Here is a 72,089-nt window from a genome sequence, read left to right as displayed (position 1 = left end):
TACATGTATGATTTAAACTGCATTTATTCTTCAACTCACTGGTTCCTTAGGCTTCTTATCTTTCCTTGCACGCTTAGATAATTTTATGTTAAATTGATTTTTAGAAGTTTAGTTGCTGGGCGTAGTGGCTGTCGCCTGTAAACCCAGTACTTTGGGAATTCAAGGCAGGTGGATTGCTTGAGTCTTGGAGTTTGAGGCCTGCCTGGGAAAGATGACAAACCCCATTGGTACAAAAATAAAAATATTAGCTGGATATGGTGGCACATGCCTGTGGTCCCAGCTACTCCAAGGCTGAGGTGGGAGGATGGCTTGAGTCCGAGAGGCAGAGGTGTGAGCCAAGATCATGCCCTGCTCTTCAGCCTGGGCAACCAAGCCAGACCCTGTTTCAAAAAAAAAATCTAGTGAGATTTGATTTCTATTTCTATGTGATTCAAAACTAGGAGAGCTTCAAGGCTAATGACTATTAAAAAATGGTCATTGCTAGTTGCATTTTCTATGAAGCCAGCATACACAGCAACGTACAACCTAAAAACCAAGCTATTTAATAAGTAGCTTAGATTTCAGGTTTGATTGTCTTTGAGGTTTGATTATTGCAGAGATCAATTGCCAGAAAAAATATAGACTAATTCTGTATTTGGTCCTTTTATCATATGAAACATCCCATCGTTGGGTATAAATTAAGAGCAAATACGGATGTTTATACCGATAGCGGTGCAGATATTTCAATGTTTATACAGATAGCGGTATAGATATGTCCATGTTCATACAGATAGTGGTGTAGATATTTCCATGTTCATACAGATAGCGGTGTAGATATTTCCATGTTCATCCAGATGGCTGTGTAGATATATCCATGTTCATACAGATGGCGGTGAAGATATTTCCATGCTCATACAGATAGCGGTGTAGATATTTTCATGTTCATACAGAGAGTGGTGTAGATATTTCCATGTTCATACAGATAGAGGGGCTGATATTTCCATGTTCACACAGATAGCGGTGCTGATATTTCCATGTTTATACAGGTAGCGGTGTAGATATTTCCATGTTTATACAGATAGCGGTGTAGATATTTCCATGTTTATACAGATAGCGGTGTAGATATTTCCATGTTTATACAGATAGCGGTGCAGATTTCTCCATCTTAATACAGATGGCGGTGCAGATATTTATATGTTCATACAGATGGCCCTGCAGATATTTCCATGTTCATACAGATGGCCGTGTAGATATTTCCATGTTCATACAGATAGCGGTGTAGTTATTTCCATGTGTAAAGAGATAGCTGTGTAGATATTTCCATGTATATGCAGATAGCTGTGAAGATATTTCCATTTTCATGCAGATAGCGGTGTAGATATTTCCATGTTTATACAGATAGCGGTGAAGATGTATGCATGTTTACACAGATAGCGGTGTAGATATTTCCATCTTCATACAGATAGCGGTGTAGATTTTTCCATGTTCATCCAGATGGCTGTGTAGATATATCCATGTTCATACTGATGGCGGTGAAGATATTTCCATGTTCATACAGATAGCGGTGTAGATCTTTCCAAGTTCATACAGATAGTGGTGTAGATATTTCCATATTCATACAGATAGAGGTGTAGCTATTTCCATGTTCATACAGATAGCGGTGTAGATATTTCCATGTTCATCCAGATGGCTGTGAAGGTATATCCATGTTCATACAGGTGGCGGTGAAGATATTTCCATGTTCATACAGATAGTGGTGTAGATATTTCCATGTTCATACAGATAGCGGTGTAGATACCTCCATCTTAATACAGATGGTGGTGTAGATATTTGTATGTTAATACAGATGGCGTTGCAGATATTTCCATGTTCATACAGATGGCGGTATAGATATTTCCATGTTTATAGAGATAGCGGTGTAGTTATTTCCATGTGTAAAGAGATAGCTTTGTAGATATTTCCATGTACATGCAGATAGCTGTGTAGATATTTCCATTTTCATGCAGATAGCGGTGTAGATATTTCCATGTTCAAACAGATAGTGGTGTAGATATTTCCATGTTCATACAGATAGCGGTGTAGATATTTCCATGTTTATACAGATAGCGGTGAAGATGTATGCAAGTTTACACAGATAGCGGTGTAGATATTTCCATGTTCATACAGATAGGGGTGTAGATATTTCCATGTTCATCCAGATGGCTGTGTAGATATATCCATGTTCATACAGATGGCGGTGAAGATATTTCCATGTTCATACAGATAGCGGTGTAGATATTTCCATGTTCATACAGATAGCGGTGTAGATATTTCCATGTTCATACAGATAGCGGTGTAGCTATTTCCATGTTCATACATATAGCGGTGTAGATATTTCCATGTTCATCCAAATGGCTGGGTAGTTATATCCATGTTCATACAGATGGTGGTGAAGATATTTCCATGTTCATACAGATAGCGGTGTAGATATTTCCATGTTCATACAGATAGTGGCGTAGATATTTCCATGTTCATACAGATAGCAGTGTAGCTATTTCCATGTTCATACAGATAGCGGTGTAGATATTTCCATGTTCATCCAGATGGCTGTGTAGATATTTCCATGTTCATACAGATAGCGGTGCTGATATTTCCATGTTTATACAGGTAGCAGTGTAGATATTTCCATGTTTATACAGATAGCGCTGTAGATATTTCCATGTTTATACAGATAGCGGTGAAGATGTATGCATGTTTACACAGATAGCGGTGTAGATATTTCCATGTTCATACAGATAGCGGTGTAGATATTTCCATGTTCATCCAGATAGCTGTGTAGATATATCCATCTTCATACAGATGGCGGTGAAGATATTTCCATGTTCAAACAGATAGCGGTGTAGATATTTCCATGTTCATACAGACAGCGGTGTAGATATTTCCATGTTCATACAGACAGCGGTGCTGATATTTCCATGTTCATCCAGATGGCTGTGTAGATATATCCATGTTCATACAGATGGCGGTGAAGATATTTCCATGTTCATACAGATAGCGGTGTAGATATTTCCATGTTCATACAGATAGAGGTGTAGATATTTCCATGTTCATACAGATAGCGGTGCTGATATTTCCATGTTTATACAGGTAGCGGTGTAGATATTTCATTGTTTATACAGATAGCGGTGTAGATATTTCCATGTTTATACAGATAGCGGTGTAGATATTTCCATGTTTATACAGATAGCGGTGTAGATATCTTCATCTTAATACAGATGGCGGTGTAGATATTAATATGTTCATACAGATGGCGGTGCAGATATTTCCATGTTCATACTGATGACGGTGTAAATATTTCCATGTTTATAGAGACAGCGGTGTAGTCATTTCCATGTGTAAAGAAATAGCTTTGTAGATATTTCCATGTATATGCAGATAGCTGTGTAGATATATCCCTTTTCATGCAGATAGCGGTGTAGATATTTCCATGTTCAAACAGATAGCGGTGTAGATATTTCCATGTTCATACAGATAGCGGTGTAGATATTTCCATGTTTATACAGATAGCGGTGAAGATGTATGCATGTTTACACAGATAGCGGTGTAGATATTTCCATGTTCATGCAGATAGCGGTGTAGGTATTTCCATGTTCATCCAGATGGCTGTGTAGATATATCCATGTTCATACAGATAGCGGTGTAGATATTTCCAAGTTCATACAGATAGCGGTGTACCTATTTCCATGTTCATACAGATAGCGGTGTAGATATTTCCATGTTCAACAGATAGCGGTGTAGATATTTCCATGTTCATACAGATAGCGGTGCTGATATTTCCATGTTTATACAGGTAGCGGTGTAGATATTTCCATGTTTATACAGATAGCGGTGTAGATATTTCCATGTTTATACAGATAGCGGTGTAGATATCTCCATCTTAATACAGATGGCAGTGTAGATATTTATATGTTCATACAAATGGCCGTGCAGATATTTCCATGTTCATACAGATGGCGGTGTAGATATTTCCATGTTCATACAGATAGCGGTGTAGTTATTTCCATGTGCAAAGAGATAGCTGTGAAGATATTTCCATGTATATGCAGATAGCAGTGTAGATATTTCCATTTTCATGCAGATCGCGGTTTAGATATTTCCATGTTCAAACAGATAGCGGTGTAGATATTTCCATGTTCATACAGATAGCGGTGTAGATATTTCCATGTTCATACAGATAGGGGGGCTGATACTTCCATGTTCATACAGATAGCGGTGCTGATATTTCCATGTTTATACAGGTAGCGGTGTAGATATTTCCAGATTTATACAGATAGCGGTGTAGACATTTCCATGTTTATACAGATAGCGGTGTAGATATTTCCATGTTTATACAGATAGAGGTGTAGATATCTCCATCTTAATACAGATGGCAGTTTAGATATTTATATGTTCATACAGATGGCCGTGCAGATATTTCCATGTTCATCCAGATGGCTGTGTAGATATATCCATCTTCATACAGATGGCGGTGAAGATATTTCCATGTTCATACAGATAGCGGTGTAGATATTTCCATGTTCATACAGACAGCGGTGTAGATATTTCCATGTTCATAGAGACAGCGGTGCTGATATTTCCATGTTCATCCAGATGGCTGTGTAGATATATCCAAGTTCATACACATGGCGGTGAAGATATTTCCATGTTCATACAGATAGCGGTGTAGATATTTCCATGTTCATACAGATAGCGGTGTAGATATTTCCATGTTCATACAGATAGCGGTGCTGATATTTCCATGTTTATACAGGCAGCGGTGTAGATATTTCCATGTTTATACAGATAGCGGTGTAGATATTTCCATGTTTAGACAGATAGCGGTGTAGATATTTCCATGTTTATACAGATAGCGGTGTAGATATCTTCATCTTAATACAGATGGCGGTGTAGATATTTATATGTTCATACAGAAGGCGGTGCAGATATTTCCATGTTCATACAGATGACGGTGTACATATTTCCATGTTTACAGAGACAGCGGTGTAGTCATTTCCATGTGTAAAGAAATAGCTTTGTAGATATTTCCATGTATATGCAGATAGCTGTGTAGATATATCCATTTTCATGCAGATAGCGGTGTAGATATTTCCATGTTCAAACAGATAGCGGTGTAGATATTTCCATGTTCATACAGATAGCGGTGTAGATATTTCCATGTTTATACAGATAGCGGTGAAGATGTATGCATGTTTACACAGATAGCGGTGAAGATATTTCCATGTTCATGCAGATAGCGGTGTAGGTATTTCCATGTTCTTCCAGATGGCTGTGTAGATATATCCATGTTCATACAGATAGCGGTGTAGATATTTCCATGTTCATAAAGATAGCGGTGTAGATATTTCCATGTTCATACAGATAGTGGTGTAGATATTTCCAAGTTCATACAGATAGCAGTGTACCTATTTCCATGTTCATACAGATAGCGGTGTAGATATTTCCATGTTCAAACAGATAGCGGTGTAGATATTTCCATGTTCATACAGATAGCGGTGCTTATATTTCCATGTTTATACAGGTAGCGGTGTAGATATTTCCATGTTTATACAGATAGCGGTGTAGATATTTCCATGTTTATACAGATAGCGGTGTAGATATTTCCATGTTCATACAGACAGCGGTGTAGATATTTCCATGTTCATACAGACAGCGGTGCTGATATTTCCATGTTCATCCAGATGGCTGTGTAGATATATCCATGTTCATACAGATGGCGGTGAAGATATTTCCATGTTCATACAGATAGCGGTGTAGATATTTCCTTGTTCATACAGATAGAGGTGTAGATATTTCCATGTTCATACAGATAGCGGTGTAGATATTTCCATGTTTATACAGATAGCGGTGTAGATATTTCCATGTTTATACAGATAGCGGTGTAGATATCTTCATCTTAATACAGATGGCGGTGTAGATATTAATATGTTCATACAGATGACGGTGCAGATATTTCCATGTTCATACAGATGACGGTGTAAATATTTCCATGTTTATAGAGACAGCGGTGCAGTCATTTCCATGTGTAAAGAAATAGCTTTGTAGATATTTCCATGTATATGCAGATAGCTGTGTAGATATATCCCTTTTCATGCAGATAGCGGTGTAGATATTTCCATGTTCAAACAGATAGCGGTGTAGATATTCCCATGTTCATACAGATAGCGGTGTAGATATTTCCATGTTTATACAGATAGCGGTGAAGATGTATGCATGTTTACACAGATAGCGGTGTAGATATTTCCATGTTCATGCAGATAGCGGTGTAGGTATTTCCATGTTCATCCAGATGGCTGTGTAGATATATCCATGTTCATACAGATAGCGGTGTAGATATTTCCAAGTTCATACAGATAGCGGTGTACCTATTTCCATGTTCATACAGATAGCGGTGTAGATATTTCCATGTTCAACAGATAGCGGTGTAGATATTTCCATGTTCATACAGATAGCGGTGCTGATATTTCCATGTTTATACAGGTAGCGGTGTAGATATTTCCATGTTTATACAGATAGCGGTGTAGATATTTCCATGTTTATACAGATAGCGGTGTAGATATCTCCATCTTAATACAGATGGCAGTGTAGATATTTATATGTTCATACAAATGGCCGTGCAGATATTTCCATGTTCATACAGATGGCGGTGTAGATATTTCCATGTTCATACAGATAGCGGTGTAGTTATTTCCATGTGCAAAGAGATAGCTGTGTAGATATTTCCATGTATATGCAGATAGCAGTGTAGATATTTCCATTTTCATGCAGATAGCGGTTTAGATATTTCCATGTTCAAACAGATAGCGGTGTAGATATTTCCATGTTCATACAGATAGCGGTGTAGATATTTCCATGTTCATACAGATAGGGGGGCTGATACTTCCATGTTCATACAGATAGCGGTGCTGATATTTCCATGTTTATACAGGTAGCGGTGTAGATATTTCCAGATTTATACAGATAGCGGTGTAGACATTTCCATGTTTATACAGATAGCGGTGTAGATATTTCCATGTTTATACAGATAGAGGTGTAGATATCTCCATCTTAATACAGATGGCAGTTTAGATATTTATATGTTCATACAGATGGCCGTGCAGATATTTCCATGTTCATCCAGATGGCTGTGTAGATATATCCATCTTCATACAGATGGCGGTGAAGATATTTCCATGTTCATACAGATAGCGGTGTAGATATTTCCATGTTCATACAGACAGCGGTGTAGATATTTCCATGTTCATAGAGACAGCGGTGCTGATATTTCCATGTTCATCCAGATGGCTGTGTAGATATATCCAAGTTCATACACATGGCGGTGAAGATATTTCCATGTTCATACAGATAGCGGTGTAGATATTTCCATGTTCATACAGATAGCGGTGTAGATATTTCCATGTTCATACAGATAGCGGTGCTGATATTTCCATGTTTATACAGGCAGCGGTGTAGATATTTCCATGTTTATACAGATAGCGGTGTAGATATTTCCATGTTTAGACAGATAGCGGTGTAGATATTTCCATGTTTACACAGATAGCGGTGTAGATATCTTCATCTTAATACAGATGGCGGTGTAGATATTTATATGTTCATACAGAAGGCGGTGCAGATATTTCCATGTTCATACAGATGACGGTGTACATATTTCCATGTTTACAGAGACAGCGGTGTAGTCATTTCCATGTGTAAAGAAATAGCATTGTAGATATTTCCATGTATATGCAGATAGCTGTGTAGATATATCCATTTTCATGCAGATAGCGGTGTAGATATTTCCATGTTCAAACAGATAGCGGTGTAGATATTTCCATGTTCATACAGATAGCGGTGTAGATATTTCCATGTTTATACAGATAGCGGTGAAGATGTATGCATGTTTACACAGATAGCGGTGAAGATATTTCCATGTTCATGCAGATAGCGGTGTAGGTATTTCCATGTTCATCCAGATGGCTGTGTAGATATATCCATGTTCATACAGATAGCGGTGTAGATATTTCCATGTTCATAAAGATAGCGGTGTAGATATTTCCATGTTCATACAGATAGTGGTGTAGATATTTCCAAGTTCATACAGATAGCAGTGTACCTATTTCCATGTTCATACAGATAGCGGTGTAGATATTTCCATGTTCAAACAGATAGCGGTGTAGATATTTCCATGTTCATACAGATAGCGGTGCTTATATTTCCATGTTTATACAGGTAGCGGTGTAGATATTTCCATGTTTATACAGATAGCGGTGTAGATATTTCCATGTTTATACAGATAGCGGTGTAGATATCTCCATCTTAATACAGATGGCAGTGTAGATATTTATATGTTCATACAAATGGCCGTGCAGATATTTCCATGTTCATACAGATGGCGGTGTAGATATTTCCATGTTCAAACAGATAGCGGTGTAGTTATTTCCATGTGCAAAGAGATAGCTGTGTAGATATTTCCATGTATATGCAGATAGCAGTGTAGATATTTCCATTTTCATTCAGATAGCGGTTTAGATATTTCCATGTTCAAACAGATAGCGGTGTAGATATTTCCATGTTCACACAGATAGCGGTGTAGATATTTCCATGTTTATACAGATAGCGGTGAAGTTGTATGCGTGTTTACACAGATAGCGGTGTGGATATTTCCATGTTCATACAGATAGCGGTGTAGATATTTCCATGTTCATCCAGATGGCTGTGTAGATATATCCATGTTCATAGAGATAGCGGTGTAGATATTTCCATGTTCATACAGATAGTGGTGTAGATATTTCCATGTTCATACAGATAGGGAGGCTGATACTTCCATGTTCATACAGATAGCGGTGCTGATATTTCCATGTTTATACAGGTAGCGGTGTAGATATTTCCAGGTTTATACAGATAGCGGTGTAGACATTTCCATGTTTATACAGATAGCGGTGTAGATATTTCCATGTTTATACAGATAGGGGTGTAGATATCTCCATCTTAATACAGATGGCGGTTTAGATATATATATGTTCATACAGATGGCCGTGCAGATATTTCCATGTTCATACAGATGGCGGTTTAGATATATCCATGTTCATACAGATAGCGGTGTAGTTTTTTCCATGTGTAAAGAGATAGCTGTGTAGATATTTCCATGTATACGCAGATAGCTGTGTAGATATTTCCATTTTCATGCAGATAGCGGTTTAGATATTTCCATGTTCAAACAGATAGCGGTGTAGATATTTCCATGTTCATACAGATAGCTTTGTAGATATATCCATGTTTATACAGATAGCGGCGAAGATGTATGCATGTTTACACAGATAGCTGTGTAGATATTTCCATGTTTATACAGATAGCGGTGTAGATATTTCCGTGTTCATACAGATAGCGCTGTAGATATTTCCATGTTCATACAGATAGCGGTGCAGCTATTTCCATGTTCATACAGATAGCGGTGTAGATATTTCCATGTTCGTACAGATAGCGGTGTAGATATTTCCATGTTCATACAGATAGCGCTGCTTATATTTCCATGTTTATACAGATAGCGGTGTAGATATTTCCATGTTCATACAGATAGCAGTGTAGATATTTGCATGTTTGTACAGATAGCGGTGAAGATGTATGCATGTTTGCACAGATAGCGGTGTAGATATTTCCATGTTCATACAGATAGCGGTGCAGATATTTCCATGTTCATACAGATAGTGGTGTAGATATTTCCATGTTCATACAGATAGCGGTGTAGATATTTCCATGTTCATACAGATAGTGGTGTAGATATTTCCATGTTCATCCAGAAGTCTGTGTAGATATTTCCATGTTCATACAGATAGCGGTGCTGATATTTCAATGTTTATATAGGTAGCAGTGTAGATATTTCCATGTTCATACAGATAGCGGAGTAGATATTTTCATGTTTATACAGATAGCGGTGTAGATATTTCCATGTTTATACAGATACCAGTGTAGATATCTATATCTTAATACAGATGGCGGTGTAGATATTTATATGTTCATACAGATGGCGGTGCAGATATTCCCATGTTAATACAGATGGCGGTGTAGATATTTCCATGCTCATACAGATAGCGGTGTAGTTTTTTCCATGTGTAAAGAGATAGCTGTGTAGATATTTCCATGTATATGCAGGTAGCTGTGTAGATATTTCCATTTTCATGCAGATAGCGGTGTGTATATTTCCATGTTCAAACAGATAGCGGTGTAGATATTTCCATGTTTATACAGATAGCGGTGAAGATGTATGCATGTCTACACAGATAGCAGTGTAGATATTTCCATGTTCATCCAGATGGCTGTGTAGATATATCCATGTTCATACAGATAGCGGTGTAGATATTTCCATGTTCATACAGATAGCGGTGTAGATATTTCCATGTTCATCCTGATGGCTGTATAGATATATCCATGTTCATACAGATAGCGGTGTAGATATTTCCATGTTCATACAGATAGTGGTGTCGATATTTCCATGTTCCTAAAGAGAGCGGTGTAGCTATTTCCATGTTCATACAGATAGCGGTGTAGTTATTTCCACGTTCAAGGAGATAGCGGTGTAGATATTTCCATGTGCATACAGATAGCTGTGCTGATATTTCCATATTTATACAGGTAGCGGTGTAGATATTTCCATGTTTATACAGATAGCGGTGTAGATATCTCCTTCTTAATACAGATGGCGGTGTAGATATTTCCATGTTCATACAGATGGCGGTGTAGATATTTCCATGTTTATAGAGATAGCGGTGTAGTTATTTCCATGTGCAAAGAGATAGCTGTGTAGATATTTCCATTTATATGCATATAGTTGTGTAGATATTTCCATTTTCATGCAGATAGCGGTGTAGATATTTCCATGTTCAAGCAGATAGCGGTGTTGTTATTTCCATGTTCATACAGATAGCGGTGTAGATATTTCCATGTTTATACAGGTAGCGGTGTAGATATTTCCATGTTTATACACATAGCGGTGTAGATATTTCCATGTTTATACAGATAGCGGTGTAGATATCTCCATCTTAATACAGATGGCGGTGTAGATATTTATATGTTCATACAGATGGCGGTGCAGATATTTCCATGTTCATACAGATGGCGGTGAAGATATTTCCATGTTCATACAGATGGCGGAGTAGAAACTTCCATGTTCATACTGATAGCGGTGCTGATATTTCCATGTTTATACAGGTAGCGGTGTAGATACTTCCATGTTTATACAGATAGCGGTGTAGATATTTCCATGTTTATACACATAGCAGTGTAGATATTTCCATGTTTATACAGATAGCGGTGTAGATATTTCCATGTTTATGCAGATAGTGGTGTAGATATCTCCATCTTAATACAAATGGCGGTGTAGATATTTAAATGTTCATACAGATGGCGGTGCAGATATTTCCATGTTCATACAGATGGCGGTGTAGATATTTCCATGTTCATACAGATAGCGGTGTAGTTATTTCCAAGTGTAAAGAGATAGCTGTGTAGGTATTTACATGTATAAGCAGATAGCTCTGTAGATATTTCCGTTTTCATGCAGATAGCGGTGTATATATTTCCCTGTTCAAACAGTTAGCGGTGTAGATGTTTCCATGTTCATAAAGATAGCGGTGTAGATATTTCCATGTTTATACAGATAGCGGTGTAGATATTTCCATGTTTATACAGATAGCCGTGTAGATATTGCCATGTTCATACCGATAGCGGTGCTGATACTTCCATGTTTATGCAGGTAGCGGTGTACATATTTCCGTGTTTATACAGATAGCGGTGTAGATATTTCCATGTTCATACAGATGGCGGTGTAGATATTTCCATGTTTATAGAGATAGCGGTGTAGTTATTTCCATATGCAAAGAGATAGCTGTGTAGATATTTCCATTTATATGCAGATAGTTGTGTAGATATTTCCATTTTCATGCAGATAGCGGTGTAGATATTTCCATGTTCAAACAGATAGCGGTGTAGATATTTCCATGTTCATACAGATAGCGGTGTAGATATTTCCATGTTTATGCAGATAGCGGTGAAGATGTATGCATGTTTACACAGATAGCGGTGTAGATATTTCCATGTTCATCCAGACGGCTGTGTAGACATATCCATGTTCATATAGATGGCGGTGAAGATATTTCCATGTTCATACAGATGGCTGTGTAGATATATCCATGTTCATACAGATGGCGGTGACGATATTTCCATGTTCATACAGACGGCGGTGTAGATATTTCCATGTTCATACAGATAGCGGTGCTGATATTTCCATGTTTATACAGGTAGCGGTGTAGATATTTCCATGTTTATAAAGACAGCGGTGTAGAAATTTCCATGTTTATACAGATAGCGGTGTAGATATTTCCATGTTTATACAGATAGCGGTGTAGATATCTCCATCTTAATACAGATGGCGGTGTAGATATTTACATGCTCATACAGATGGCGGTGCAGATATTTCCATGTTCATCCAGATGGCTGTGTAGATATATCCATGTTCATAAAGATGGCGGTGGAGACATTTCCATGTTCATACAGATAGCGGTGTAGATATTTCCATGTTCATACAGATAACCGTGTAGATATTGCCATGTTCCTACCGATAGCGGTGCTGATACTTCCATGTTTATACAGGTAGCGGTGTAGATATTTCCATGTTTATACACATAGCGGTGTAGATATTTCCATGTTTATACAGATAGCGGTGTAGATATCTCCATCTTAATACAGATGGCGGTGTAGATATTTATATGTTCATACAGATGGCGGTGCAGATATTTCCATGTTCATACGGATGGCGGTGAAGATATTTCCATGTTCATACAGATGGCGGTGTAGAAATTTCCATGTTCATACTGATAGCGGTGCTGATATTTCCATGTTTATACAGGTAGCGGAGTAGATATTTCCATGTTTATACAGATAGCAGTGTAGATATTTCCATGTTGATACACATAGCGGTGTAGATATTTCCATGTTTATACAGATAGCGGTGTAGATATTTCCATGTTTATGCAGATAGTGGTGTAGATAACTCCATCTTAATACAGATGGCGGTGTAGATATTTAAATGTTCATACAGATGGCGGTGCAGATATTTCCATGTTCATACAGATGGCGGTGTAGATATTTCCATGTTCATACAGATAGCGGTGTAGTTATTTCCATGTGTAAAGAGATAGCTGTGTAGGTATTTCCATGTATAAGCAGATAGCTCTGTAGATATTTCCGTTTTCATGCAGATAGCGGTGTATATATTTCCCTGTTCAAACAGTTAGCGGTGTAGATATTTCCATGTTCATAAAGATAGCGGTGTAGATATTTCCATGTTTATACAGATAGCGGTGTAGATATTTCCATGTTCATACAGATAGCCGTGTAGATGTTGCCATGTTCATACCGATAGCGGTGCTGATACTTCCATGTTTATACAGGTAGTGGTGTAGATATCTCCTTAATTCTGATGGCGGTGTAGATATTTCCATGTTCATACAGATGGCGGTGTAGATATTTCCATGTTTATAGAGATAGCGGTGTAGTTATTTCCATGTGCAAAGAGATAGCTGTGTAGATATTTCCATTTATATGCAGATAGTTGTGTAGATATTTCCATTTTCATGCAGATAGCGGTGTAGATATTTCCAAGTTCAAACAGATAGCGGTGTAGATATTTCCATGTTCAAACAGATAGCGGTGTAGATATTTCCATGTTTATGCAGATAGCGGTGAAGATATATGCATGTTTACACAGATAGCGGTGTAGATATTTCCATGTTCATCCAGACGGCTGTGTAGACATATCCATGTTCATACAGATGCCGGTGAAGATATTTCCATGTTCATACAGATGGATGCGTAGATATATCCATGTTCATACAGATGGCGGTGACGATATTTCCATGTTCATACAGACGGCGGTGTAGATATTTCCATGTTCATACAGATAGCGGTGCTGATATTTCCATGTTTATACAGGTAGCGGTGTAGATATTTCAATGTTTATAAAGATAGCGGTGTAGAAATTTCCATGTTTATACAGATAGCGGTGTAGATATCTCCATCTTAATACAGATGGCGGTGTAGATATTTAAATGTTCATTCAGATGGCTGTGTAGGCATATCCATGTTCATACAGATGGCGGTGGAGATATTTCCATGTTCATACAGATACCGGTGTAGATATTTCCATGTTCATACAGATAGCAGTGTAGATATTTCCATGTTCATACAGATGGCTGTGTAGATATATCCATGTTCCTACAGATGGCGGTGAAGATATTTCCATGTTCATACAGATGGCGGTGTAGATATTTCCATGTTCATACAGATAGCGGGGCTGATATTTCCATGTTTGTACATGTAGCGGTGTAGATATTTCCATGTTTATACAGATAGCGGTGTAGATATTTCCATGTTTATACACATAGCGGTGTAGATATTTCCATGTTCATACAGATATCGGTGTATGTATTTCCATGTTCATACAGATAGCGGTGTAGATATTTCCATTTTCATGCAGATAGCGGTGTATATATTTCCCTGTTCAAACAGTTAGCGGTGTAGATATTTCCATGTGCATAAAGATAGCGGTGTAGATATTTCCATGTTTATACAGATTGCGGTGAAGTTGTATGCATGTTTACACAGATAGCGGTGTAGATATTTCCAGGTTCATCCAGATGGCTGTGTAGATATATCCATGTTCATACAGATAGATGTGAAGATATTTCCATGTTCATACAGATAGCGGTGTAGATATATCCATCTTAATACAGATGGCGGTGTAGATATTTATATGTTCATACAGATGGCGGTGCAGATATTTCCATGTTCATACGGATGGCAGTGAAGATATTTCCATGTTCATACAGATGGCGGTGAAGAAACTTCCATGTTCATACTGATAGCGGTGCTGATATTTCCATGTTTATACAGGTAGCGGTGTAGATATTTCCATGTTTATACAGATAGCAGTGTAGATATTTCCATGTTTATACACATAGCGGTGTAGATATTTCCATGTCTATACAGATAGCGGTGTAGATATTTCCATGTTTATGCAGATAGTGGTGTAGATATCTCCATCTTAATACAGATGGCGGTGTAGATATTTAAATGTTCATACAGATGGCGGTGCAGATATTTCCATGTTCATACAGATGGCGGTGTAGATATTTCCATGTTCGTACAGATAGCGGTGTAGTTATTTCCATGTGTAAAGACATAGCTGTGTAGATATTTCCATGTATAAGCAGATAGCTGTGTAGATATTTCCGTTTTCATGCAGATAGCGGTGTATATACTTCCCTGTTCAAACAGTTAGTGGTGTAGATATTTCCATGTTCATAAAGATAGCGGTGTAGATATTTCCATGTTTATACAGATAGCAGTGAAGATGTATGCATATTTACACAGATAGCGGTGTAGATATTTCCATGTTCATCCAGATGGCTGTGTAGATATATCCATGTTCATACAGATAGAGGTGTAGATATTTCCATGTTCACACAGATAGCGGTGCAGATATTTCCATGTTCATCCAGATGGCTGTGTAGATATATCCATGTTCATACTGATGGCGGTGAAGATATTTCCATGTTCATACAGATAGCGGTGTAGATATTTCCATGTTCATACAGATAGCAGTGTAGATATTTCCATGTTCATACAGATAGGGGTGTATGTATTTCCATGTTCATACAGATAGTGGTGTAGATATTTCCATTTTCATGCAGATAGCGGTGTATATATTTCCCTGTTCAAACAGTTAGCGGTGTAGATATTTCCATGTTCATAAAGATAGCGGTGTAGATATTTCCATGTTTATACAGATAGCCGTGAAGATGTATGCATGTTTTCACAGATATCGGTGTAGATATTTCCATGTTCATCCACATGGCTGTGTAGATATATCCATGTTCATACAGATGGCGGTGAATATATTTCCATGTTCATACAGATAGCGGTGTAGATATTTCCATGTTCATACAGATAGCGGTGTATATATTTCCATGTTCATACAGATAGCGGTTTATGTATTTCCATGTTCATACAGATAGCGGTGTAGATATTTCCATGTTCATCCTGATGGCTGTGTAGATATTTCCATGTTCATACAGATAGCGGTGTAAATATTTCCATGTTCATACAGATAGCGGTGTAGATATTTCCATGTTCATCCAGATGGCTGTGTAGATATATCCATGTTCATACAGATGGCGGTGAAGATATTTCCATGTTCATACAGATGGCGTTGTAGATATTTCCATGTTCATACAGATAGCCGTGTAGATATTGCCATGTTCATACCGAAAGCGGTGCTGATACTTCCATGTTTATACAGGTAGCGGTGTACATATTTCCGTGTTTATACAGGTAACGGTGTAGATATTTCCATGTTCATACAGATTGCGGTGTAGATATTTCCATGTTTATACAGATAGCGGTGTAGATATCTCCTTCTTAATACAGATGGCGGTGTAGATATTTATATGTTCATACAGATGGCGGTGCAGATATTTCCATGTTCATACAGATGGTGGTGTAGATATTTCCATGTTTATAGGGATAGCGGTGTAATTATTTCCATGTGCAAAGAGATAGCTGTGTAGATATTTCCATGTATATGCAGATAGCTGTGTAGATATTTCCATTTTCATGCAGATAGCGGTGTAGATATTTCCATGTTCAAACATATAGCGGTGTAGATATTTCCATGTTCATACAGATAGCGGTGTGTATATTTCCATGTTTATACAGATTGCGGTGAAGATGTATGCATGTTTACACAGATAGAGGTGTAGATATTTCCATGTTCATACAGATAGCGGTGTAGATATTTCCATCTTCATCCAGACGGCTGTGTAGACATATCCATGTTCATACAGATGGCGGTGAAGATATTTCCATGTTCATACAGATAGTGCTGTAGATATTTCCATGTTCATACAGGTAGCGGCGTAGCTATTTCCATGTTCATACAGATAGCGGTGTGGATATTTCCATGTTCATAGAGATAGCGGTGTAGATATTTCCATGTTTATACAGGTAGCGGTGTAGATATTTCCATGTTTATACAGATAGCGGTGAAGATGTATGCATGTTTACACAGATAGCGGTGTAGATATTTTCATGTTCATCCAGATGGCTGTGTAGATATTTCCATGTTCATACAGATAGCGGTGTAGATATTTCCATGTTCATCCAGATGGCTGTGTAGATATATCCATGTTCATACAGATGGCGGTGAAGATATTTCCATGTTCATACAGATAGCGGTGTAGATATTTCCATGTTCAAAGAGATAGCGGTGTAGATATTTCCATGTTCATACAGATAGCAGTGTAGATATTTCCATGTTCATACAGATAGCGGTGTAGATATTTCCATGTTCATCCAGATGGCTGTGTAGATTTATCCATGTTCATACAGATGGCAGTGAAGATATTTCTATGTTCATACAGATAGCGGTGTAGATATTTCCATGTTCAAAGAGATAGCGGTGTAGATATTTCCATGTTCATACAGATAGCAGTGTAGCTATTTCCATGTTCCTACAGATAGCGGTGTAGATATTTCCATGTTCATCCAGATGGCTGTGTAGATATATCCATGTTCATACAGATGGCGGTGAAGTTATTTCCATATTCATACAGATAGCACTGCAGATATTTCCATGTTCATACAGATAGCGGTTTAGATATTTCCATGTTCATACAGATAGTGGTGTATGTATTTCCATGTTCATACAGATAGTGGTGTAGATATTTCCATTTTCATGCAGATAGCGGTGTATATATTTCCCTGTTCAAACAGTTAGCGGTGTAGATATTTCCATGTTCATAAAGATAGCGGTGTAGAAATTTCCATGTTTATACAGATAGCGGTGAAGTTGTATGCATGTTTACACAGATAGCGGTGTAGGTATTTCCACGTTCATCCAGATGGCTGTGTAGATATTTCCATGTTCATCCAGATGGCTGTGTAGATATTCCCATGTTCATACAGATAGCGGTGTAGATATTTCCATGTTCATACCGATAGCAGTGAAGATGTATGCATGTTTACACAGATAGCGGTGTAGATATTTCCATGTTCATACAGATAGCGGTGTAGATATTTCCATGTTCATCCAGACGGCTGTGTAGAGATATCCATGTTCATACAGATGGCGGTGAAGATATTTCCATGTTCATACAGATGGCTGTGTAGATATATCCATGTTCATACAGATGGCAGTGACGATACTTCTATCTTCAAACAGATGGCGGTGTAGATATTTCCATGTTCATACAGATAGCGGTGCTGATATTCCCATGTTTATACAGGTATCGGTGTATATATTTCCATGTTTATACAGATAGCGGTGTAGATATTTCCATGTTTATACAGATAGCGGTGTAGATATTTCCATGTTTATACAGATAGCGGTGTAGATATCTCCATCTTAATACAGATGGCGGTGTAGATATTTATATGTTCATACAGATGGCGGTGCAGATATTTCCATGTTCATTCGGATGGCGGTGAAGATATTTCCACGTTCATACAGATGGCGGTGTAGAAACTTCCATGTTCATACTGATAGCGGGGCTATTTCCATGTTTGTACATGTAGCGGTGTAGATATTTCCATGTTTATACAGATAGCGGTGTAGATATTTCCATGTTTATACACATAGCGGTGTAGATATTTCCATGTTCATACAGATAGCGGTGTATGTATTTCCATGTTCATACAGATAGCGGTGTAGATATTTCCATTTTCATGCAGATAGCGGTGTATATATTTCCCTGTTCAAACAGTTAGCGGTGTAGATATTTCCATGTTCATAAAGATAGCGGTGTAGATATTTCCATGTTTATACAGATTGCGGTGAAGTTGTGTGCATGTTTACACAGATAGCGGTGTAGATATTTCCAGGTTCATCCAGATGGCTGTGTAGATATATCCATATTCATACAGATAGATGTGAAGATATTTCCATGTTCATACAGATAGCGGTGTAGATATCTCCATCTTAATACAGATGGCGGTGTAGATATTTATATGTTCATACAGATGGCGGTGCAGATATTTCCATGTTCATACGGATGGCGGTTAAGATATTTCCATGTTCATACAGATGGCGGTGAAGAAACTTCCATGTTCATACTGATAGCGGTGCTGATATTTCCATGTTTATACAGGTAGCGGTGTAGATATTTCCATGTTTATACAGATAGCAGTGTAGATATTTCCATGTTTATACACATAGCGGTGTAGATATTTCCATGTTTATGCAGATAGTGGTGTAGATATCTCCATCTTAATACAGATGGCGGTGTAGATATTTAAATGTTCATACAGATGGCGGTGCAGATATTTCCATGTTCATACAGATGGCGGTGTAGATATTTCCATGTTCGTACAGATAGCGGTGTAGTTATTTCCATGTGTAAAGAGATAGCTGTGTAGATATTTCCATGTATAAGCAGATAGCTGTGTAGATATTTCCGTTTTCATGCAGATAGCGGTGTATATACTTCCCTGTTCAAACAGTTAGTGGTGTACATATTTCCATGTTCATAAAGATAGCGGTGTAGATACTTCCATGTTTATACAGATAGCAGTGAAGATGTATGCATGTTTACACAGATAGCGGTGTAGATATTTCCATGTTCATCCAGATGGCTGTGTAGATATACCCATGTTCATACAGATAGAGGTGTAGATATTTCCATGTTCATACAGATAGCGGTGCAGATATTTCCATGTTCATCCAGATGGCTTTGTAGATATATCCATGTTCATACTGATGGCGGTGAAGATATTTCCATGTTCATACAGATAGCGGTGTAGATATTTCCATGTTCATACAGATAGCAGTGTAGATATTTCCATGTTCATACAGATAGGGGTGTATGTATTTCCATGTTCATACAGATAGTGGTGTAGATATTTCCATTTTCATGCAGATAGCGGTGTATATATTTCCCTGTTCAAACAGTTAGCGGTGTAGATATTTCCATGTTCATAAAGATAGCGGTGTAGATATTTCCATGTTTATACAGATAGCCGTGAAGATGTATGCATGTTTTCACAGATATCGGTGTACATATTTCCATGTTCATCCACATGGCTGTGTAGATATATCCATATTCATACAGATGGCGGTGAAGATATTTCCATGTTCATACAGATGGCGTTGTAGATATTTCCATGTTCATACAGATAGCCGTGTAGATATTGCCATGTTCATACCGATAGCGGTGCTGATACTTCCATGTTTATACAGGTAGCGGTGTACATATTTCCGTGTTTATACAGGTAACGGTGTAGATATTTCCATGTTCATAGAGATTGCGGTGTAGATATTTCCATGTTTATACAGATAGCGGTGTAGATATCTCCTTCTTAATACAGATGGCGGTGTAGATATTTATATGTTCATACAGATGGCGGTGCAGATATTTCCATGTTCATACAGATGGTGGTGTAGATATTTCCATGTTTATAGAGATAGCGGTGTAGTTATTTACATGTGCAAAGAGATAGCTGTGTAGATATTTCCATGTATATGCAGATAGCTGTGTAGATATTTCCATTTTCATGCAGATAGCGGTGTAGATATTTCCATGTTCAAACAGATAGCGGTGTAGATATTTCCATGTTCATACAGATAGCGGTGTGGATATTTCCATGTTTATACAGATTGCGGTGAAGATGTATGCATGTTTACACAGATAGAGGTGTAGATATTTCCATGTTCATACAGATAGCGGTGTAGATATTTCCATGTTCATCCAGACGGCTGTGTAGACATATCCATGTTCATGCAGATGGTGGTGAAGATATTTCCATGTTCATACAGATAGTGCTGTAGATATTTCCATCTTCATACAGATAGCGGTGTAGCTATTTCCATGTTCATACAGATAGCGGTGTGGATATTTCCATGTTCATAGAGATAGAGGTGTAGATATTTCCATGTTTATACAGGTAGCGGTGTAGATATTTCCATGTTTATACAGATAGCGGTGAAGATGTATGCATGTTTACACAGATAGCGGTGTAGATATTTTCATGTTCATCCAGATGGCTGTGTAGATATTTCCATGTTCATACAGATAGCGGTGTAGATATTTCCATGTTCTTCCAGATGGCTGTGTAGATATATCCATGTTCATACAGATGGCGGTGAAGATATTTCCATGTTCAAACAGATAGCGGTGTAGATATTTCCATGTTCAAAGAGATAGCGGTGTAGATATTTCCATGTTCATACAGATAGCAGTGTAGCTATTTCCATGTTCCTACAGATAGCGGTGTAGATATTTCCATGTTCATCCAGATGGCTGTGTAGATATATCCATGTTCATACAGATGGCGGTGAAGATATTTCCATATTCATACCGATAGCGGTGTAGATATATCCATGTTCATACAGATAGTGGTGTAGATATTTCCATGTTCATACAGATAGTGCTGCAGATATTTCCATGTTCATACAGATAGCGGTGTAGATATTTCCATGTTCATACAGATAGTGGTGTATGTATTTCCATGTTCATACAGATAGTGGTGTAGATATTTCCATTTTCATGCAGATAGCGGTGTATATATTTCCCTGTTCAAACTGTTAGTGGTGTAGATATTTCCATTTTCATAAAGATAGCGGTGTAGATATTTCCATGTTTATACAGATAGCGGTGAAGATGTATGCATGTTTACACAGATAGCGGTGTTGATATTTCCATGTTCATCCACATGGCTGTGTAGATATATCCTTGTTCAAACAGATGGCGGTGAAGATATTTCCATGTTCATACAGATAGCGGTGTTGATATTTCCATGTTCATAGAGATAGCGGTGTAGATATTTCCATGTTCATACAGATAGCGGTGTATGTATTTCCAAGTTCATACAGATAGCGGTGTAGATATTTCCATGTTCATCCTGATGGCTGTGTAGATATATCCATGTTCATTCAGATGGCGGTGAAGATATTTCCATGTTCATACAGATGGCGTTGAAGATATTTCCATGTTCATACAGATAGCCGTGTAGATATTGGCATGTTCATACCGATAGCGGTGCTGATACTTCCATGTTTATACAGGTACCGGTGTAGATATTTCCATGTTTATACAGATAGCGGTGTAGATATTTCCATGTTTATACACATAGCGGTGTAGATATTTCCATGTCTATACAGATAGCGGTGTAGATATTTCCATGTTTATGCAGATAGTGGTGTAGATATCTCCATCTTAATACAGATGGCGGTGTAGATATTTAAATGTTCATACAGATGGCGGTGCAGATATTTCCATGTTCATACAGATGGCGGTGTAGATATTTCCATGTTCGTACAGATATCAGTGTAGTTATTTCCATGTGTAAAGAGATAGCTGTGTAGATATTTCCATGTATAAGCAGATAGTTGTGTAGATATTTCCGTTTTCATACAGATAGCGGTGTATATACTTCCCTGTTCAAACAGTTAGTGGTGTAGATATTTCCATGTTCATAAAGATAGCGGTGTAGATATTTCCATGTTTATAGAGATAGCAGTGAAGATGTATGCATGTTTACACAGATAGCGGTGTAGATATTTCCATGTCCATCCAGATGGCTGTGTAGATATATCCATGTTCATTCAGATAGCGGTGTAGATATTTCCATGTTCATCCTGATGGCTGTGTAGATATATCCATGTTCATTCAGATGGCGGTGAATATATTTCCATGTTCATACAGATGGCGTTGTAGATATTTCCATGTTCATACAGATAGCCGTGTAGATATTGGCATGTTCATACCGATAGCGTTGCTGATACTTCCAGGTTTATACAGGTAGCGGTGTAGATATTTCCATGTTTATACAGATAGCGGTGTAGATATTTCCATGTTTATGCAGATAGTGGTGTAGATATCTCCATCTTAATACAGATGGCGGTGTAGATATTTAAATGTTCATACAGATGGCGGTGCAGATATTTCCATGTTCATACAGATGGCGGTGTAGATATTTCCATGTTCGTACAGATAGCGGTGTAGTTATTTCCATGTGTAAAGAGATAGCTGTGTAGATATTTCCATGTATAAGCAGATAGTTGTGTAGATATTTCCGTTTTCATACAGATAGCGGTGTATATACTTCCCTGTTCAAACAGTTAGTGGTGTAGATATTTCCATGTTCATAAAGATAGCGGTGTAGATATTTCCATGTTTATACAGATAGCAGTGAAGATGTATGCATGTTTACACAGATAGCGGTGTAGATATTTCCATGTTCATCCAGATGGCTGTGTATATATATCCATGTTCATTCAGATAGAGGTGTAGATATATCCATGTTCATACAGATGGCGGTGAAGATATTTCCATGTTCATACAGATAGCGGTGTAGATATTTCCATGTTCATACAGATAGCGGTGTAGATATTTCCATGTTCATACAGATAGCGGTGTATATATTTCCATGTTCATACAGATAGCGGTGTATGTATTTCCATGTTCATACAGATAGCGGTGTAGATATTTCCATGTTCATCCTGATGGCTGTGTAGATATTTCCATCTTCATACAGATAGCGGTGTAAATATTTCCATGTTCATACAGATAGCGGTGTAGATATTTCCATGTTCATCCAGATGGCTGTGTAGCTATATCCATGTTCATACAGATGGCGGTGAAGATATTTCCATGTTCATACAGATGGCGTTGTAGATATTTCCATGTTCATACAGATAGCCGTGTAGATATTGCCATGTTCATACCGATAGCGGTGCTGATACTTCCATGTTTATACAGGTAGCGGTGTACATATTTCCGTGTTTATACAGGTAATGGTGTAGATATTTCCATGTTCATACAGATAGCGGTGTAGATATTTCCATGTTTACACAGATAGCGGTGTAGATATCTCCTTCTTAATACAGATGGCGGTGTAGATATTTATATGTTCATACAGATGGCGGTGCAGATATTTCCATGTTCATACAGATGGTGGTGTAGATATTTCCATGTTTATAGAGATAGCGGTGTAGTTATTTCCATGTGCAAAGAGATAGCTGTGTAGATATTTCCATGTATATGCAGATAGCTGTGTAGATATTTCCATTTTCATGCAGATAGCGGTGTAGATATTTCCATGTTCAAACAGATAGCCGTGTAGATATTTCCATGTTCATACAGATAGCGGTGTGGATATTTCCATGTTTATACAGATTGCGGTGAAGATGTATGCATGTTTACACAGATAGAGGTGTAGATATTTCCATGTTCATACAGATAGCGGTGTAGATATTTCCATGTTCATCCAGACGGCTGTGTAGACATATCCATGTTCATACAGATGGCGGTGAAGATATTTCCATGTTCATACAGATAGTGCTGTAGATATTTCCATGTTCATACAGGTAGCGGCGTAGCTATTTCCATGTTCATACAGATAGCGGTGTGGATATTTCCATGTTCATAGAGATAGCGGTGTAGATATTTCCATGTTTATACAGGTAGCGGTGTAGATATTTCCATGTTTATACAGATAGCAGTGAAGATGTATGCATGTTTACACAGATAGCGGTGTAGATATTTTCATGTTCATCCAGATGGCTGTGTAGATATTTCCATGTTCATACAGATAGCGGTGTAGATACTTCCATGTTCATCCAGATGGCTGTGTAGATATATCCATGTTCATACAGATGGCGGTGAAGATATTTCCATGTTCATACAGATAGCGGTGTAGATATTTCCATGTTCAAAGAGATAGCGGTGTAGATATTTCCATGTTCATACAGATAGCAGTGTAGATATTTCCATGTTCATACAGATAGCGGTGTAGATATTTCCATGTTCATCCAGATGGCTGTGTAGATATATCCATGTTCATACAGATGGCAGTGAAGATATTTCCATGTTCATACAGATAGCGGTGTAGATATTTCCATGTTCAAAGAGATAGCGGTGTAGATATTTCCATGTTCATACAGATAGCAGTGTAGCTATTTCCATGTTCCTACAGATAGCGGTGTAGATATTTCCATGTTCATCCAGATGGCTGTGTAGATATATCCATGTTCATACAGATGGCGGTGAAGATATTTCCATATTCATACAGATAGCGCTGCAGATATTTCCATGTTCATACAGATAGCGGTTTAGATATTTCCATGTTCATACAGATAGTGGTGTATGTATTTCCATGTTCATACAGATAGTGGTGTAGATATTTCCATTTTCATGCAGATAGCGGTGTATATATTTCCCTGTTCAAACAGTTAGCGGTGTAGATATTTCCATGTTCATAAAGATAGCGGTGTAGAAATTTCCATGTTTATACAGATAGCGGTGAAGTTGTATGCATGTTTACACAGATAGCGGTGTAGGTATTTCCACGTTCATCCAGATGTCTGTGTAGATATATCCATGTTCAAACAGATGGCGGTGAAGTTATTTCCATGTTCATACAGATAGCGGTGTAGATATTTCCATGTTCATACAGATAGCGGTGTAGATATTTCCATGTTCATACAGATAGCAGTGTATGTATTTCCATGTTCATACAGATAGCGGTGTAGATATTTCCATGTTCATCCAGATGGCTGTGTAGATATTCCCATGTTCATACTGATAGCGGTGTAGATATTTCCATGTTCATACAGATAGCAGTGAAGATGTATGCATGTTTACACAGATAGCGGTGTAGATATTTCCATGTTCATACAGATAGCGGTGTAGATATTTCCATGTTCATCCAGACGGCTGTGTAGAGATATCCATGTTCATACAGATGGCGGTGAAGATATTTCCATGTTCATTCAGATGGCTGTGTAGATATATCCATGTTCATACAGATGGCGGTGACGATACTTCTATCTTCAAACAGATGGCGGTGTAGATATTTCCATGTTCATACAGATAGCGGTGCTGATATTCCCATGTTTATACAGGTATCGGTGTATATATTTCCATGTTTATACAGATAGCGGTGTAGATATTTCCATGTTTATACAGATAGCGGTGTAGATATTTCCATGTTTATACAGATAGCGGTGTAGATATCTCCATCTTAATACAGATGGCGGTGTAGATATTTATATGCTCATACAGATGGCGGTGCAGATATTTCCATGTTCATTCGGATGGCGGTGAAGATATTTCCACGTTCATACAGATGGCGGTGTAGAAACTTCCATGTTCATACTGATAGCGGGGCTGATATTTCCATGTTTGTACATGTAGCGGTGTAGATATTTCCATGTTTATACAGATAGCGGTGTAGATATTTCCATGTTTATACACATAGCGGTGTAGATATTTCCATGTTCATACAGATAGCGGTGTATGTATTTCCATGTTCATACAGATAGCGGTGTAGATATTTCCATTTTCATGCAGATAGCGGTGTATATATTTCCCTGTTCAAACAGTTAGCGGTGTAGATATTTCCATGTTCATAAAGATAGCGGTGTAGATATTTCCATGTTTATACAGATTGCGGTGAAGTTGTGTGCATGTTTACACAGATAGCGGTGTAGATATTTCCAGGTTCATCCAGATGGCTGTGTAGATATATCCATATTCATACAGATAGATGTGAAGATATTTCCATGTTCATACAGATAGCGGTGTAGATATCTCCATCTTAATACAGATGGCGGTGTAGATATTTATATGTTCATACAGATGGCGGTGCAGATATTTCCATGTTCATACGGATGGCGGTTAAGATATTTCCATGTTCATACAGATGGCGGTGAAGAAACTTCCATGTTCATACTGATAGCGGTGCTGATATTTCCATGTTTATACAGGTAGCGGTGTAGATATTTCCATATTTATACAGATAGCAGTGTAGATATTTCCATGTTTATACACATAGCGGTGTAGATATTTCCATGTTTATGCAGATAGTGGTGTAGATATCTCCATCTTAATACAGATGGCGGTGTAGATATTTAAATGTTCATACAGACGGCGGTGCAGATAATTCCATGTTCATACAGATGGCGGTGTAGATATTTCCATGTTCGTACAGATAGTGGTGTAGTTATTTCCATGTGTAAAGAGATAGCTGTGTAGATATTTCCATGTATAAGCAGATAGCTGTGTAGATATTTCCGTTTTCATGCAGATAGCGGTGTATATACTTCCCTGTTCAAACAGTTAGTGGTGTAGATATTTCCATGTTCATAAAGATAGCGGTGTAGATATTTCCATGTTTATACAGATAGCAGTGAATATGTATGCATGTTTACACAGATAGCGGTGTAGATATTTCCATGTTCATCCAGATGGCTGTGTAGATATACCCATGTTCATACAGATAGAGGTGTAGATATTTCCATGTTCATACAGATAGCGGTGCAGATATTTCCATGTTCATCCAGATGGCTTTGTAGATATATCCATGTTCATACTGATGGCGGTGAAGATATTTCCATGTTCATACAGATAGCGGTGTAGATATTTCCATGTTCATACAGATAGCAGTGTAGATATTTCCATGTTCATACAGATAGGGGTGTATGTATTTCCATGTTCATACAGATAGTGGTGTAGATATTTCCATTTTCATGCAGATAGCGGTGTATATATTTCCCTGTTCAAACAGTTAGCGGTGTAGATATTTCCATGTTCATAAAGATAGCGGTGTAGATATTTCCATGTTTATACAGATAGCCGTGAAGATGTATGCATGTTTTCACAGATATTGGTGTACATATTTCCATGTTCATCCACATGGCTGTGTAGATATATCCATGTTCATACAGATGGCGGTGAAGATATTTCCATGTTCATACAGATAGCGGTGTAGATATTTCCATGTTCATACAGATAGCGGTGTATATATTTCCATGTTCATACAGATAGTGGTGTATGTATTTCCATGTTCATACAGATAGCGGTGTAGATATTTCCATGTTCATCCTGATGGCTGTGTAGATATTTCCATCTTCATACAGATAGCGGTGTAAATATTTCCATGTTCATACAGATAGCGGTGTAGATATTTCCATGTTCATCCAGATGGCTGTGTAGATATATCCATGTTCATACAGATGGCGGTGAAGATATTTCCATGTTCATACAGATGGCGTTGTAGATATTTCCATGTTCATACAGATAGCCGTGTAGATATTGCCATGTTCATACCGATAGCGGTGCTGATACTTCCATGTTTATACAGGTAGCGGTGTACATATTTCCGTGTTTATACAGGTAACGGTGTAGATATTTCCATGTTCATAGAGATTGCGGTGTAGATATTTCCATGTTTATACAGATAGCGGTGTAGATATCTCCTTCTTAATACAGATGGCGGTGTAGATATTTATATGTTCATACAGATGGCGGTGCAGATATTTCCATGTTCATACAGATGGTGGTGTAGATATTTCCATGTTTATAGAGATAGCGGTGTAGTTATTTACATGTGCAAAGAGATAGCTGTGTAGATATTTCCGTGTATATGCAGATATCTGTGTAGATATTTCCATTTTCATGCAGATAGCGGTGTAGATATTTCCATGTTCAAACAGATAGCGGTGTAGATATTTCCATGTTCATACAGATAGCGGTGTGGATATTTCCATGTTTATACAGATTGCGGTGAAGATGTATGCATGTTTACACAGATAGAGGTGTAGATATTTCCATGTTCATACAGATAGCGGTGTAGATATTTCCATGTTCATCCAGACGGCTGTGTAGACATATCCATGTTCATGCAGATGGCGGTGAAGATATTTCCATGTTCATACAGATAGTGCTGTAGATATTTCCATGTTCATACAGATAGCGGTGTAGCTATTTCCATGTTCATACAGATAGCGGTGTGGATATTTCCATGTTCATAGAGATAGAGGTGTAGATATTTCCATGTTTATACAGGTAGCGGTGTAGATATTTCCATGTTTATACAGATAGCGGTGAAGATGTATGCATGTTTACACAGATAGCGGTGTAGATATTTTCATGTTCATCCAGATGGCTGTGTAGATATTTCCATGTTCATACAGATAGCGGTGTAGATATTTCCATGTTCTTCCAGATGGCTGTGTAGATATATCCATGTTCATACAGATGGCGGTGAAGATATTTCCATGTTCAAACAGATAGCGGTGTAGATATTTCCATGTTCATCCAGATGGCTGTGTAGATATATCCATGTTCATACAGATGGCGGTGAAGATATTTCCATATTCATACTGATAGCGGTGTAGATATATCCATGTTCATACAGATAGCGGTGTAGATATTTCCATGTTCATACAGATAGTGCTGCAGATATTTCCATGTTCATACAGATAGCGGTGAAGATATTTCCATGTTCATACAGATAGCGGTGTATGTATTTCCATGTTCATACAGATAGTGGTGTAGATATTTCCATTTTCATGCAGATAGCGGTGTATATATTTCCCTGTTCAAACAGTTAGCGGTGTAGATATTTCCATTTTCATAAAGATAGCGGTGTAGATATTTCCATGTTTATACAGATAGCGGTGAAGATGTATGCATGTTTACACAGATAGCGGTGTAGATATTTCCATGTTCATCCACATGGCTGTGTAGATATATCCATGTTCAAACAGATGGCGGTGAAGATATTTCCATGTTCATACAGATAGCGGTGTAGATATTTCCATGTTCATAGAGATAGCGGTGTAGATATTTCCATGTTCATACAGATAGCGGTGTATGTATTTCCAAGTTCATACAGATAGCGGTGTAGATATTTCCATGTTCATCCTGATGGCTGTGTAGATATATCCATGTTCATTCAGATGGCGGTGAAGATATTTCCATGTTCATACAGATGGCGTTGAAGATATTTCCATGTTCATACAGATAGCCGTGTAGATATTGGCATGTTCATACCGATAGCGGTGCTGATACTTCCATGTTTATACAGGTAGCGGTGTAGATATTTCCATGTTTATACAGATAGTGGTGTAGATATTTCCATGTTTATACACATAGCGGTGTAGATATTTCCATGTCTATACAGATAGCGGTGTAGATATTTCCATGTTTATGCAGATAGTGGTGTAGATATCTCCATCTTAATACAGAAGGCGGTGTAGATATTTAAATGTTCATACAGATGGCGGTGCAGATATTTCCATGTTCATACAGATGGCGGTGTAGATATTTCCATGTTCGTACAGATAGCGGTGTAGTTATTTCCATGTGTAAAGAGATAGCTGTGTAGATATTTCCATGTATAAGCAGATAGTTGTGTAGATATTTTCGTTTTCATACAGATAGCGGTGTATATACTTCCCTGTTCAAACAGTTAGTGGTGTAGATATTTCCATGTTCATAAAGATAGCGGTGTAGATATTTCCATGTTTATAGAGATAGCAGTGAAGATGTATGCATGTTTACACAGATAGCGGTGTAGATATTTCCATGTCCATCCAGATGGCTGTGTAGATATATCCATGTTCATTCAGATAGCGGTGTAGATATTTCCATGTTCATCCTGATGGCTGTGTAGATATATCCATGTTCATTCAGATGGCGGTGAATATATTTCCATGTTCATACAGATGGCGTTGTAGATATTTCCATGTTCATACAGATAGCCGTGTAGATATTGGCATGTTCATACCGATAGCGTTGCTGATACTTCCATGTTTATACAGGTAGCGGTGTAGATATTTCCATGTTTATACAGATAGCGGTGTAGATATTTCCATGTTCATACAGATAGCGGTGTGGATATTTCCATGTTTATACAGATTGTGGTGAAGATGTATGCATGTTTACACAGATAGAGGTGTAGATATTTCCATGTTCATACAGATAGCGGTGTAGATATTTCCATGTTCATCCAGACGGCTGTGTAGACATATCCATGTTCATACAGATGGCGGTGAAGATATTTCCATGTTCATACAGATAGTGCTGTAGATATTTCCATGTTCATACAGATAGCGGTGTAGCTATTCCCATGTTCATACAGATAGCGGTGTGGATATTTCCATGTTCATAGAGATAGCGGTGTAGATATTTCCATGTTTATACAGGTAGCGGTGTAGATATTTCCATGTTTATACAGATAGCGGTGAAGATGTATGCATGTTTACACAGATAGCGGTGTAGATATTTTCATGTTCATCCAGATGGCTGTGTAGATATTTCCATGTTCATACAGATAGCGGTGTAGATATTTCCATGTTCATCCAGATGGCTGTGTAGATATATCCATGTTCATACAGATGGCGGTGAAGATATTTCCATGTTCATACAGATAGCGGTGTAGATATTTCCATGTTCAAAGAGATAGCGGTGTAGATATTTCCATGTTCATACAGATAGCAGTGTAGCTATTTCCATGTTCCTACAGATAGCGGTGTAGATATTTCCATGTTCATCCAGATGGCTGTGTAGATATATCCATGTTCATACAGATGGCGGTGAAGATATTTCCATATTCATACAGAAAGCGGTGTAGATATACCCATGTTCATACAGATAGTGGTGTAGATATTTCCATGTTCATACAGATAGCGCTGCAGATATTTCCATGTTCATACAGATAGCGGTGTAGATATTTCCATGTTCATACAGATAGTGGTGTATGTATTTCCATGTTCATACAGATAGTGGTGTAGATATTTCCATTTTCATGCAGATAGCGGTGTATATATTTCCCTGTTCAAACAGTTAGCGGTGTAGATATTTCCATTTTCATAAAGATAGCGGTGTAGATATTTCCATGTTTATACAGATAGCGGTGAAGATGTATGCATGTTTACACAGATAGCGGTGTAGATATTTCCATGTTCATCCACATGGCTGTGTAGATATATCCATGTTCAAACAGATGGCGGTGAAGATATTTCCATGTTCATACAGATAGCGGTGTAGATATTTCCATGTTCATAGAGATAGCGGTGTAGATATTTCCATGTTCATACAGATAGCGGTGTATGTATTTCCATGTTCATACAGATAGCGGTGTAGATCTTTCCATCTTCATCCTGATGTCTGTGTACATATTTCCATGTTCATACAGATAGCGGTGTAGATATTTCCATGTTCATACAAATAGCGGTGTAGATATTTCCATGTTCATCCAGATGGCTGTGTACATATATCCATGTTCATACAGATGGCGGTGAAGATATTTCCATGTTCATACAGATGGCGTTGTAGATATTTCCATGTTCATACAGATAGCCGTGTAGATATTGGCATGTTCATACCGATAGCGGTGCTGATACTTCCATGTTTATACAGGTAGCGGTGGACATTTTTCTGTGTTTATACAGGTAGCGGTGTAGATATTTCCATGTTCATACAGATAGCGGTGTAGATATTTCCATGTTTATACAGATAGCGGCGTAGATATCTGCTTCTTAATACAGACGGCAGTGTAGATATTTATATGTTCATACAGATGGCGGTGCAGATATTTCCATTTTCATACAGATGGTGGTGTAGATATTTCCATGTTCAAACAGATAGCAGTGTAGATATTTCCATGTTCATACAGATAGCGGTGTGGATATTTCCATGTTTATACAGATAGCGGTGAATATGTATGCATGTTTACACAGATAGCGGTGTAGATATTTGCATGTTCATACAGATAGCTGTGTAGATATTTCCATGTTCATCCAGACGGCTGTGTAGACATATCCATGTTCATACAGATGGCGGTGAAGATATTTCCATGTTCATACAGATGGCTGTGTAGATATATCCATGTTCATACAGATGACGGTGAAGATTTTTCCATGTTCATACAGATGGCGGTGTAGATATTTCCATGTTCATACAGATAGCGGTGCTGATATTTCCATATTTATACAGGTAGCAGTGTAGATATTTCCATGTTCATACAGATAGGGGTGTATGTATTTCCATGTTCATACAGATAGTGGTGTAGATATTTCCATTTTCATGCAGATAGCGGTGTATATATTTCCCTGTTCAAACAGTTAGCGGTGTAGATATTTCCATGTTCATAAAGATAGCGGTGTAGATATTTCCATGTTTATACAGATAGCCGTGAAGATGTATGCATGTTTTCACAGATATCGGTGTAGATATTTCCATGTTCATCCACATGGCTGTGTAGATATATCCATGTTCATACAGATGGCGGTGAAGATATTTCCATGTTCATACAGATAGCGGTGTAGATATTTCCATGTTCATACAGATAGCGGTGTATATATTTCCATGTTCATACAGATAGCGGTTTATGTATTTCCATGTTCATACAGATAGCGGTGTAGATATTTCCATGTTCATCCTGATGGCTGTGTAGATATTTCCATGTTCAGACAGATAGCGGTGTAAATATTTCCATGTTCATACAGATAGCGGTGTAGATATTTCCATGTTCATCCAGATGGCTGTGTAGATATATCCATGTTCATACAGATGGCGGTGAAGATATTTCCATGTTCATACAGATGGCGTTGTAGATATTTCCATGTTCATACAGATAGCCGTGTAGATATTGCCATGTTCATACCGATAGCGGTGCTGATACTTCCATGTTTATACAGGTAGCGGTGTACATATTTCCGTGTTTATACAGGTAACGGTGTAGATATTTCCATGTTCATACAGATTGCGGTGTAGATATTTCCATGTTTATACAGATAGCGGTGTAGATATCTCCTTCTTAATACAGATGGCGGTGTAGATATTTATATGTTCATACAGATGGCGGTGCAGATATTTCCATGTTCATACAGATGGTGGTGTAGATATTTCCATGTTTATAGAGATAGCGGTGTAGTTATTTCCATGTGCAAAGAGATAGCTGTGTAGATATTTCCATCTATATGCAGATAGCTGTGTAGATATTTCCATTTTCATGCAGATAGCGGTGTAGATATTTCCATGTTCAAACAGATAGCGGTGTAGATATTTCCATGTTCATACAGATAGCGGTGTGTATATTTCCATGTTTATACAGATTGCGGTGAAGATGTATGCATGTTTACACAGATAGAGGTGTAGATATTTCCATGTTCATACAGATAGCGGTGTAGATATTTCCATCTTCATCCAGACGGCTGTGTAGACATATCTATGTTCATACAGATGGCGGTGAAGATATTTCCATGTTCATACAGATAGTGCTGTAGATATTTCCATGTTCATACAGGTAGCGGCGTAGCTATTTCCATGTTCATACAGATAGCGGTGTGGATATTTCCATGTTCATAGAGATAGCGGTGTAGATATTTCCATGTTTATACAGGTAGCGGTGTAGATATTTCCATGTTTATACAGATAGCGGTGAAGATGTATGCATGTTTACACAGATAGCGGTGTAGATATTTTCATGTTCATCCAGATGGCTGTGTAGATATTTCCATGTTCATATAGATAGCGGTGTAGATATTTCCATGTTCTTCCAGATGGCTGTGTAGATATATCCATGTTCATACAGATGGCGGTGAAGATATTTCCATGTTCAAACAGATAGCGGTGTAGATATTTCCATGTTCAAAGAGATAGCGGTGTAGATATTTCCATGTTCATACAGATAGCAGTGTAGCTATTTCCATGTTCCTACAGATAGCGGTGTAGATATTTCCATGTTCATCCAGATGGCTGTGTAGATATATCCATGTTCATACAGATGGAGGTGAAGATATTTCCATATTCATACTGATAGCGGTGTAGATATATCCATGTTCATACAGATAGCGGTGTAGATATTTCCATGTTCATACAGATAGTGCTGCAGATATTTCCATGTTCATACAGATAGCGGTGAAGATATTTCCATGTTCATACAGATAGCGGTGTATGTATTTCCATGTTCATACAGATAGTGGTGTAGATATTTCCATTTTCATGCAGATAGCGGTGTATATATTTCCCTGTTCAAACAGTTAGCGGTGTAGATATTTCCATTTTCATAAAGATAGCGGTGTAGATATTTCCATGTTTATACAGATAGCGGTGAAGATGTATGCATGTTTACACAGATAGCGGTGTAGATATTTCCATGTTCATCCACATGGCTGTGTAGATATATCCATGTTCAAACAGATGGCGGTGAAGATATTTCCATGTTCATACAGATAGCGGTGTAGATATTTCCATGTTCATAGAGATAGCGGTGTAGATATTTCCATGTTCGTACAGATAGCGGTGTATGTATTTCCAAGTTCATACAGATAGCGGTGTAGATATTTCCATGTTCATCCTGATGGCTGTGTAGATATATCCATGTTCATTCAGATGGCGGTGAAGATATTTCCATGTTCATACAGATGGCGTTGAAGATATTTCCATGTTCATACAGATAGCTGTGTAGATATTGGCATGTTCATACCGATAGCGGTGCTGATACTTCCATGTTTATACAGGTAGCGGTGTAGATATTTCCATGTTTATACAGATAGTGGTGTAGATATTTCCATGTTTATACACATAGCGGTGTAGATATTTCCATGTCTATACAGATAGCGGTGTAGATATTTCCATGTTTATGCAGATAGTGGTGTAGATATCTCCATCTTAATACAGATGGCGGTGTAGATATTTAAATGTTCATACAGATGGCGGTGCAGATATTTCCATGTTCATACAGATGGCGGTGTAGATATTTCCATGTTCGTACAGATAGCGGTGTAGTTATTTCCATGTGTAAAGAGATAGCTGTGTAGATATTTCCATGTATAAGCAGATAGTTGTGTAGATATTTCCGTTTTCATACAGATAGCGGTGTATATACTTCCCTGTTCAAACAGTTAGTGGTGTAGATATTTCCATGTTCATAAAGATAGCGGTGTAGATATTTCCATGTTTATAGAGATAGCAGTGAAGATGTATGCATGTTTACACAGATAGCGGTGTAGATATTTCCATGTCCATCCAGATGGCTGTGTAGATATATCCATGTTCATTCAGATAGCGGTGTAGATATTTCCATGTTCATCCTGATGGCTGTGTAGATATATCCATGTTCATTCAGATGGCGGTGAATATATTTCCATGTTCATACAGATGGCGTTGTAGATATTTCCATGTTCATACAGATAGACGTGTAGATATTGGCATGTTCATACCGATAGCGTTGCTGATACTTCCATGTTTATACAGGTAGCGGTGTAGATATTTCCATGTTTATACAGATAGCGGTGTAGATATTTCCATGTTCATACAGATAGCGTTGTGGATATTTCCATGTTTATACAGATTGTGGTGAAGATGTATGCATGTTTACACAGATAGAGGTGTAGATATTTCCATGTTCATACAGATAGCGGTGTAGATATTTCCATGTTCATCCAGACGGCTGTGTAGACATATCCATGTTCATACAGATGGCGGTGAAGATATTTCCATGTTCATACAGATAGTGCTGTAGATATTTCCATGTTCATACAGATAGCGGTGTAGCTATTTCCATGTTCATACAGATAGCGGTGTGGATATTTCCATGTTCATAGAGATAGCGGTGTAGATATTTCCATGTTTATACAGGTAGCGGTGTAGATATTTCCATGTTTATACAGATAGCGGTGAAGATGTATGCATGTTTACACAGATAGCGGTGTAGATATTTTCATGTTCATCCAGATGGCTGTGTAGATATTTCCATGTTCATACAGATAGCGGTGTAGATATTTCCATGTTCATCCAGATGGCTGTGTAGATATATCCATGTTCATACAGATGGCGGTGAAGATATTTCCATGTTCATACAGATAGCGGTGTAGATATTTCCATGTTCAAAGAGATAGCGGTGTAGATATTTCTATGTTCATACAGATAGCAGTGTAGCTATTTCCATGTTCCTACAGATAGCGGTGTAGATATTTCCATGTTCATCCAGATGACTGTGTAGATATATCCATGTTCATACAGATGGCGGTGAAGATATTTCCATATTCATACAGAAAGCGGTGTAGATATACCCATGTTCATACAGATAGTGGTGTAGATATTTCCATGTTCATACAGATAGCGCTGCAGATATTTCCATGTTCATACAGATAGCGGTGTAGATATTTCCATGTTCATACAGATAGTGGTGTATGTATTTCCATGTTCATACAGATAGTGGTGTAGATATTTCCATTTTCATGTAGATAGCGGTGTATATATGTCCCTGTTCAAACAGTTAGCGGTGTAGATATTTCCATTTTCATAAAGATAGCGGTGTAGATATTTCCATGTTTATACAGATAGCGGTGAAGATGTATGCATGTTTACACAGATAGCGGTGTAGATATTTCCATGTTCATCCACATGGCTGTGTAGATATATCCATGTTCAAACAGATGGCGGTGAAGATATTTCCATGTTCATACAGATAGCGGTGTAGATATTTCCATGTTCATAGAGATAGCGGTGTAGATATTTCCATGTTCATACAGATAGCGGTGTATGTATTTCCATGTTCATACAGATAGCGGTGTAGATCTTTCCATCTTCATCCTGATGGCTGTGTACATATTTCCATGTTCATACAGATAGCGGTGTAGATATTTCCATGTTCATACAAATAGCGGTGTAGATATTTCCATGTTCATCCAGATGGCTGTGTACATATATCCATGTTCATACAGATGGCGGTGAAGATATTTCCATGTTCATACAGATGGCGTTGTAGATATTTCCATGTTCATACAGATAGCCGTGTAGATATTGGCATGTTCATACCGATAGCGGTGCTGATACTTCCATGTTTATACAGGTAGCGGTGGACATTTTTCTGTGTTTATACAGGTAGCGGTGTAGATATTTCCATGTTCATACAGATAGCGGTGTAGATATTTCCATGTTTATACAGATAGCGGCGTAGATATCTGCTTCTTAATACAGACGGCAGTGTAGATATTTATATGTTCATACAGATGGCGGTGCAGATATTTCCATTTTCATACAGATGGTGGTGTAGATATTTCCATGTTCAAACAGATAGCAGTGTAGATATTTCCATGTTCATACAGATAGCGGTGTGGATATTTCCATGTTTATACAGATAGCGGTGAATATGTATGCATGTTTACACAGATAGCGGTGTAGATATTTGCATGTTCATACAGATAGCTGTGTAGATATTTCCATGTTCATCCAGACGGCTGTGTAGACATATCCATGTTCATACAGATGGCGGTGAAGATATTTCCATGTTCATTCAGATGGCTGTGTAGATATATCCATGTTCATACAGATGACGGTGAAGATTTTTCCATGTTCATACAGATGGCGGTGTAGATATTTCCATGTTCATACAGATAGCGGTGCTGATATTTCCATATTTATACAGGTAGCAGTGTAGATATTTCCATGTTCATACAGATAGGGGTGTATGTATTTCCATGTTCATACAGATAGTGGTGTAGATATTTCCATTTTCATGCAGATAGCGGTGTATATATTTCCCTGTTCAAACAGTTAGCGGTGTAGATATTTCCATGTTCATAAAGATAGCGGTGTAGATATTTCCATGTTTATACAGATAGCCGTGAAGATGTATGCATGTTTTCACAGATATCGGTGTAGATATTTCCATGTTCATCCACATGGCTGTGTAGATATATCCATGTTCATACAGATGGCGGTGAAGATATTTCCATGTTCATACAGATAGCGGTGTAGATATTTCCATGTTCATACAGATAGCGGTGTATATATTTCCATGTTCATACAGATAGCGGTTTATGTATTTCCATGTTCATACAGATAGCGGTGTAGATATTTCCATGTTCATCCTGATGGCTGTGTAGATATTTCCATGTTCATACAGATAGCGGTGTAAATATTTCCATGTTCATACAGATAGCGGTGTAGATATTTCCATGTTCATCCAGATGGCTGTGTAGATATATCCATGTTCATACAGATGGCGGTGAAGATATTTCCATGTTCATACAGATGGCGTTGTAGATATTTCCATGTTCATACAGATAGCCGTGTAGATATTGCCATGTTCATACCGATAGCGGTGCTGATACTTCCATGTTTATACAGGTAGCGGTGTACATATTTCCGTGTTTATACAGGTAACGGTGTAGATATTTCCATGTTCATACAGATTGCGGTGTAGATATTTCCATGTTTATACAGATAGCGGTGTAGATATCTCCTTCTTAATACAGATGGCGGTGTAGATATTTATATGTTCATACAGATGGCGGTGCAGATATTTCCATGTTCATACAGATGGTGGTGTAGATATTTCCATGTTTATAGAGATAGCGGTGTAGTTATTTCCATGTGCAAAGAGATAGCTGTGTAGATATTTCCATCTATATGCAGATAGCTGTGTAGATATTTCCATTTTCATGCAGATAGCGGTGTAGATATTTCCATGTTCAAACAGATAGCGGTGTAGATATTTCCATGTTCATACAGATAGCGGTGTGTATATTTCCATGTTTATACAGATTGCGGTGAAGATGTATGCATGTTTACACAGATAGAGGTGTAGATATTTCCATGTTCATACAGATAGCGGTGTAGATATTTCCATCCTCATCCAGACGGCTGTGTAGACATATCCATGTTCATACAGATGGCGGTGAAGATATTTCCATGTTCATACAGATAGTGCTGTAGATATTTCCATGTTCATACAGGTAGCGGCGTAGCTATTTCCATGTTCATACAGATAGCGGTGTGGATATTTCCATGTTCATAGAGATAGCGGTGTAGATATTTCCATGTTTATACAGGTAGCGGTGTAGATATTTCCATGTTTATACAGATAGCGGTGAAGATGTATGCATGTTTACACAGATAGCGGTGTAGATATTTTCATGTTCATCCAGACGGCTGTGTAGAAATTTCCATGTTCATACAGATAGCGGTGTAGATATTTCCATGTTCATCCAGATGGCTGTGTAGATATATCCATGTTCATACAGATGGCGGTGAAGATATTTCCATGTTCATACAGATAGCGGTGTAGATATTTCCATGTTCAAAGAGATAGCGGTGTAGATATTTCCATGTTCATACAGATAGCAGTGTAGCTATTTCCATGTTCCTACAGATAGCGGTGTAGATATTTCCATGTTCATCCAGATGGCTGTGTAGATATATCCATGTTCATACAGATGGCGGTGAAGATATTTCCATATTCATACAGATAGCGCTGCAGATATTTCCATGTTCATACAGATAGCGGTTTAGATATTTCCATGTTCATACAGATGGTGGTGTAGATATTTCCATTTTCATGCAGATAGCGGTGTATATATTTCCCTGTTCAAACAGTTAGCGGTGTAGATATTTCCATGTTCATAAAGATAGCGGTGTAGATATTTCCATGTTTATACAGATAGCCGTGAAGATGTATGCATGTTTTCACAGATATCGGTGTAGATATTTCCATGTTCATCCACATGGCTGTGTAGATATATCCATGTTCATACAGATGGCGGTGAAGATATTTCCATGTTCATACAGATAGCGGTGTAGATATTTCCATGTTCATACAGATAGCGGTGTATATATTTCCATGTTCATACAGATAGCGGTTTATGTATTTCCATGTTCATACAGATAGCGGTGTAGATATTTCCATGTTCATCCTGATGGCTGTGTAGATATTTCCATGTTCATACAGATAGCGGTGTAAATATTTCCATGTTCATACAGATAGCGGTGTAGATATTTCCATGTTCATCCAGATGGCTGTGTAGATATATCCATGTTCATACAGATGGCGGTGAAGATATTTCCATGTTCATACAGATGGCGTTGTAGATATTTCCATGTTCATACAGATAGCCGTGTAGATATTGCCATGTTCATACCGATAGCGGTGCTGATACTTCCATGTTTATACAGGTAGCGGTGTACATATTTCCGTGTTTATACAGGTAACGGTGTAGATATTTCCATGTTCATACAGATTGCGGTGTAGATATTTCCATGTTTATACAGATAGCGGTGTAGATATCTCCTTCTTAATACAGATGGCGGTGTAGATATTTATATGTTCATACAGATGGCGGTGCAGATATTTCCATGTTCATACAGATGGTGGTGTAGATATTTCCATGTTTATAGAGATAGCGGTGTAGTTATTTCCATGTGCAAAGAGATAGCTGTGTAGATATTTCCATCTATATGCAGATAGCTGTGTAGATATTTCCATTTTCATGCAGATAGCGGTGTAGATATTTCCATGTTCAAACAGATAGCGGTGTAGATATTTCCATGTTCATACAGATAGCGGTGTGTATATTTCCATGTTTATACAGATTGCGGTGAAGATGTATGCATGTTTACACAGATAGAGGTGTAGATATTTCCATGTTCATACAGATAGCGGTGTAGATATTTCCATCTTCATCCAGACGGCTGTGTAGACATATCCATGTTCATACAGATGGCGGTGAAGATATTTCCATGTTCATACAGATAGTGCTGTAGATATTTCCATGTTCATACAGATAGCGGTGTGGATATTTCCATGTTCATAGAGATAGCGGTGTAGATATTTCCATGTTTATACAGGTAGCGGTGTAGATATTTCCATGTTTATACAGATAGCGGTGAAGATGTATGCATGTTTACACAGATAGCGGTGTAGATATTTTCATGTTCATCCAGATGGCTGTGTAGAAATTTCCATGTTCATACAGATAGCGGTGTAGATATTTCCATGTTCATCCAGATGGCTGTGTAGATATATCCATGTTCATACAGATGGCGGTGAAGATATTTCCATGTTCATACAGATAGCGGTGTAGATATTTCCATGTTCAAAGAGATAGCGGTGTAGATATTTCCATGTTCATACAGATAGCAGTGTAGCTATTTCCATGTTCCTACAGATAGCGGTGTAGATATTTCCATGTTCATCCAGATGGCTGTGTAGATATATCCATGTTCATACAGATGGCGGTGAAGATATTTCCATATTCATACAGATAGCGCTGCAGATATTTCCATGTTCATACAGATAGCGGTTTAGATATTTCCATGTTCATACAGATGGTGGTGTAGATATTTCCATGTTTATAGAGATAGCGGTGTAGTTATTTCCATGTGCAAAGAGATAGCTGTGTAGATATTTCCATGTATATGCAGATAGCTGTGTAGATATTTCCATTTTCATGCAGATAGCGGTGTAGATATTTCCATGTTCAAACAGATAGCGGTGTAGATATTTCCATGTTCATACAGATAGCGGTGTGGATATTTCCATGTTTATACAGATTGCGGTGAAGATGTATGCATGTTTACACAGATAGAGGTGTAGATATTTCCATGTTCATACAGATAGCGGTGTAGATATTTCCATGTTCATCCAGACGGCTGTGTAGACATATCCATGTTCATACAGATGGCGGTGAAGATATTTCCATGTTCATACAGATAGTGCTGTAGATATTTCCATGTTCATACAGGTAGCGGCGTAGCTATTTCCATGTTCATACAGATAGCGGTGTGGATATTTCCATGTTCATAGAGATAGCGGTGTAGATATTTCCATGTTTATACAGGTAGCGGTGTAGATATTTCCATGTTTATACAGATAGCGGTGAAGATGTATGCATGTTTACACAGATAGCGGTGTAGATATTTTCATGTTCATCCAGATGGCTGTGTAGATATTTCCATGTTCATACAGATAGCGGTGTAGATATTTCCATGTTCATCCAGATGGCTGTGTAGATATATCCATGTTCATACAGATGGCGGTGAAGATATTTCCATGTTCATACAGATAGCGGTGTAGATATTTCCATGTTCATACAGATGGCGGTGTATATATTTCCATGTTCATACAGATAGCGGTGTATGTATTTCCATGTTCATACAGATAGCGGTGTAGATATTTCCATGTTCATCCTGATGGCTGTGTAGATATTTCCATCTTTATACAGATAGCGGTGTAAATATTTCCATGTTCATACAGATAGCGGTGTAGATATTTCCATGTTCATCCAGATGGCTGTGTAGATATATCCATGTTCATACAGATGGCGGTGAAGATATTTCCATGTTCATACAGATGGCGTTGTAGATATTTCCATGTTCATACAGATAGCCGTGTAGATATTGCCATGTTCATACCGATAGCGGTGCTGATACTTCCATGTTTATACAGGTAGCGGTGTACATATTTCCGTGTTTATACAGGTAACGGTGTAGATATTTCCATGTTCATAGAGATTGCGGTGTAGATATTTCCATGTTTATACAGATAGCGGTGTAGATATCTCCTTCTTAATACAGATGGCGGTGTAGATATTTATATGTTCATACAGATGGCGGTGCAGATATTTCCATGTTCATACAGATGGTGGTGTAGATATTTCCATGTTTATAGAGATAGCGGTGTAGTTATTTACATGTGCAAAGAGATAGCTGTGTAGATATTTCCATGTATATGCAGATAGCTGTGTAGATATTTCCATTTTCATGCAGATAGCGGTGTAGATATTTCCATGTTCAAACAGATAGCGGTGTAGATATTTCCATGTTCATACAGATAGCGGTGTGTATATTTCCATGTTTATACAGATTGCGGTGAAGATGTATGCATGTTTACACAGATAGAGGTGTAGATATTTCCATGTTCATACAGATAGCGGTGTAGATATTTCCATGTTCATCCAGACGGCTGTGTAGACATATCCATGTTCATGCAGATGGCGGTGAAGATATTTCCATGTTCATACAGATAGTGCTGTAGATATTTCCATGTTCATACAGATAGCGGTGTAGCTATTTCCATGTTCATACAGATAGCGGTGTGGATATTTCCATGTTCATAGAGATAGAGGTGTAGATATTTCCATGTTTATACAGGTAGCGGTGTAGATATTTCCATGTTTATACAGATAGCGGTGAAGATGTATGCATGTTTACACAGATAGCGGTGTAGATATTTTCATGTTCATCCAGATGGCTGTGTAGATATTTCCATGTTCATACAGATAGCGGTGTAGATATTTCCATGTTCTTCCAGATGGCTGTGTAGATATATCCATGTTCATACAGATGGCGGTGAAGATATTTCCATGTTCAAACAGATAGCGGTGTAGATATTTCCATGTTCAAAGAGATAACGGTGTAGATATTTCCATGTTCATACAGATAGCAGTGTAGCTATTTCCATGTTCCTACAGATAGCGGTGTAGATATTTCCATGTTCATCCAGATGGCTGTGTAGATATATCCATGTTCATACAGATGGCGGTGAAGATATTTCCATATTCATACCGATAGCGGTGTAGATATTTCCATGTTCATACAGATAGTGGTGTAGATATTTCCATGTTCATACAGATAGTGCTGCAGATATTTCCATGTTCATACAGATAGCGGTGTAGATATTTCCATGTTCATACAGATAGTGGTGTATGTATTTCCATGTTCATACAGATAGTGGTGTAGATATTTCCATTTTCATGCAGATAGCGGTGTATATATTTCCCTGTTCAAACAGTTAGCGGTGTAGATATTTCCATTTTCATAAAGATAGCGGTGTAGATATATCCATGTTTATACAGATAGCGGTGAAGATGTATGCATGTTTACACAGATAGCGGTGTAGATATTTCCATGTTCATCCACATGGCTGTGTAGATATATCCATGTTCAAACAGATGGCGGTGAAGATATTTCCATGTTCATACAGATAGCGGTGTAGATATTTCCATGTTCATAGAGATAGCGGTGTAGATATTTCCATGTTCATACAGATAGCGGTGTATGTATTTCCAAGTTCATACAGATAGCGGTGTAGATATTTCCATGTTCATCCTGATGGCTGTGTAGATATATCCATGTTCATTCAGATGGCGGTGAAGATATTTCCATGTTCATACAGATGGCGTTGAAGATATTTCCATGTTCATACAGATAGCCGTGTAGATATTGGAATGTTCATACCGATAGCGGTGCTGATACTTCCATGTTTATACAGGTAGCGGTGTAGATATTTCCATGTTTATACAGATAGCGGTGTAGATATTTCCATGTTTATACACATAGCGGTGTAGATATTTCCATGTCTATACAGATAGCGGTGTAGATATTTCCATGTTTATGCAGATAGTGGTGTAGATATCTCCATCTTAATACAGATGGCGGTGTAGATATTTAAATGTTCATACAGATGGCGGTGCAGATATTTCCATGTTCATACAGATGGCGGTGTAGATATTTCCATGTTCGTACAGATAGCGGTGTAGTTATTTCCATGTGTAAAGAGATAGCTGTGTAGATATTTCCATGTATAAGCAGATAGTTGTGTAGATATTTCCGTTTTCATACAGATAGCGGTGTATATACTTCCCTGTTCAAACAGTTAGTGGTGTAGATATTTCCATGTTCATAAAGATAGCGGTGTAGATATTTCCATGTTTATAGAGATAGCAGTGAAGATGTATGCATGTTTACACAGATAGCGGTGTAGATATTTCCATGTCCATCCAGATGGCTGTGTAGATATATCCATGTTCATTCAGATAGCGGTGTAGATATTTCCATGTTCATCCTGATGGCTGTGTAGATATATCCATGTTCATTCAGATGGCGGTGAATATATTTCCATGTTCATACAGATGGCGTTGTAGATATTTCCATGTTCATACAGATAGCCGTGTAGATATTGGCATGTTCATACCGATAGCGTTGCTGATACTTCCATGTTTATACAGGTAGCGGTGTAGATATTTCCATGTTTATACAGATAGCGGTGTAGATATTTCCATGTTCATACAGATAGCGGTGTGGATATTTCCATCTTTATACAGATTGTGGTGAAGATGTATGCATGTTTACACAGATAGAGGTGTAGATATTTCCATGTTCATACAGATAGCGGTGTAGATATTTCCATCTTCATCCAGACGGCTGTGTAGACATATCCATGTTCATACAGATGGCGGTGAAGATATTTCCATGTTCATACAGATAGTGCTGTAGATATTTCCATGTTCATACAGATAGCGGTGTAGCTATTTCCATGTTCATACAGATAGCGGTGTGGATATTTCCATGTTCATAGAGATAGCGGTGTAGATATTTCCATGTTTATACAGGTAGCGGTGTAGATATTTCCATGTTTATACAGATAGCGGTGAAGATGTATGCATGTTTACACAGATAGCGGTGTAGATATTTTCATGTTCATCCAGATGGCTGTGTAGATATTTCCATGTTCATACAGATAGCGGTGTAGATATTTCCATGTTCATCCAGATGGCTGTGTAGATATATCCATGTTCATACAGATGGCGGTGAAGATATTTCCATGTTCATACAGATAGCGGTGTAGATATTTCCATGTTCAAAGAGATAGCGGTGTAGATATTTCCATGTTCATACAGATAGCAGTGTAGCTATTTCCATGTTCCTACAGATAGCGGTGTAGATATTTCCATGTTCATCCAGATGGCTGTGTAGATATATCCATGTTCATACAGATGGCGGTGAAGATATTTCCATATTCATACAGAAAGCGGTGTAGATATACCCATGTTCATACAGATAGTGGTGTAGATATTTCCATGTTCATACAGATAGCGCTGCAGATATTTCCATGTTCATACAGATAGCGGTGTAGATATTTCCATGTTCATACAGATAGTGGTGTATGTATTTCCATGTTCATACAGATAGTGGTGTAGATATTTCCATTTTCATGCAGATAGCGGTGTATATATTTCCCTGTTCAAACAGTTAGCGGTGTAGATATTTCTTTTTTCATAAAGATAGCGGTGTAGATATTTTCATGTTTATACAGATAGCGGTGAAGATGTATGCATGTTTACACAGATAGCGGTGTAGATATTTCCATGTTCATCCACATGGCTGTGTAGATATATCCATGTTCAAACAGATGGCGGTGAAGATATTTCCATGTTCATACAGATAGCGGTGTAGATATTTCCATGTTCATAGAGATAGCGGTGTAGATATTTCCATGTTCATACAGATAGCGGTCTATGTATTTCCATGTTCATACAGATAGCGGTGTAGATCTTTCCATGTTCATCCTGATGGCTGTGTACATATTTCCATGTTCATACAGATAGCGGTGTAGATATTTCCATGTTCATACAAATAGCGGTGTAGATATTTCCATGTTCATCCAGATGGCTGTGTACATATATCCATGTTCATACAGATGGCGGTGAAGATATTTCCATGTTCATACAGATGGCGTTGTAGATATTTCCATGTTCATACAGATAGCCGTGTAGATATTGGCATGTTCATACCGATAGCGGTGCTGATACTTCCATGTTTATACAGGTAGCGGTGGACATTTTTCTGTGTTTATACAGGTAGCGGTGTAGATATTTCCATGTTTATACAGATAGCGGTGTAGATATTTCCATGTTTACACAGATAGCGGCGTAGATATCTGCTTCTTAATACAGACGGCAGTGTAGATATTTATATGTTCATACAGATGGCGGTGCAGATATTTCCATTTTCATACAGATGGTGGTGTAGATATTTCCATGTTCAAACAGATAGCAGTGTAGATATTTCCATGTTCATACAGATAGCGGTGTGGATATTTCCATGTTTATACAGATAGCGGTGAATATGTATGCATGTTTACACAGATAGCGGTGTAGATATTTGCATGTTCATACAGATAGCTGTGTAGATATTTCCATGTTCATCCAGACGGCTGTGTAGACATATCCATGTTCATACAGATGGCGGTGAAGATATTTCCATGTTCATACAGATGGCTGTGTAGATATATCCATGTTCATACAGATGACGGTGAAGATTTTTCCATGTTCATACAGTTGGCGGTGTAGATATTTCCATGTTCATACAGATAGCGGTGCTGATATTTCCATATTTATACAGGTAGCAGTGTAGATATTTCCATGTTCATACAGATAGGGGTGTATGTATTTCCATGTTCATACAGATAGTGGTGTAGATATTTCCATTTTCATGCAGATAGCGGTGTATATATTTCCCTGTTCAAACAGTTAGCGGTGTAGATATTTCCATGTTCATAAAGATAGCGGTGTAGATATTTCCATGTTTATACAGATAGCCGTGAAGATGTATGCATGTTTTCACAGATATCGGTGTAGATATTTCCATGTTCATCCACATGGCTGTGTAGATATATCCATGTTCATACAGATGGCGGTGAAGATATTTCCATGTTCATACAGATAGCGGTGTAGATATTTCCATGTTCATACAGATAGCGGTGTATATATTTCCATGTTCATACAGATAGCGGTTTATGTATTTCCATGTTCATACAGATAGCGGTGTAGATATTTCCATGTTCATCCTGATGGCTGTGTAGATATTTCCATGTTCGTACAGATAGCGGTGTAAATATTTCCATGTTCATACAGATAGCGGTGTAGATATTTCCATGTTCATCCAGATGGCTGTGTAGATATATCCATGTTCATACAGATGGCGGTGAAGATATTTCCATGTTCATACAGATGGCGTTGTAGATATTTCCATGTTCATACAGATAGCCGTGTAGATATTGCCATGTTCATACCGATAGCGGTGCTGATACTTCCATGTTTATACAGGTAGCGGTGTACATATTTCCGTGTTTATACAGGTAACGGTGTAGATATTTCCATGTTCATACAGATTGCGGTGTAGATATTTCCATGTTTATACAGATAGCGGTGTAGATATCTCCTTCTTAATACAGATGGCGGTGTAGATATTTATATGTTCATACAGATGGCGGTGCAGATATTTCCATGTTCATACAGATGGTGGTGTAGATATTTCCATGTTTATAGAGATAGCGGTGTAGTTATTTCCATGTGCAAAGAGATAGCTGTGTAGATATTTCCATGTATATGCAGATAGCTGTGTAGATATTTCCATTTTCATGCAGATAGCGGTGTAGATATTTCCATGTTCAAACAGATAGCGGTGTAGATATTTCCATGTTCATACAGATAGCGGTGTGTATATTTCCATGTTTATACAGATTGCGGTGAAGATGTATGCATGTTAACACAGATAGAGGTGTAGATATTTCCATGTTCATACAGATAGCGGTGTAGATATTTCCATCTTCATCCAGACGGCTGTGTAGACATATCCATGTTCATACAGATGGCGGTGAAGATATTTCCATGTTCATACAGATAGTGCTGTAGATATTTCCATGTTCATACAGGTAGCGGCGTAGCTATTTCCATGTTCATACAGATAGCGGTGTGGATATTTCCATGTTCATAGAGATAGCGGTGTAGATATTTCCATGTTTATACAGGTAGCGGTGTAGATATTTCCATGTTTATACAGATAGCGGTGAAGATGTATGCATGTTTACACAGATAGCGGTGTAGATATTTTCATGTTCATCCAGATGGCTGTGTAGAAATTTCCATGTTCATACAGATAGCGGTGTAGATATTTCCATGTTCATCCAGATGGCTGTGTAGATATATCCATGTTCATACAGATGGCGGTGAAGATATTTCCATGTTCATACAGATAGCGGTGTAGATATTTCCATGTTCAAAGAGATAGCGGTGTAGATATTTCCATGTTCATACAGATAGCAGTGTAGCTATTTCCATGTTCCTACAGATAGCGGTGTAGATATTTCCATGTTCATCCAGATGGCTGTGTAGATATATCCATGTTCATACAGATGGCGGTGAAGATATTTCCATATTCATACAGATAGCGCTGCAGATATTTCCATGTTCATACAGATAGCGGTTTAGATATTTCCATGTTCATACAGATGGTGGTGTAGATATTTCCATGTTTATAGAGATAGCGGTGTAGTTATTTCCATGTGCAAAGAGATAGCTGTGTAGATATTTCCATGTATATGCAGATAGCTGTGTAGATATTTCCATTTTCATGCAGATAGCGGTGTAGATATTTCCATGTTCAAACAGATAGCGGTGCAAATATTTCCATGTTCATACAGATAGCGGTGTGGATATTTCCATGTTTATACAGATTGCGGTGAAGATGTATGCATGTTTACACAGATAGAGGTGTAGATATTTCCATGTTCATACAGATAGCGGTGTAGATATTTCCATGTTCATCCAGACGGCTGTGTAGACATATCCATGTTCATACAGATGGCGGTGAAGATATTTCCATGTTCATACAGATAGTGCTGTAGATATGTCCATGTTCATACAGGTAGCGGCGTAGCTATTTCCATGTTCATACAGATAGCGGTGTGGATATTTCCATGTCCATAGAGATAGCGGTGTAGATATTTCCATGTTTATACAGGTAGCGGTGTAGATATTTCCATGTTTATACAGATAGCGGTGAAGATGTATGCATGTTTACACAGATAGCGGTGTAGATATTTCCATGTTCATCCAGATGGCTGTGTAGATATATCCATGTTCATACAGATGGCGGTGAAGATATTTCCATGTTCATACAGATAGCGGTGTAGATATTTCCATGTTCAAAGAGATAGCGGTGTAGATATTTCCATGTTCATACAGATAGCAGTGTAGATATTTCCATGTTCATACAGATAGCGGTGTAGATATTTCCATTTTCATCCAGATGGCTGTGTAGATATATCCATGTTCATACAGATGGCGGTGAAGATATTTCCATGTTCATACAGATAGCGGTGTAGATATTTCCATGTTCAAAGAGATAGCGGTGTAGATATTTCCATGTTCATACAGATAGCAGTGTAGCTATTTCCATGTTCCTACAGATAGCGGTGTAGATATTTCCATGTTCATCAAGATGGCTGTGTTGATATATCCATGTTCATACAGATGGCGGTGAAGATATTTCCATATTCATACAGATAGCGCTGCAGATATTTCCATGTTCATACAGATAGCGGTTTAGATATTTCCATGTTCATACAGATAGTGGTGTATGTATTTCCATGTTCATACAGATAGTGGTGTAGATATTTCCATTTTCATGCAGATAGCGGTGTATATATTTCCCTGTTCAAACAGTTAGCGGTGTAGATATTTTCATGTTCATAAAGATAGCGGTGTAGAAATTTCCATGTTTATACAGATAGCGGTGAAGTTGTATGCATGTTTACACAGATAGCGGTGTAGGTATTTCCACGTTCATCCAGATGGCTGTGTAGATATATCCATGTTCATACAGATGGCGGTGAAGTTATTTCCATGTTCATACAGATAGCGGTGTAGATATTTCCATGTTCATACAGATAGCGGTGTAGATATTTCCATGTTCATACAGATAGCGGTGTATGTATTTCCATGTTCATACAGATAGCGGAGTAGATATTTCCATGTTCATCCAGATGGCTGTGTAGATATTCCCATGTTCATACAGATAGCGGTGTAGATATTTCCATGTTCATACAGATAGCAGTGAATATGTATGCATGTTTACACAGATAGCAGTGTAGATATTTCCATGTTCATACAGACAGCGGTGTAGATATTTCCATGTTCATCCAGACGGCTGTGTAGAGATATCCATGTTCATACAGATGGCGGTGAAGATATTTCCATGTTCATACAGATGGCTGTGTAGATATATCCATGTTCATACAGATGGCGGTGGCGATATTTCCATCTTCAAACAGATGGCGGTGTAGATATTTCCATGTTCATACAGATAGCGGTGCTGATATTCCCATGTTTATACAGGTATCGGTGTATATATTTCCATGTTTATGCAGATAGTGGTGTAGATATTTCCATGTTTATACAGATAGCGGTGTAGATATTTCCATGTTTATACAGATAGCGGTGTAGATATCTCCATCTTAATACAGATGGCGGTGTAGATATTTATATGTTCATACAGATGGTGGTGCAGATATTTCCATGTTCATTCGGATGGCGGTGAAGATATTTCCACGTTCATACAGATGGCGGTGTAGAAACTTCCATGTTCATACTGATAGCGGGGCTGATATTTCCATGTTTGTACATGTAGCGGTGTAGATATTTCCATGTTTATACAGATAGCGGTGTAGATATTTCCATGTTTATACACATAGCGGTGTAGATATTTCCATGTTCATACAGATAGCGGTGTATGTATTTCCTTGTTCATACAGATAGCGGTGTAGATATTTCCATTTTCATGCAGATAGCGGTGTATATATTTCCCTGTTCAAACAGTTAGCGGTGTAGATATTTCCATGTTCATAAAGATAGCGGTGTAGATATTTCCATGTTTATACAGATTGCGGTGAAGTTGTATGCATGTTTACACAGATAGCGGTGTAGATATTTCCCGGTTCATCCAGATGGCTGTGTAGATATATCCATATTCATACAGATAGATGTGAAGATATTTCCATGTTCATACAGATAGCGGTGTAGATATCTCCATCTTAATACAGATGGCGGTGTAGATATTTATATGTTCATACAGATGGCGGTGAAGATATTTCCATGTTCATACGGATGGCGGTTAAGATATTTCCATGTTCATACAGATGGCGGTGAAGAAACTTCCATGTTCATACTGATAGCGGTGCTGATATTTCCATGTTTATACAGGTAGCGGTGTAGATATTTCCATGTTCATACAGATAGCGGTGTAGATATTTCCATGTTCATACAGATAGCGGTGTATATATTTCCATGTTCATACAGATAGCGGTTTATGTATTTCCATGTTCATACAGATAGCGGTGTAGATATTTCCATGTTCATACTGATGGCTGTGTAGATATTTCCATGTTCATACAGATAGCGGTGTAAATATTTCCATGTTCATACAGATAGCGGTGTAGATATTTCCATGTTCATCCAGATGGCTGTGTAGATATATCCATGTTCATACAGATGGCGGTGAAGATATTTCCATGTTCATACAGATGGCGTTGTAGATATTTCCATGTTCATACAGATAGCCGTGTAGATATTGCCATGTTCATACCGATAGCGGTGCTGATACTTCCATGTTTATACAGGTAGCGGTGTACATATTTCCGTGTTTATACAGGTAACGGTGTAGATATTTCCATGTTCATACAGATTGCGGTGTAGATATTTCCATGTTTATACAGATAGCGGTGTAGATATCTCCTTCTTAATACAGATGGCGGTGTAGATATTTATATATTCATACAGATGGCGGTGCAGATATTTCCATGTTCATACAGATGGTGGTGTAGATATTTCCATGTTTATAGAGATAGCGGTGTAGTTATTTACATGTGCAAAGAGATAGCTGTGTAGATATTTCCATGTATATGCAGATAGCTGTGTAGATATTTCCATTTTCATGCAGATAGCGGTGTAGATATTTCCATGTTCAAACAGATAGCGGTGTAGATATTTCCATGTTCATACAGATAGCGGTGTGGATATTTCCATGTTTATACAGATTGCGGTGAAGATGTATGCATGTTTACACAGATAGAGGTGTAGATATTTCCATGTTCATACAGATAGCGGTGTAGATATTTCCATGTTCATCCAGACGGCTGTGTAGACATATCCATGTTCATGCAGATGGCGGTGAAGATATTTCCATGTTCATACAGATAGTGCTGTAGATATTTCCATGTTCATACAGATAGCGGTGTAGCTATTTCCATGTTCATACAGATAGCGGTGTGGATATTTCCATGTTCATAGAGATAGCGGTGTAGATATTTCCATGTTTATACAGGTTGCGGTGTAGATATTTCCATGTTTATACAGATAGCGGTGAAGATGTATGCATGTTTACACAGATAGCGGTGTAGATATTTTCATGTTCATCCAGATGGCTGTGTAGATATTTCCATGTTCATACAGATAGCGGTGTAGATATTTCCATGTTCTTCCAGATGGCTGTGTAGATATATCCATGTTCATACAGATGGCGGTGAAGATATTTCCATGTTCAAACAGATAGCGGTGTAGATATTTCCATGTTCAAAGAGATAGCGGTGTAGATATTTCCATGTTCATACAGATAGCAGTGTAGCTATTTCCATGTTCCTACAGATAGCGGTGTAGATATTTCCATGTTCATCCAGATGGCTGTGTAGATATATCCATGTTCATACAGATGGCGGTGAAGATATTTCCATATTCATACCGATAGCGGTGTAGATATATCCATGTTCATACAGATAGTGGTGTAGATATTTCCATGTTCATACAGATAGTGCTGCAGATATTTCCATGTTCATACAGATAGCGGTGTAGATATTTCCATGTTCATACAGATAGTGGTGTATGTATTTCCATGTTCATACAGATAGTGGTGTAGATATTTCCATTTTCATGCAGATAGCGGTGTATATATTTCCCTGTTCAAACAGTTAGCGGTGTAGATATTTCCATGTTCATAAAGATAGCGGTGTAGATATTTCCATGTTTATACAGATAGCGGTGAAGATGTATGCATGTTTACACAGATAGCGGTGTAGATATTTCCATGTTCATCCACATGGCTGTGTAGATATATCCATGTTCAAACAGATGGTGGTGTAGATATTTCCATGTTTATAGAGATAGCGGTGTAGTTATTTCCATGTGCAAAGAGATAGCTGTGTAGATATTTCCATGTATATGCAGATAGCTGTGTAGATATTTCCATTTTCATGCAGATAGCGGTGTAGATATCTCCATGTTCAAACAGATAGCGGTGTAGATATTTCCATGTTCATACAGATAGCGGTGTGGATATTTCCATGTTTATACAGATTGCGGTGAAGATGTATGCATGTTTACACAGATAGAGGTGTAGATATTTCCATGTTCATACAGATAGCGTTGTAGATATTTCCATGTTCATCCAGACGGCTGTGTAGACATATCCATGTTCATACAGATGGCGGTGAAGATATTTCCATGTTCATACAGATAGTGCTGTAGATATTTCCATGTTCATACAGGTAGCGGCGTAGCTATTTCCATGTTCATACAGATAGCGGTGTGGATATTTCCATGTTCATAGAGATAGCGGTGTAGATATTTCCATGTTTATACAGGTAGCGGTGTAGATATTTCCATGTTTATACAGATAGCGGTGAAGATGTATGCATGTTTACACAGATAGCGGTGTAGATATTTTCATGTTCATCCAGATGGCTGTGTAGATATTTCCATGTTCATACAGATAGCGGTGTAGATATTTCCATGTTCATCCAGATGGCTGTGTAGATATATCCATGTTCATACAGATGGCGGTGAAGATATTTCCATGTTCATACAGATAGCGGTGTAGATATTTCCATGTTCAAAGAGATAGCGGTGTAGATATTTCCATGTTCATACAGATAGCAGTGTAGATATTTCCATGTTCATACAGATAGCGGTGTAGATATTTCCATGTTCATCCAGATGGCTGTGTAGATATATCCATGTTCATACAGATGGCGGTGAAGATATTTCCATGTTCATACAGATAGCGGTGTAGATATTTCCATGTTCAAAGAGATAGCGGTGTAGATATTTCCATGTTCATACAGATAGCAGTGTAGCTATTTCCATGTTCCTACAGATAGCGGTGTAGATATTTCCATGTTCATCCAGATGGCTGTGTAGATATATCCATGTTCATACAGATGGCGGTGAAGATATTTCCATATTCATACAGATAGCGCTGAAGATATTTCCATGTTCATACAGATAGCGGTTTAGATATTTCCATGTTCATACAGATAGTGGTGTATGTATTTCCATGTTCATACAGATAGTGGTGTAGATATTTCCATTTTCATGCAGATAGCGGTGTATATATTTCCCTGTTCAAACAGTTAGCGGTGTAGATATTTCCATGTTCATAAAGATAGCGGTGTAGAAATTTCCATGTTTATACAGATAGCGGTGAAGTTGTATGCATGTTTACACAGATAGCGGTGTAGGTATTTCCACGTTCATCCAGATGGCTGTGTAGATATATCCATGTTCATACAGATGGCGGTGAAGTTATTTCCATGTTCATACAGATAGCGGTGTAGATATTTCCATGTTCATACAGATAGCGGTGTAGATATTTCCATGTTCATACAGATACCGGTGTATGTATTTCCATGTTCATACAGATAGCGGTGTAGATATTTCCATGTTCATCCAGATGGCTGTGTAGATATTCCCATGTTCATACAGATAGCGGTGTAGATATTTCCATGTTCATACAGATAGCAGTGAATATGTATGCATGTTTACACAGATAGCGGTGTAGATATTTCCATGTTCATACAGATAGCGGTGTAGATATTTCCATGTTCATCCAGACGGCTGTGTAGAGATATCCATGTTCATACAGATGGCGGTGAAGATATTTCCATGTTCATACAGATGGCTGTGTAGATATATCCATGTTCATACAGATGGCGGTGACGATATTTCCATCTTCAAACAGATGGCGGTGTAGATATTTCCATGTTCATACAGATAGCGGTGCTGATATTCCCATGTTTATACAGGTATCGGTGTATATATTTCCATGTTTATACAGATAGCGGTGTAGATATTTCCATGTTTATACAGATAGCGGTGTAGATATTTCCATGTTTATACAGATAGCGGTGTAGATATCTCCATCTTAATACAGATGGCGGTGTAGATATTTATATGTTCATACAGATTGCGGTGCAGATATTTCCATGTTCATTCGGATGGCGGTGAAGATATTTCCACTTTCATACAGATGGCGGTGTAGAAACTTCCATGTTCATACTGATAGCGGGGCTGATATTTCCATGTTTGTACATGTAGCGGTGTAGATATTTCCATGTTTATACAGATAGCGGTGTAGATATTTCCATGTTTATACACATAGCGGTGTAGATATTTCCATGTTCATACAGATAGCGGTGTATGTATTTCCTTGTTCATACAGATAGCGGTGTAGATATTTCCATTTTCATGCAGATAGCGGTGTATATATTTCCCTGTTCAAACAGTTAGCGGTGTAGATATTTCCATGTTCATAAAGATAGCGGTGTAGATATTTCCATGTTTATACAGATTGCGGTGAAGTTGTATGCATGTTTACACAGATAGCGGTGTAGATATTTCCAGGTTCATCCAGATGGCTGTGTAGATATATCCATATTCATACAGACAGATGTGAAGATATTTCCATGTTCATACAGATAGCGGTGTAGATATCTCCATCTTAATACAGATGGCGGTGTAGATATTTATATGTTCATACAGATGGCGGTGCAGATATTTCCATGTTCATACGGATGGCGGTTAAGATATTTCCATGTTCATACAGATGGCGGTGAAGAAACTTCCATGTTCATACTGATAGCGGTGCTGATATTTCCATGTTTATACAGGTAGCGGTGTAGATATTTCCATGTTCATACAGATAGCGGTGTAGATATTTCCATGTTCATACAGATAGCGGTGTATATATTTCCATGTTCATACAGATAGCGGTTTATGTATTTCCATGTTCATACAGATAGCGGTGTAGATATTTCCATGTTCATCCTGATGGCTGTGTAGATATTTCCATGTTCATACAGATAGCGGTGTAAATATTTCCATGTTCATACAGATAGCGGTGTAGATATTTCCATGTTCATCCAGATGGCGGTGAAGATATTTCCATGTTCATACAGATGGCGTTGTAGATATTTCCATGTTCATACAGATAGCCGTGTAGATATTGCCATGTTCATACCGATAGCGGTGCTGATACTTCCATGTTTATACAGGTAGCGGTGTACATATTTCCGTGTTTATACAGGTAACGGTGTAGATATTTCCATGTTCATACAGATTGCGGTGTAGATATTTCCATGTTTATACAGATAGCGGTGTAGATATCTCCTTCTTAATACAGATGGCGGTGTAGATATTTATATGTTCATACAGATGGCGGTGCAGATATTTCCATGTTCATACAGATGGTGGTGTAGATATTTCCATGTTTATAGAGATAGCGGTGTAGTTATTTCCATGTGCAAAGAGATAGCTGTGTAGATATTTCCATGTATATGCAGATAGCTGTGTAGATATTTCCATTTTCATGCAGATAGCGGTGTAGATATTTCCATGTTCAAACAGATAGCGGTGTAGATATTTCCATGTTCATACAGATAGCGGTGTGTATATTTCCATGTTTATACAGATTGCGGTGAAGACGTATGCATGTTTACACAGATAGAGGTGTAGATATTTCCATGTTCATACAGATAGCGGTGTAGATATTTCCATCTTCATCCAGACGGCTGTGTAGACATATCCATGTTCATACAGATGGCGGTGAAGATATTTCCATGTTCATACAGATAGTGCTGTAGATATTTCCATGTTCATACAGGTAGCGGCGTAGCTATTTCCATGTTCATACAGATAGCGGTGTGGATATTTCCATGTTCATAGAGATAGCGGTGTAGATATTTCCATGTTTATACAGGTAGCGGTGTAGATATTTCCATGTTTATACAGATAGCGGTGAAGATGTATGCATGTTTACACAGATAGCGGTGTAGATATTTTCATGTTCATCCAGATGGCTGTGTAGAAATTTCCATGTTCATACAGATAGCGGTGTAGATATTTCCATGTTCATCCAGATGGCTGTGTAGATATATCCATGTTCATACAGATGGCGGTGAAGATATTTCCATGTTCATACAGATAGCGGTGTAGATATTTCAATGTTCAAAGAGATAGCGGTGTAGATATTTCCATGTTCATACAGATAGCAGTGTAGCTATTTCCATGTTCCTACAGATAGCGGTGTAGATATTTCCATGTTCATCCAGATGGCTGTGTAGATATATCCATGTTCATACAGATGGTGGTGAAGATATTTCCATATTCATACAGATAGCGCTGCAGATATTTCCATGTTCATACAGATAGCGGTTTAGATATTTCCATGTTCATACAGATGGTGGTGTAGATATTTCCATGTTTATAGAGATAGCGGTGTAGTTATTTCCATGTGCAAAGAGATAGCTGTGTAGATATTTCCATGTATATGCAGATAGCTTTGTAGATATTTCCATTTTCATGCAGATAGCGGTGTAGATATTTCCATGTTCAAACAGATAGCGGTGTAGATATTTCCATGTTCATACAGATAGCGGTGTGGATATTTCCATGTTTATACAGATTGCGGTGAAGATGTATGCATGTTTACACAGATAGAGGTGTAGATATTTCCATGTTCATGCAGATAGCGGTGTAGATATTTCCATGTTCATCCAGACGGCTGTGTAGACATATCCATGTTCATACAGATGGCGGTGAAGATATTTCCATGTTCATACAGATAGTGCTGTAGATATTTCCATGTTCATACAGGTAGCGGCGTAGCTATTTCCATGTTCATACAGATAGCGGTGTGGATATTTCCATGTTCATAGAGATAGCGGTGTAGATATTTCCATGTTTATACAGGTAGCGGTGTAGATATTTCCATGTTTATACAGATAGCGGTGAAGATGTATGCATGTTTACACAGATAGCGGTGTAGATATTTTCATGTTCATCCAGATGGCTGTGTAGATATTTCCATGTTCATACAGATAGCGGTGTAGATATTTCCATGTTCATCCAGATGGCTGTGTAGATATATCCATGTTCATACAGATGGCGGTGAAGATATTTCCATGTTCATACAGATAGCGGTGTAGATATTTCCATGTTCAAAGAGATAGCGGTGTAGATATTTCCATGTTCATACAGATAGCAGTGTAGATATTTCCATGTTCATACAGATAGCGGTGTAGATATTTCCATGTTCATCCAGATGGCTGTGTAGATATATCCATGTTCATACAGATGGCGGTGAAGATATTTCCATGTTCATACAGATAGCGGTGTAGATATTTCCATGTTCAAAGAGATAGCGGTGTAGATATTTCCATGTTCATACAGATAGCAGTGTAGCTATTTCCATGTTCCTACAGATAGCGGTGTAGATATTTCCATGTTCATCCAGATGGCTGTGTAGATATATCCATGTTCATACAGATGGCGGTGAAGATATTTCCATATTCATACAGATAGCGCTGAAGATATTTCCATGTTCAAACAGATAGCGGTTTAGATATTTCCATGTTCATACAGATGGTGGTGTAGATATTTCCATGTTTATAGAGATAGCGGTGTAGTTATTTCCATGTGCAAAGAGATAGCTGTGTAGATATTTCCATGTATATGCAGATAGCTGTGTAGATATTTCCATTTTCATGCAGATAGCGGTGTAGATATTTCCATGTTCAAACAGATAGCGGTGTAGATATTTCCATGTTCTTCCAGATGGCTGTGTAGATATATCCATGTTCATACAGATGGCGGTGAAGATATTTCCATGTTCAAACAGATAGCGGTGTAGATAATTCCATGTTCAAAGAGATAGCGGTGTAGATATTTCCATGTTCATACAGATAGCAGTGTAGCTATTTCCATGTTCCTACAGATAGCGGTGTAGATATTTCCATGTTCATCCAGATGGCTGTGTAGATATATCCATGTTCATACAGATGGCGGTGAAGATATTTCCATATTCATACCGATAGCGGTGTAGATATATCCATGTTCATACAGATAGTGGTGTAGATATTTCCATGTTCATACAGATAGCGGTGTAGATATTTCCATGTTCATACAGATAGTGGTGTATGTATTTCCATGTTCATACAGATAGTGGTGTAGATATTTCCATTTTCATGCAGATAGCGGTGTATATATTTCCCTGTTCAAACAGTTAGCGGTGTAGATATTTCCATGTTCATAAAGATAGCGGTGTAGATATTTCCATGTTTATACAGATAGCGGTGAAGATGTATGCATGTTTACACAGATAGCGGTGTAGATATTTCCATGTTCATCCACATGGCTGTGTAGATATATCCATGTTCAAACAGATGGCGGTGAAGATATTTCCATGTTCATACAGATAGCGGTGTAGATATTTCCATGTTCATAGAGATAGCGGTGTAGATATTTCCATGTTCATACAGATAGCGGTGTAGATATTTCCATGTTCAAAGAGATAGCGGTGTAGATATTTCCATGTTCATACAGATAGCAGTGTAGCTATTTCCATGTTCCTACAGATAGCGGTGTAGATATTTCCATGTTCATCCAGATGGCTGTGTAGATATATCCATGTTCATACAGATGGCGGTGAAGATATTTCCATATTCATACAGATAGCGCTGCAGATATTTCCATGTTCATACAGATAGCGGTTTAGATATTTCCATGTTCATACAGATGGTGGTGTAGATATTTCCATGTTTATAGAGATAGCGGTGTAGTTATTTCCATGTGCAAAGAGATAGCTGTGTAGATATTTCCATGTATATGCAGATAGCTGTGTAGATATTTCCATTTTCATGCAGATAGCGGTGTAGATATTTCCATGTTCAAACAGATAGCGGTGTAGATATTTCCATGTTCATACAGATAGCGGTGTGGATATTTCCATGTTTATACAGATTGCGGTGAAGATGTATGCATGTTTACACAGATAGAGGTGTAGATATTTCCATGTTCATACAGATAGCGTTGTAGATATTTCCATGTTCATCCAGACGGCTGTGTAGACATATCCATGTTCATACAGATGGCGGTGAAGATATTTCCATGTTCATACAGATAGTGCTGTAGATATTTCCATGTTCATACAGGTAGCGGCGTAGCTATTTCCATGTTCATACAGATAGCGGTGTGGATATTTCCATGTTCATAGAGATAGCGGTGTAGATATTTCCATGTTTATACAGGTAGCGGTGTAGATATTTCCATGTTTATACAGATAGCGGTGAAGATGTATGCATGTTTACACAGATAGCGGTGTAGATATTTTCATGTTCATCCAGATGGCTGTGTAGATATTTCCATGTTCATACAGATAGCGGTGTAGATATTTCCATGTTCATCCAGATGGCTGTGTAGATATATCCATGTTCATACAGATGGCGGTGAAGATATTTCCATGTTCATACAGATAGCGGTGTAGATATTTCCATGTTCAAAGAGATAGCGGTGTAGATATTTCCATGTTCATACAGATAGCAGTGTAGATATTTCCATGTTCATACAGATAGCGGTGTTGATATTTCCATGTTCATCCAGATGGCTGTGTAGATATATCCATGTTCATACAGATGGCGGTGAAGATATTTCCATGTTCATACAGATAGCGGTGTAGATATTTCCATGTTCAAAGAGATAGCGGTGTAGATATTTCCATGTTCATACAGATAGCAGTGTAGCTATTTCCATGTTCCTACAGATAGCGGTGTAGATATTTCCATGTTCATCCAGATGGCTGTGTAGATATATCCATGTTCATACAGATGGCGGTGAAGATATTTCCATATTCATACAGATAGCGCTGAAGATATTTCCATGTTCATACAGATAGCGGTTTAGATATTTCCATGTTCATACAGATAGTGGTGTATGTATTTCCATGTTCATACAGATAGTGGTGTAGATATTTCCATTTTCATGCAGATAGCGGTGTATATATTTCCCTGTTCAAACAGTTAGCGGTGTAGATATTTCCATGTTCATAAAGATAGCGGTGTAGAAATTTCCATGTTTATACAGATAGCGGTGAAGTTGTATGCATGTTTACACAGATAGCGGTGTAGGTATTTCCACGTTCATCCAGATGGCTGTGTAGATATATCCATGTTCATACAGATGGCGGTGAAGTTATTTCCATGTTCATACAGATAGCGGTGTAGATATTTCCATGTTCATACAGATAGCGGTGTAGATATTTCCATGTTCATACAGATACCGGTGTATGTATTTCCATGTTCATACAGATAGCGGTGTAGATATTTCCATGTTCATCCAGATGGCTGTGTAGATATTCCCATGTTCATACAGATAGCGGTGTAGATATTTCCATGTTCATACAGATAGCAGTGAATATGTATGCATGTTTACACAGATAGCGGTGTAGATATTTCCATGTTCATACAGATAGCGGTGTAGATATTTCCATGTTCATCCAGACGGCTGTGTAGAGATATCCATGTTCATACAGATGGCGGTGAAGATATTTCCATGTTCATACAGATGGCTGTGTAGATATATCCATGTTCATACAGATGGCGGTGACGATATTTCCATCTTCAAACAGATGGCGGTGTAGATATTTCCATGTTCATACAGATAGCGGTGCTGATATTCCCATGTTTATACAGGTATCGGTGTATATATTTCCATGTTTATACAGATAGCGGTGTAGATATTTCCATCTTTATACAGATAGTGGTGTAGATATTTCCATGTTTATACAGATAGCGGTGTAGATATCTCCATCTTAATACAGATGGCGGTGTAGATATTTATATGTTCATACAGATGGCGGTGCAGATATTTCCATGTTCATTCGGATGGCGGTGAAGATATTTCCACTTTCATACAGATGGCGGTGTAGAAACTTCCATGTTCATACTGATAGCGGGGCTGATATTTCCATGTTTGTACATGTAGCGGTGTAGATATTTCCATGTTTATACAGATAGCGGTGTAGATATTTCCATGTTTATACACATAGCGGTGTAGATATTTCCATGTTCATACAGATAGCGGTGTATGTATTTCCTTGTTCATACAGATAGCGGTGAAGATATTTCCATTTTCATGCAGATAGCGGTGTATATATTTCCCTGTTCAAACAGTTAGCGGTGTAGATATTTCCATGTTCATAAAGATAGCGGTGTAGATATTTCCATGTTTATACAGATTGCGGTGAAGTTGTATGCATGTTTACACAGATAGCGGTGTAGATATTTCCAGGTTCATCCAGATGGCTGTGTAGATATATCCATATTCATACAGACAGATGTGAAGATATTTCCATGTTCATACAGATAGCGGTGTAGATATCTCCATCTTAATACAGATGGCGGTGTAGATATTTATATGTTCATACAGATGGCGGTGCAGATATTTCCATGTTCATACGGATGGCGGTTAAGATATTTCCATGTTCATACAGATGGCGGTGAAGAAACTTCCATGTTCATACTGATAGCGGTGCTGATATTTCCATGTTTATACAGGTAGCGGTGTAGATATTTCCATGTTCATACAGATAGCGGTGTAGATATTTCCATGTTCATACAGATAGCGGTGTATATATTTCCATGTTCATACAGATAGCGGTTTATGTATTTCCATGTTCATACAGATAGCGGTGTAGATATTTCCATGTTCATCCTGATGGCTGTGTAGATATTTCCATGTTCATACAGATAGCGGTGTAAATATTTCCATGTTCATACAGATAGCGGTGTAGATATTTCCATGTTCATCCAGATGGCGGTGAAGATATTTCCATGTTCATACAGATGGCGTTGTAGATATTTCCATGTTCATACAGATAGCCGTGTAGATATTGCCATGTTCATACCGATAGCGGTGCTGATACTTCCATGTTTATACAGGTAGCGGTGTACATATTTCCGTGTTTATACAGGTAACGGTGTAGATATTTCCATGTTCATACAGATTGCGGTGTAGATATTTCCATGTTTATACAGATAGCGGTGTAGATATCTCCTTCTTAATACAGATGGCGGTGTAGATATTTATATGTTCATACAGATGGCGGTGCAGATATTTCCATGTTCATACAGATGGTGGTGTAGATATTTCCATGTTTATAGAGATAGCGGTGTAGTTATTTCCATGTGCAAAGAGATAGCTGTGTAGATATTTCCATGTATATGCAGATAGCTGTGTAGATATTTCCATTTTCATGCAGATAGCGGTGTAGATATTTCCATGTTCAAACAGATAGCGGTGTAGATATTTCCATGTTCATACAGATAGCGGTGTGTATATTTCCATGTTTATACAGATTGCGGTGAAGACGTATGCATGTTTACACAGATAGAGGTGTAGATATTTCCATGTTCATACAGATAGCGGTGTAGATATTTCCATCTTCATCCAGACGGCTGTGTAGACATATCCATGTTCATACAGATGGCGGTGAAGATATTTCCATGTTCATACAGATAGTGCTGTAGATATTTCCATGTTCATACAGGTAGCGGCGTAGCTATTTCCATGTTCATACAGATAGCGGTGTGGATATTTCCATGTTCATAGAGATAGCGGTGTAGATATTTCCATGTTTATACAGGTAGCGGTGTAGATATTTCCATGTTTATACAGATAGCGGTGAAGATGTATGCATGTTTACACAGATAGCGGTGTAGATATTTTCATGTTCATCCAGATGGCTGTGTAGAAATTTCCATGTTCATACAGATAGCGGTGTAGATATTTCCATGTTCATCCAGATGGCTGAGTAGATATATCCATGTTCATACAGATGGCGGTGAAGATATTTCCATGTTCATACAGATAGCGGTGTAGATATTTCAATGTTCAAAGAGATAGCGGTGTAGATATTTCCATGTTCATACAGATAGCAGTGTAGCTATTTCCATGTTCCTACAGATAGCGGTGTAGATATTTCCATGTTCATCCAGATGGCTGTGTAGATATATCCATGTTCATACAGATGGTGGTGAAGATATTTCCATATTCATACAGATAGCGCTGCAGATATTTCCATGTTCATACAGATAGCGGTTTAGATATTTCCATGTTCATACAGATGGTGGTGTAGATATTTCCATGTTTATAGAGATAGCGGTGTAGTTATTTCCATGTGCAAAGAGATAGCTGTGTAGATATTTCCATGTATATGCAGATAGCTGTGTAGATATTTCCATTTTCATGCAGATAGCGGTGTAGATATTTCCATGTTCAAACAGATAGCGGTGTAGATATTTCCATGTTCATACAGATAGCGGTGTGGATATTTCCATGTTTATACAGATTGCGGTGAAGATGTATGCATGTTTACACAGATAGAGGTGTAGATATTTCCATGTTCATGCAGATAGCGGTGTAGATATTTCCATGTTCATCCAGACGGCTGTGTAGACATATCCATGTTCATACAGATGGCGGTGAAGATATTTCCATGTTCATACAGATAGTGCTGTAGATATTTCCATGTTCATACAGGTAGCGGCGTAGCTATTTCCATGTTCATACAGATAGCGGTGTGGATATTTCCATGTTCATAGAGATAGCGGTGTAGATATTTCCATGTTTATACAGGTAGCGGTGTAGATATTTCCATGTTTATACAGATAGCGGTGAAGATGTATGCATGTTTACACAGATAGCGGTGTAGATATTTTCATGTTCATCCAGATGGCTGTGTAGATATTTCCATCTTCATACAGATAGCGGTGTAGATATTTCCATGTTCATCCAGATGGCTGTGTAGATATATCCATGTTCATACAGATGGCGGTGAAGATATTTCCATGTTCATACAGATAGCGGTGTAGATATTTCCATGTTCAAAGAGATAGCGGTGTAGATATTTCCATGTTCATACAGATAGCAGTGTAGATATTTCCATGTTCATACAGATAGCGGTGTAGATATTTCCATGTTCATCCAGATGGCTGTGTAGATATATCCATGTTCATACAGATGGCGGTGAAGATATTTCCATGTTCATACAGATAGCGGTGTAGATATTTCCATGTTCAAAGAGATAGCGGTGTAGATATTTCCATGTTCATACAGATAGCAGTGTAGCTATTTCCATGTTCCTACAGATAGCGGTGTAGATATTTCCATGTTCATCCAGATGGCTGTGTAGATATATCCATGTTCATACAGATGGCGGTGAAGATATTTCCATATTCATACAGATAGCGCTGAAGATATTTCCATGTTCATACAGATAGCGGTTTAGATATTTCCATGTTCATACAGATAGTGGTGTATGTATTTCCATGTTCATACAGATAGTGGTGTAGATATTTCCATTTTCATGCAGATAGCGGTGTATATATTTCCCTGTTCAAACAGTTAGCGGTGTAGATATTTCCAAGTTCATAAAGATAGCGGTGTAGAAATTTCCATGTTTATACAGATAGCGGTGAAGTTGTATGCATGTTTACACAGATAGCGGTGTAGGTATTTCCACGTTCATCCAGATGGCTGTGTAGATATATCCATGTTCATACAGATGGCGGTGAAGTTATTTCCATGTTCATACAGATAGCGGTGTAGATATTTCCATGTTCATACAGATAGCGGTGTAGATATTTCCATGTTCATACAGATACCGGTGTATGTATTTCCATGTTCATACAGATAGCGGTGTAGATATTTCCATGTTCATCCAGATGGCTGTGTAGATATTCCCATGTTCATACAGATAGCGGTGTAGATATTTCCATGTTCATACAGATAGCAGTGAATATGTATGCATGTTTACACAGATAGCGGTGTAGATATTTCCATGTTCATACAGATAGCGGTGTAGATATTTCCATGTTCATCCAGACGGCTGTGTAGAGATATCCATGTTCATACAGATGGCGGTGAAGATATTTCCATGTTCATACAGATGGCTGTGTAGATATATCCATGTTCATACAGATGGCGGTGACGATATTTCCATCTTCAAACAGATGGCGGTGTAGATATTTCCATGTTCATACAGATAGCGGTGCTGATATTCCCATGTTTATACAGGTATCGGTGTATATATTTCCATGTTTATACAGATAGCGGTGTAGATATTTCCATGTTTATACAGATAGCGGTGTAGATATTTCCATGTTTATACAGATAGCGGTGTAGATATCTCCATCTTAATACAGATGGCGGTGTAGATATTTATATGTTCATACAGATGGCGGTGCAGATATTTCCATGTTCATTCGGATGGCGGTGAAGATATATCCACGTTCATACAGATGGCGGTGTAGAAACTTCCATGTTCATACTGATAGCGGGGCTGATATTTCCATGTTTGTACATGTAGCGGTGTAGATATTTCCATGTTTATACAGATAGCGGTGTAGATATTTCCATGTTTATACACATAGCGGTGTAGATATTTCCATGTTCATACAGATAGCGGTGTATGTATTTCCTTGTTCATACAGATAGCGGTGTAGATATTTCCATTTTCATGCAGATAGCGGTGTATATATTTCCCTGTTCAAACAGTTAGCGGTGTAGATATTTCCATGTTCATAAAGATAGCGGTGTAGATATTTCCATGTTTATACAGATTGCGGTGAAGTTGTATGCATGTTTACACAGATAGCGGTGTAGATATTTCCAGGTTCATCCAGATGGCTGTGTAGATATATCCATATTCATACAGATAGATGTGAAGATATTTCCATGTTCATACAGAAAGCGGTGTAGATATCTCCATCTTAATACAGATGGCGGTGTAGATATTTATATGTTCATACAGATGGCGGTGCAGATATTTCCATGTTCATACGGATGGCGGTTAAGATATTTCCATGTTCATACAGATGGCGGTGAAGAAACTTCCATGTTCATACTGATAGCGGTGCTGATATTTCCATGTTTATACAGGTAGCGGTGTAGATATTTCCATGTTCATACAGATAGCTGTGCTGATATTTCCATGTTCATACAGATAGCGGTGTAGATATTTCCATGTTTATACAGATAGCGGCGTAGATATCTGCTTCTTAATACAGACGGCAGTGTAGATATTTATATGTTCATACAGATGGCGGTGCAGATATTTCCATTTTCATACAGATGGTGGTGTAGATGTTTCCATGTTCAAACAGATAGCAGTGTAGATATTTCCATGTTCATACAGATAGCGGTGTGGATATTTCCATGTTTATACAGATAGCGGTGAATATGTATGCATGTTTACACAGATAGCGGTGTAGATATTTGCATGTTCATACAGATAGCTGTGTAGATATTTCCATGTTCATCCAGACGGCTGTGTAGACATATCCATGTTCATACAGATGGCGGTGAAGATATTTCCATGTTCATACAGATGGCTGTGTAGATATATCCATGTTCATACAGATGACGGTGAAGATTTTTCCATGTTCATACAGATGGCGGTGTAGATATTTCCATGTTCATACAGATAGCGGTGCTGATATTTCCATGTTTATACAGGTAGCAGTGTAGATATTTCCATGTTTATACAGATAGCGGTGTAGATATTTCCATGTTTATACACATAGCGGTGTAGATATTTCCATGTTCATACAGATAGCGGTGTAGATATCTCCATCTGAATACAGATGACGGTGTAGATATTTATATGTTCATACAGATGGCGGTGCAGATATTTCCATGTTCATACAGATGGTGGTGAAGATATTTCCATGTTCATACAGATGGCGGTGTAGATACTTCCATGTTCATACTGATAGCGGTGCTGATATTTCCATGTTCATACAGATAGCGGTGTAGATATTTCCATGTTCATCCAGATGGCTGTGTAGATATTTCCATGTTCATACAGATAGCGGTGTAGATATTTCCATGTTTATACAGATAGCGGTGTAGATATCTCCTTCTTAATACAGATGGCGGTGTAGATATTTCCATGTTTATACAGATAGCGGTGTAGATATTTCCTTCTTAATACAGATGTCTGTGTAGATATTTCCATGTTCATACAGACGGCTGTGTAGACATATCCATGTTCATACAGATGGCGGTGAAGATATTTCCATGTTCATACAGATGGCTGTGTATATATATCCATGTTCATACAGATGGCGGTGACGATATTTCCATGTTCATACAGACGGCGGTGTAGATATTTCCATGTTCACACAGATAGCGGTGCTGATATTTCCATGTTTATACAGGTAGCGGTGTAGATATTTCCATGTTCATCCAGATGGCTGTGTAGATATATCCATGTTCATACAGATGGCGGTGAAGACATTTCCATGTTCATCCAGACAGCGGTGTAGATATTTCCATGTTCATACAGATAACCGTGTAGATATTGCCATGTTCCTACCGAGAGCGGTGCTGATACTTCCATGTTTATACAGGTAGAGGTGTAGATATTTCCATGTTTATACACATAGCGGTGTAGATATTTCCATGTTTATACAGATAGCGGTGTAGATATCTCCATCTTAATACAGATGGCGGTGTGGATATTTATATGTTCATACAGATGGCGGTGCAGATATTTCCATGTTCATACGGATGGCGTTGAAGATATTTCCATGTTCATACAGATGGCGGTGTAGAAATTTCCATGTTCATACTGATAGCGGTGCTGATATTTCCATGTTTATACAGGTAGCGGTGTAGATATTTCCATGTTTATACACATAGCGGTGTAGATATTTCCATGTTTATACAGATAGCGGTGTAGATATTTCCATGTTTATGCAGATAGTGGTGTAGATATCTCCATCTTAATACAGATGGCGGTGTAGATATTTAAATGTTCATTCAGATGGCGGTGCAGATATTTCCATGTTCATACAGATGGCGGTGTAGATATTTCCATGTTCATACAGATAGCGGTGTAGTTATTTCCATGTGTAAAGAGATAGCTGTGTAGGTATTTCCATGTATAAGCAGATAGCTCTTTAGATATTTCCGTTTTCATGCAGATAGCGGTGTATATATTTCCCTGTTCAAACAGTTAGCGGTGTAGATATTTCCATGTTAATAAAGATAGCGGTGTAGATATTTCCATGTTTACACAGATAGCGGTGTAGATATTTCCACGTTCATACAGATAGCCGTGTAGATATTGCCATGTTCATACCGATAGCGGTGCTGATACTTCCATGTTTATACAGGTAGTGGTGTACATATTTCCGTGTTTATACAGATAGCGGTGTAGATATTTCCATGTTCATACAGATAGCGGTGTAGATATTTCCATGTTTATACAGATAGCGGTGTAGATATCTCCTTCTTAATTCTGATGGCGGTGTAGATATTTCCATGTTCATACAGATGGCGGTGTAGATATTTCCATGTTTATAGAGATAGCAGTGTAGTTATTTCCATGTGCAAAGAGATAGCTGTGTAGATATTTCCATTTATATGCAGATAGTTGTGTAGATATTTCCATTTTCATGCAGATAGCGGTGTAGATATTTCCATGTTCAAACAGATAGCAGTGTAGATATTTCCATGTTCATACAGATAGCGGTGTAGATATTTCCATGTTTATACAGATAGCGGTGAAGATGTATGCATGTTTACACAGATAGCGGTGTAGATATTTCCATGTTCATCCAGACGGCTGTGTAGACATATCAATGTTCATACAGATGGCGGTGAAGATATTTCCATGTTCATACAGATGGCTGTGTAGATATATCCATGTTCATACAGATGGCGGTGACGATATTTCCATGTTCATACAGACGGCGGTATAGATATTTCCATGTTCATACAGATAGCGGTGCTGATATTTCCATGTTTATACAGGTAGCGGTGTAGATATTTCCATGTGTATACAGATAGCGGTGTAGAAATTTCCATGTTTATACAGATAGCGGTGTAGATATTTCCATGTTTATACAGATAGCGGTGTAGATATCTCCATCTTAATACAGATGGCGGTGTAGATATTTATATGTTCATACAGATGGCGGTGAAGATATTTCCATGTTCATACAGATGGCGGTGTAGAAACTTCCATGTTCATACTGATAGCGGTGCTGATATTTCCATGTTTATACAGGTAGCGGTGTAGATATTTCCATGTTTATACAGATAGCGGTGTAGGTATTTCCATGTTTATACACATAGCGGTGTAGATATTTCCATGTTTATACAGATAGCGGTGTAGATATTTCCATGTTTATGCAGATAGTTGAGTAGATATCTCCATCTTAATACAGATGGCGGTGTGGATATTTAAATGTTCATACAGATGGCTGTGTAGACATATCCATGTTCATACAGATGGCGGTGAAGATATTTCCATGTTCATACAGATAGCGGTGTAGATATTTCCATGTTCATACAGATGGCTGTGTAGATATATCCATGTTCCTACAGATGGCGGTGAAGATATTTCCATGTTCATATAGATGGCCGTGTAGATATTTCCATGTTCATACAGATAGCGGGGCTGATATTTCCATGTTTATACAAGTAGCGGTGTAGATATTTCCATGTTTATACAGATAGCGGTGTAGATATTTCCATGTTTATACACATAGCGGTGTAGATATTTCCATGTTCATACAGATAGCGGTGTATGTATTTCCATTTTCATACAGATAGCGGTGTCGATATTTCTATTTTCATGCAGATAGCGGTGTATATATTTCTCTGTTCAAACAGTTAGCGGTGTAGATATTTCCATGTTCATAAAGATAGCAGTGTAGATATTTCCATGTTTATACAG

This window comes from Gorilla gorilla, chromosome 9 (genome assembly GCF_029281585.2).
Source record: "Gorilla gorilla gorilla isolate KB3781 chromosome 9, NHGRI_mGorGor1-v2.1_pri, whole genome shotgun sequence".
Taxonomy (NCBI): Eukaryota; Metazoa; Chordata; class Mammalia; order Primates; family Hominidae; genus Gorilla; species Gorilla gorilla.
This window is presented reverse-complemented; position numbering follows the sequence as displayed.